This window comes from Juglans microcarpa x Juglans regia, chromosome 8S (genome assembly GCF_004785595.1).
Source record: "Juglans microcarpa x Juglans regia isolate MS1-56 chromosome 8S, Jm3101_v1.0, whole genome shotgun sequence".
Classification (NCBI taxonomy): Eukaryota; Viridiplantae; Streptophyta; class Magnoliopsida; order Fagales; family Juglandaceae; genus Juglans; species Juglans microcarpa x Juglans regia.
The window spans coordinates 9,748,776-9,820,864 of record NC_054609.1 but is presented as its reverse complement, the minus strand read 5'-3'; the positions used below and the strand labels follow the sequence as shown (position 1 = coordinate 9,820,864).

General features: G+C 33.7%; 3 protein-coding genes and 1 long non-coding RNA gene across 4 annotated transcripts in view; 3 read left to right on the top strand and 1 right to left on the bottom strand.

The window, feature by feature from the left end:
* LOC121244605 (nitrate regulatory gene2 protein-like) overlaps positions 1 to 7,101 on the top strand; it is a 9,085-nt gene extending 1,984 nt beyond the window's left edge. The window contains 4 exon segments of the mRNA XM_041142755.1: positions 1 to 6; positions 960 to 1,174; positions 4,955 to 5,178; positions 5,818 to 7,101. The exon segment at positions 1 to 6 is cut by the window's left edge and continues 940 nt beyond it. Of these exon segments, the coding sequence (XP_040998689.1) occupies positions 1 to 6; positions 960 to 1,174; positions 4,955 to 5,178; positions 5,818 to 6,610 (1,238 nt within the window). The 3' untranslated portion in view covers positions 6,611 to 7,101.
* Positions 7,102 to 27,232: 20,131 nt separating this feature from the next.
* Positions 27,233 to 52,449, top strand: LOC121244364. Its single transcript, XR_005936407.1, has 3 exons — positions 27,233 to 27,243; positions 30,501 to 30,511; positions 52,327 to 52,449. It is a non-coding gene; the product is annotated as an uncharacterized LOC121244364 (long non-coding RNA).
* On the top strand, positions 42,828 to 47,324 carry LOC121244362 (protein disulfide-isomerase-like). Its single transcript, XM_041142410.1, has 10 exons — positions 42,828 to 43,106; positions 43,873 to 43,903; positions 44,030 to 44,317; positions 44,401 to 44,589; positions 44,718 to 44,843; positions 45,103 to 45,240; positions 45,333 to 45,452; positions 45,552 to 45,669; positions 46,271 to 46,383; positions 47,103 to 47,324. Exons 1-10 carry the CDS (start codon positions 42,907 to 42,909, stop codon positions 47,289 to 47,291), a joined length of 1,512 nt encoding a protein of 503 aa, XP_040998344.1. The 5' UTR covers positions 42,828 to 42,906; the 3' UTR covers positions 47,292 to 47,324.
* Positions 50,698 to 53,470, bottom strand: LOC121244363 (two-component response regulator ORR9-like). Its single transcript, XM_041142411.1, has 5 exons — positions 53,120 to 53,470; positions 52,801 to 52,913; positions 52,423 to 52,503; positions 51,226 to 51,293; positions 50,698 to 51,115 (listed from the first exon to the last, which is right to left on the bottom strand). The coding sequence occupies exons 1-5, from the start codon at positions 53,256 to 53,258 to the stop codon at positions 50,854 to 50,856; spliced, it is 663 nt and encodes a 220-aa protein (XP_040998345.1). The 5' UTR covers positions 53,259 to 53,470; the 3' UTR covers positions 50,698 to 50,853.
* Positions 53,471 to 72,089: the final 18,619 nt, after the last annotated feature.

Here is a 72,089-nt window from a genome sequence, read left to right as displayed (position 1 = left end):
TTAGAGGTATATATGTCTTTGTGGCTGATCATACATTTCTTGATTGATAGATTCTGATTGGTTTGAATTCTTCCATAGTTTTGGGTGGTATATTATGCTTTACAGCATTTTGGTTTCTTTTGTTGGAAAAAATGTCATTTAGAAATTGCTAAATGGACTGTGTCAACCTTTCTAGAGAGTAATTTAAAGGATTTTTGCTGAGAGAGTTTATGCTTAGGTTTTACTAGACGCAAATAATTTCACATACAAGGAGTTTGGGAAAGCCTACTCATCTCTTAACCTTTTGGGCTGACCTGGACATGATCATGCAAGAAAGTTTACAGAAAAAGAAACAAGAAATTTCACAGAAGAAGAAACTTTTACTTTTGCTTCGTGTCTGCTGCGTTTTACCTTTAAAGGAATTTCTTGTACATTAGTGCTAACGGTTTCACCATTTTTTATAGTAAATAATCTTGATTTTATTTATACTAGGGTGTTGGCCTAGACTATTTGATGTAAGACTGGTTTTCCAGACTTGACTCAATTCTATGCAGAAATGTATCTAAATAAGTTTGATATCAGTCTGGGCGAAAGCTAGATGAATGAATAATGGGAGGCCTTTAGTTGCAAAATATATTCAATAAAAAATCACCAGCACATATTCTTTGTTGGACTTTTGTGATCACCAGCTGTCTAAACCATAATTTCAAAAGGAAGAAAAAAAAAATCTGTAAAATGCTGATTCTCTGATTTTTGTCAACAATACTTATGAGTTTTAAGAAGACAAAAGTGGCACGATGCCATATCCTACTATAGGTGGACTGATTAAGCATGACTAGGATGCGAACATTAGTATATTTGAGGCAATTGAGAGCATTTAATTTATTCATAATTTGAGATCTCTTGCCTGATGAATTCTAATTGTTAGCTCCATATAAAAAATCATGCTACACTTTGCTGAAACTTGTGTCTTTATGCAGTGATAATTTCTAGGATCTGGTATTCTGTTGCACCTTCCAAATTTTCTTCACCTCCTCGGTCCAGGGTGTCTGTAAGATTATCTTCTAGGACTATGAAAATAGCGAAAGCATACTACGGGGAATCTGGGAAGGACTTCAATATGAAGTCTGGAAACCTTTCATCAACTTTGGATAAACTTTATGAATGGGAGAAGAAGCTATATAAGGAAGTGAAGGTACGGGTGCATTAAAAATGTGTATATATATTTTTTTATTCTTTCAATATAAAATTCTTCAATATAGAAATTCAAATTCTAGGTTCTTATGATTGTTGAAAAAGGAATTTGCTTTTTGCACACCTTGTGTGTGCTAGTTGTTTGAACAATCATGTCATATTCCTATCTTTTAATTGCCTTCCACAATCTTCACTTTAATATACAATTTCATTAAGGACTTGGTGGTGTCTGTGTAGGCTTTGGGATAGGGTTTTATTTATAGATGCCTGCCAATAGCACCTAAGAAACCACTCTCGTTAAAAGGCAAAAAAAAAAAAAAAAAAAAGAATCTCATCAAAAGAGAGCATTGATGCCTTGTTTGTGTGAGAGTGAGAGAATTTAGGGCTATTACATTAACTACCAAAATATTCGCTTTAGAATAGTGTGTTGTTGCAGTTCTAATTGTTTCAATTGTTTGTTCTCTGTTATAAATGTCTCGATCCATGTTACACTCTTTCTAAGTGCTTTTATGAAGTTCCAGTGCAATTCCTGAGATTTTGCTTACTTCACTACTATTCTTAAGCTTCTGTGCAATTGAAAACACTCCTCTCAGGCAGATAATTTTTTACAAGGAAATTTTATCCCATGCAAGCATCTCTTCTACCCTGATAGGAGCCTTATAAGACAATTTTATCACGATGCACCACCTCTTGATCAGTACCACATAGGCTCGTTAGCAACCTCTTCTGGCACCAACTAATATGCTAAATTTTATTGTTCATATGTGCCGTCACTTCAATCATGATTTTCTATGGATTGTCATGTGTTGGCTCTACCATGCAAAGTTAGCTTTCTTTTGTTATCTACAACTTGGGCACACATTAATCAACTTGAACGTCCAATATGAGAAACTACACTGTGTATTCCTGAACTATCAGCCCTTTGGCAACGTACTCTACCTCCAAACTTTGAATTTCAGTATTTGCAACCTTCAAACCCCTAGAAAGTTGCAATGTGCTCTCTCTAGGACCTTAAAATGTTCCAAGCAAAGTTTTGAATTCCGTTCTGGATGAGGTACTGAAATGGAATAGTTTGGTGCCGGTATGTTTCAGTGTACCGTTTCAGGATAGCTGTTATATGGATAAATTATATATATATATATATATATATAAACAATTAATACAAGTCTTAAAAACAAACATATTTGTAAAACTCAATACAAGTAGTCTTAGAAACTCAATGTCACTTGGCCAAGAAATTGGGGAGTTGTATATTGATGACTTTGAGGGACCAGATGACAAGTGCCCTGTTTTCAGAAGAGGCTCTCATTGGTAAGTGAAACTGATCACACTAGTAGGAGTTGTCTTGTTGCTGGAGCTACTAAGTTTGAGTGTGAATCTGGTAGGAACACAGATGCATCAATCTCTTCTAAGTTTCTAATGGTGAAAAATCAGCTATAACGAGGCATTCTTCCACTAAAAGCTCCTATGAAAATGAAAAAAAAAAAAAAAAAAAAAAATTAGACAAGAACCAGTTTCCAAATCCTAATAGCTTAAATTTCAGATACTCCCGACAGGAGCCATTCCGTTCAATGATTTCTCTTCATAATAGCTCAGGAGTTCATAACTTCACATGCCTTTTTTTCTGAGGGCCAGTTGCATATTGGACAACATTTTACAATAATTGATTCCAAAGTCCAAAGTTCGAAACTTCAAACAACAAAATAAATTAACGAATCATGATTTGATGACCCCATCTCAGACAGACACAGAGAGAGAGAGAGAGAGAGAGAGAGAGAGAGAGAGAGAGAGAGAGAGAGAGACCGAGGTGCTGCGACGGAGTGGACGATGACCTGTGGCCAGAGCTTGAACTTGAAGCCTTGAACTGGAAGTCTGGATTTGGAAGGCTGGGCTGCTGAAAGGTAGAGAAAATAGTGTAGGAAAAGTGAAAACTGAAAAGAAAATGGCAGGGTAGAAGAAAAGGGTTGCCGCTTTTACAAGTTTGCCCCTTCATTTTTTGAGTATTCCCCAAATTTCCATTTAGCACAATTCCAGACTGAAATATGTGTTCTGGCCGAAACACCGGAATCTGGCCGGAACGGCTGGAATTTGTGCCGAAACGGAACAACCCATGACATCATGCCGGAACAGCTTTTAAAACTTGGTTCCAAGTGCCTTAACTTACATCATTGTCATTTTTTATCGGAGGGAAGGACAGTTTGAACATTTAAGGCCCTAGAGGGTCCAGATGACAACCTTTTGGGAGTTTGAAGGTGGAAAATACTGAAACTGAAAATTTGAAGGGCATTACAAAGGGTGGTAGTTTGGGTGTGCAAATTATAATTTTCCTTACAGTTACTTTTGGTGATGGTCATTGGTGTTGAAATTTGAAATTGTTAACTACCTCATTTATGCCAATTCTTCTGTACACTTTAGGGCATTTTTTTTCATACATTGAAGAAGATATTGTTATGAGTTGAGAATACTTTTGAATAGGTGTTAAAAATGGTCTGATATAAACTTGTAGGTTAGGTAAAGTACTCTTATTAACAGTACGTTTACTGCCCATTCCACCGTTTGCGTCATCTTTTTTATATACGATGTATATTGGTTTTTCTTAATGGTTTTTGCCCCTCTTTTATATTTGATACATTTTAGTTTTTCTTAATGGTTTTTTTTTTTTTGTTAAGATATAAAATAAATAATAAAATCTATCTCGTCCCATAAATTTAAGTTTTTGAGACAAGTGGTGATTTCACATGGTATCAGAGCAGAGGTCCCGAGTTCGAATCCTGACTCTACACTACTCCATTTAATTAAATATTCTACGTGTTGGGCCACCTGTTGAGGAAGAGTCTGACGCACACGTGAGGGGGAGTGTTAAGATATAAAATAAATAATAAAATCTAGTTCATTCCATCAGTTTAAGTTTTTGAAACAAGTGGTGATTACACAGTTCCTATAATTCTATTTTTTCAGATCAAACAATCTGATATTGTTTGTTTGATCTGAATTTCAATGTATTTGCAGCCAAAAGAGAACCAGAATGCATGTGTAGGGCAGTTAGAGTTGTCAATTTGTGTTTTCCACATTATAAGCCTCCAATGTTTAAGCCTTCGATATTTAGGCTGAGAAAGCTTCAAACCAGACTGGGTTGAAAGGTGAAGGAAGCTTCCAAGTGGGATTTTCTTGGTCTGTGTTTTGATAACTTATGAATCACCATAATGAGTAATTCAATTGCATTTCATACCTCCTAAGCAGTGTCTGTTCTGAAAACAAGCATCATTTGCCCACAATGCCGTTTAGTATGAAAGTATTAGTGTGCCTCATTTCATGTGTTGATTACTTTCAAAACGACCGATTGTGAAAACTTAGTTAAAAGTCTGGGATGTTAGTTTTCCCCCAAAATTTGTGCATTTGGAAACGAGCCCGTTCTTTATGGGATAGAGGAACCTACATATTTGGGGTGGTTTCTTTTCAATTGGCTGATAATGTCCCTGCACTTTCTTCTGGATGATTGAATGTGTACAACTTAATGTGGTCTTTAGGTAACCATTTGGCATGTTTTATTCCTGTGCTGTTTTCTCGCTGATTTATAGTCCCTTACAATCTTGTCCCAATCTGAATATATTATTAAAAATTAAAATGTAATTGTAATGCCAAGTATGACCTAGATACTTCAGTTGGCTGCTTCAGTTCTTTTTTTTTTTTTTTAATTATTCCATTATGGTCCAAGTACTTAATAATACTCTTGTTCCACAAAATCTTCCTTATTAGGTTAAAATGTTTGCTCTGATTCTAGGATGAAGAAAGGTTACGGGCCAGTTATGAAAAAAAGTGCAAGAGACTGAAAGTTCTGGATGACCGAGGAGCTGAGTCTAGTAAAATAGATGCTACTCGGGCTTCGATAAGAAAGTTGCAGACAAAAATCAATGTTTGTATCAGGGCTGTTGACGTCATCTCACGCAGGATAAATAAGTTGAGGGATGAAGAACTGCAGCCCCAACTCACTCAATTGATTCATGGGTATGAAATTGATTTGCTCCTTGGTCTAGTTAATTTCTGTCATTTTGGTGCTTGGTAAGTACTTCCTGTGTGTATGCAGAAAATTCGAATGGAAAAGTTGTAGAGCATATTCCAATATGTCTGACCTGTCTTCTCGCATTCCTCTCTTTTTTATTTTTCCCCTCTTTTAGGTTTTAGAGAAAGGCTTAGAAGGGTCAGTTGTTTTGTACAAGAAACTAGGTTATTTATCTTGGCGATTTTGATTGTAACTGAAATGATCTACTAGTTTCACGGACATTTTAAAAATATTTCCTTTCAATGTCCTGCTAAGTCTTTTCTTAGTGAAGTATTTACTGAGATCTCATTTGATGTGTATTTTCCTTTCATTAGCTGGGAAATAGTTGGGGTGCTTCCACTCCATGATCCTTTTGGGCTTTTATTGATGAATGTTAAAGACTTGCGGGTGTGATGCCATTGGAAAGGCTTTGATTCTTTCCATATCTTGGTTTCTTGGTGGAACTTTTTAGGGATGAAGGACAGATGCCCATAAGTTTTTGGGAGTACACAATTGAATCTAACATATTATTCCCTGTTTATTTATGTGATTTAATCTTTTTTGCATGATCTCATTTAATTTGAAAATTGGCCATTTATCTGCAGCTTGATAAAAATGTGGAAGTGCATGCTTAATTGCCATCAGAAACAGTTCCAAGCTATTATGGAGAGCAAAAGTCGCTCTCTTAAAGCAAATGCTGGCTTCTACAGAGACTCAGGTTTGAAAGCTACTCTTGAACTTGAAATGGAGCTTCTGAATTGGTGCTCCCGATTTAACAATTGGATTAACACCCAGAAATCTTATGTCCACTCCTTAAACGAGTGGCTTTTAAGGTGCCTTGACAAAGAACAAGAAGAAACTCCTGATGGACCTGCCCCTTTCTCCCCAGGTCGAATTGGAGCTCCTCCAATTTTCATAATTTGCAATGATTGGTACCAGGCAATGGTAAGAATATCGGAAAAAAGCTTGTCAAGTTCCTTGCATGAATTTGCTTTAAGCTTGCACCAATTATGGGAACGGCAAGATGAGGAACGGCGTCAGAGGATTAAAGCGGAATACCTCTCTAAAGATTTTGAGAAACAGCTTAGAACCTTACGCATGGAGATGGGGAGGATGGAGCTCGACCATGATGCAATGTCAGATAAAACTGTTGTGTCAAAGGTTACTTCTGGAAGTGGAGTTTCACCACTTGATGATTTAAAGGTGGACTTGGATTCGATGAGGAAGAGATTATATGAAGAGAGAGCCAGGCATAAGGAAACCGTTAAACAGGTTCATGATGAAGCTTCTAACGGTATACAAGCAGGCTTGGTTCCCATTTTCGAGGCCTTGGAGAAGTTCACTTCGGAGGCTTTGAAGGCTCATGAGCAGGTTAGACTTCAAAATGGAGGCTCTTGAGTTCTTATGTACTGGTTTCGACAAGAAAAATCGGGTACTTTTCAGGACTGAGCCTCCCCTCACCTCTCCTCTTTATGTACAGTTTTTGCCAGCCATGCACATTTAGAATGGTTAGAACGTCATTAGGTAAGGGGGAGATGGGAATATACTGAATTTTAGGCATAGTAGGAAGCAACGTTAAGAGCAAGCTGAAAATAGGGTTTGTTGAATCTATTGGTTACAAATACAATGGATGGTAGAAGAGAAGTTTGTGTGGATCCTTGGGGGTGGTCAGTACTTTCGGCTGCTTTGTTTTTGAAATATGGTTCTGCAACAACCCCAAAATAGATAGATAGGAATTTTGTAAAAATATGTAATTTTATTGGTTGATTGGTCATCGGTGGCTGTATGAATTGTTTTTGGAATGTGGAGGATGTAGATTAGGTTTTCTGGATAAAAATGTTGAATAGTTCATCTGCTAATGAATATAAAATATAGTTTTGAATGATTTATCTGATAATGGGGTATCAATCCGTTGTCTCTTTTTCCATTGACAATTGATGCTAACTTTTATATGATGATCATTTTAACATGCATACAGAGCTCTAAATGATCAGAGCCGGCTCAAGCTCGATTAAGGCTTCTTTTGAATAATGAGATGAAATGAGTTGATTTTAGATATAAACAACAAAGCTTGTATGGGTTTAACTTAGCTTGTTTTAAAACTAATAATATATATATATATATATATATATATCTTATTACAACTTGCATATTTTTAGGTTCCATTTGGATTCAGAAAGTGTTTCATCTTATCTTATCATTACAATTTTTTCAATTTTTCCTACAAAATATAATAACCAATTCAAAATTTTCAAATTCTAAAATAATAATGATACTAAAAAAAATAATATTTTAACAATAATTTTTTCAACTTTCATCTTTTATTTAAAATCATCTCATCTTTAAAATTAAACCAACCCTTATTTCTTCTTGATGAAATAAGTAGGAGCCACTTTGAAGTTTGTTATCATAATTATATTCTTGTCAAAGTAATCATGTTCTACCTGAAGAGCCTAAAAAGCATGTGTAAAGCCATATGGAACGGAAGGAAATTAGTACTATGTTGCCTAAAATATTGCATGACCTTAATTATAATTGATAAATGTTCTTTATTATTAAATTTTCAACTCTAGTATGCAATGTGACACATTTTAAGTGATTGTCATATAAGTAGTTAACATATGAAGCTATATTTTCAAGAAAGCTATTGATATCTTAGTTCTTTTTAACGCCTTCACTTATGGTGGAGGAATAACGTGACTATAAAAATTATCATTTACATCAATACCAAAAGGAATGGTAGAATATGAAAGCATAAATATAACAGAAAAATTATTCTCATCAGCTACTATTCACCACCCCACACCTCACACCCTATGAAAAACATCCTTACATCCTATGAAAAAACTATAAGTGTGAGGTATAGAAGTTAATAGTGGCTGATGCATAGCATTCCTTATTCAACAAACTAAGCTATTAAAACTGCAATATAAATGCAAATAAGCAATAAAAAAAAACTTTACACTACAAATGCCATTAGAGAATTACATGACCCTAATAGATTATGAGAAAACTTTGGAAAACAAGCAATATTTATACTCAATTCACTCAAAGCTGAGATGGGGGGAGTTAGGAGGAGATGAAAACGTTTTTGAACAGCCTGCAGCACCATGCTTTGCTAAGGAATCAACCATTGCAATTCCTTCTCAATATGTTGTACAAACACTTGCAAAGCTAAGGGTTTTAATATCTTCTCATAATTAAAAAAACTTCCATGGGGGTTTAGAAGACCGCTTTAACCGAAAAAACTACCAACATTGAATCTGTTTCCATCCCCTCAATCATGTTTACCCAATTGCAAATGGTACACAAGTGTTTGATAAATAGACAGAGAGTTGTAATAGCTTGCATTTTTAACAGTTGTAATAGTAATACTCAAAATGAGGATAAAGGTGATAAGGCTTGGGCTACTCTGAGGTTCTGTCGGGATAACTTAAGTCAAATCTTATTCTTAAGCCTGATATGCAATTTGAATGTGATATTGAAGGATAGGATGATGTGCCATCTATTGAACGTGTGAAAGGAAAGTCGATTGTAAGAGAAGCAAGTGTTTATTCTCAATGCTGAAATCAAAGAGAATCATGAAGAAAATGACTTGGAATGAAGGTATTCTGAGAATAGAGACTCCATGGTTGAAAGTAGTGAATGGCTCTGTTTCAGGATTTTAACAAGATAATGGCTCAAGAGGGAGACAATGGGGAAGTGATCGTCGAGTGCAATAGATTGATGGATTCATATATAGATGTTATAGATTTCTTTTAATTAAAAGATTCTTTCAGATGGTGTAATAAGAGAGGTGAGCAAGATAGGATCATTGAGAGGATTGACAAATTTGAGGCCATTGAGGAATGGTTAGAGTTATTCCCTTAGTGTGAGGAAGTGAAAAAAATAAGTTGGAGTTCTCACAATGGGCAGTGTGATACGTATTCCATCAGTTTTTCATCAAGGAATTGCAGTACAAGTGTTACTAAATGGAATAGGAGTACCTTCGGGAATACTCAGTTCGGATATGAGACAAAAGCAGGCAGCACTGAATGCTGTTTATGAAGACCAGCAACTAAAATCTAATATAGACATTAAAAGGTTGATTGAATTAAAAAGAGGAGATTAATGAATCTTTAAAGAGCAAGAGAGGAAGTTATGTGGAAACAATGATACAAAACTCAATGGCTGTGAAGGGGACAAAAAACATACTTTTTTCCTTCAAGAGCTTCCTAGAGGATGAAGAAAAATAGAATGATTCGAATCCAAACATAAGATGGACACTGTTGAACGAGATGAGATGTGCACCTGTCATCATGGAAATATTCCTAGATATATCAGCACACCTGTCACATTTGAGGTGGCAAAGCCACTGGAGATTGGAAACAAGATAACCAAGCCAACTAGGATGGATGAGATTCCGGGAAAATGTCAGCAATATTATCTTCAGATGAGACAAAATGTAAGTGAAGAGTGCTCTGCTGAAGATGATGGCATACAAAGTGACAATAAATTTCAATGTATTTAGTATGCTCATGAAATATGTCGTTGTGAGCAATCTGCATGGCACTCCGATAATCACAATGTACACGAGAGCTAGTCATTTGGGGACCTATGTCTGTCAAAAGCCATCGTAACCATAAAAGTTCAGATGTAGTGTTTGCTAATATACAACACTCAGCCTCGGGGCTGAATCGAGAGACAACATATTGTTTCTTATTGTGCCAAAAATTCAAGGAAGTGCATAGTAGGAAACAATAATTAGAGCAATGATCAGTGGGGTCACTAGCCTAATCAACAGAGTAAGCCTGAAGCTCAAGCAAAGAGTGCAAGAAGAAGTATAGACCATGGAATTGATATAGCGCAAAATATGAAGAACAAATGCAAAGTGAGTAGAGCAAGGTGCACTCATGATTTGGTTCACCAACTGAACTGCATGTGAGATGTCAAGCCAAGTAACAGTGATGAGTGCACGAAAGTGCATTTTAAATACCTAATTATTGGACTAGAATGCTAAAATATGAATAGAAATAATAGAAATTAATTTATATTTTTAAATTTAGTTTCTATTTACTTTGGGACATCCTTAAGTAGGGGTGTAACCGGTCCGGTTCGATCCTGTTTTGGACAAAATTTAGGACCGAACCGGAATGCACCTATTTTGTATTTTTCAAAATCGATTACGCACTGATTACCCTCATAAACCGGTACCTCCAGTTTTATCGGTTTCCAGTCCGATTCGATCCAATTTTCTGGTTTTAATAAAATGCAAATTTCTCATGAAAAATCTGTTTTATTAAAAATCTGTTACTATTTATAAAAATCTGCTTTATAAAAAAAAATCTGATGTGTAAAAAAAATTCTACTATAAAAAATCTGCTTTATAAAAAAAAATCTGCTATGTAAAAAAACAATTCTGCTATAAAAAAATTGAAACAAGAAGTCTGCTGTAAAAAAAAATCTGCTATAAGCCTATAAATATAACTGCTACAAAAACTGAAAATAAAAACTCTGCAATGAAATGAAAATTCTGCTATGAAATAAAATAAGTTCAGAAGTCTAAATTACAAGTCCAAAAGTCCAACAAATTACAAGTCTAAATTCTAAAAGTCTAAATTATAAGTCAAAAAGTCCAACAAATTACAAATTCAAATTAAAAGTCCAAATTAAAAGCCTAAATTAAAAGTGCAAATTACAAATATATTATGGAATATATATTATATAATAATACATTGATATTAAATTATTACTAATACTATATACTATACTAATAGTGATATTAATACTATATAATAATATATGGTCATGGTGATATTAGTAATAATATATGGTCATAGTGATATTCATACTATTAAAACGAAATGTAATTAATATACAAATGTATATTAGTATTACTAATGTATTATGTATTTATCAAGGATTCAAAAGGAATATGTTGAGAATTTATTAGGTCATAAAATGTTATTAATATATGTATTTTATGTTTAAAGTATATGATCAAATAAATTTTCATATTTAAAATTAAAATTTTATGTTATAAATTATAATAACATTATTTTATATATAATTATAATTTATATTATTATATATATAATATTTAAAAATTAATTTAAATATATATTATAATGAACCGGTTCGGTCCAGTCCGGTCCTAAAAATTATGGAACTAGAACCGGACCAGTTTTGGCCGGTTTTGGCATTTTAGAAATCGGTTTCAGATCGACTGGTTCTTCGGTTAAAATTTACACCCACTCCTAAGCATATTTTTATGCTTAATTTCAGAATCCATAAAAGAGAGTTAAAGTCTAGTCAAATTCAAAGGAAATTTTGAATTGGAATAATTTCCAAGAGTTTTCAACGAAGCATGACTTTTGAATTGAACAAGACTTTCAAGTAAAAAGGACTCTTTATTTTCAACGTGGGCTGATTTTCAATGTGGATAGACGTGTGGACTTTTAGTAAAGCAAGGATGCTTCAACATGAGAAGATTGCAACGTTGGGATAACTTTCCAAAATATCAAATAAATGATAACTTCAAATGAGGTGGGTTTGAGAGTAATTCGGATTAAGACAAAAATAAATAAATCACAAAAGAAAACAACAAGAAGTCTAAGTCCAAAATGCACTAGGAGATAGTTATATCTTAGTGTTTTGATCATAACTTTCCACTCACACATCCGATTGATGCGTTGGAAAGATATCTTAAAAGGCTAAAACTTTGAATATGATAATGATGTCCAAATTCTGACTCATGAAGCGCTTACATGGCTGCCAATCTAAGTCCTAAAAGTTAGGCCATTTTTTACGCAGGAAAGGGGAAAATGTTAGGGTTTCTTTTATACCCTAGAAAAGCATATCATTGGGGAGTTTTGAAGGGAGGAGGCACAATTCTCGAGAAGGAAAAAATACCATTTTTATTTTTTAGTTCTTCTAAAGAGAACTAAATCTTGGGTAAAGCCTAGGGTAGAAATTGATTAATGAAAATACTTTGATTTTAGTTCAATTTATAGATTAAGTTTTATTGTTTAAGATTCTAGGATTGAATTCTTTATTTGTTTTGGATTTTTATAAGTTTGAGACAATTATTTTAAATCTTGCCATGGTTTGATTTCGTTGAGCTATAAAATTATGAACAAATGATTGTGACTTAAACGGTTGTTTTTCATGTCATTGATGTGATATTTTGCTATACTATTGTTTGTGAATATAGTGTTGTCTTTAGATCTGATATTCATTTTTATATATGAAAACTGCGGTTTGTAAATGAAGAATAGATTGTTAAATTAAATTTGAGAAAGTAGATAAATATAATGTCATATCTTCCAATTAGGAATTTGGTGCTATAATTCTTAATTGTGTATATCGTTTGGATTGAAAAAGTTAGAGTATTGAATCTGGTTGATGGAAGCCTGAAACTTTACTTGCCTTTTTATCCGTGCTCTAATCTCATTTTAATTGCGTGCTTTAGGTAGAATTTTCATATTCTTGTTATACTTCATTTAATCTTTTTCATTAAACTTGCATCTTGTAGTGTTACTTCCAACTCATATAGATCGACACCCTAAACTATATGTTGTGCTGAAAAATATTTGCAAGTGTATAGAATCGTAACAGGTAGTAAAATGTTTTAAAGAAAATAGATATCGAACCCACAGTGAATAATTATGCTATTGAGTATTAAAATTGACTAAATTAATTATTACTTGGAAAATCAAAATGTGAAGAATAGATTATCTAAATTAAACTAAAGAAAATATCATTAAAATTAAGATTTTAAAGATAATAAGAATAGATCTAAAGCGTTTGATTTGACCTAACAAATTTCACTCAATTTATTTTTCCTTATTATAGAATTCCAATTATCCCAAGTTGATTATAAAAATTCCGTAACTATTCAATATTTTCTCTCAAACAATACCAAAAATATCTCCAACTAATAACTCCATATCTCTATGAGAATTTAACTACTTGGAGACTCATTAAGTTCTTTGAATTTTTCTTAAAAATCACACTAATTGCGGTAAAGTATCTCTATTTTTGCTCAACTAATGGTGCTTAATCCTACAGCTCTAATCACAAATCACCTCCCGATCTCATTGCAATTCAATAGATTGAATAATAATTAGCTAGAAAATTGAAAGCATTAAGGAAAAAAACAAACACTCAATCATGTAAATATTGAAAATAAAATAACTTAGAATATAAATTGTGTGTTCAATGCTAGACTACACCAAAGCTCTAGAAAATAAAATTAGTTCATAATGAAATTGAAAAGAAAAATAATAAAACTAGTGTTCTTCGTTGGAGTTAGTTGATGAAGCATTTGGCTCTCGCCTTTGCTCTCTAGATCCGCCTCCTTAAAAAAACTTAAATGATAAACTTTGAACTATTGAAATCTAAAACTCAGACTCTCCTCCCCTTCTATTCTTTCCATAAGACGGGATTAAATAGATGTCAAAACTCAAATCTGTAAACAAAATAAATGCAACTACAATCTAGCCTAAAGATCTGAAAAATAGTTTTTAAAGATAAATGTTAACATAAAAAAAATGCTTCCAAGAATAACAGAATTATCTAAAATGAAAGATTTAGTAATAAGAGGCTTGATTTACGGAGTTCTGGAGGATTTGGTGGTCAGCAGATTGAGTGTGGAACTCAGAAGTGTCCCTCCGGGTAGATGCCATGTGCGCTGAATATAACTAGTTTCCTTGTCCAATGACCAAGATGTAAGGTTTCTAACTGAGATGAAAGACTCCTCTTGCCAACCTACAAAGAGGTAAACCTGCTCACCTTTGCTAGTTGTTTTCCACAATGTCTTTTAGGTTGGTCGCTTAAGTTGGTCGTTTAGACTAGTCGCCCAATCTAGTCGCTCAGAGCCTTGCGCGAAGTCTTTTCACCCAAAAGGAAAAATATCTCGCTTATCACCTAACTCTTGTTGACAATTCTGGTCGTGAGTCTCCTCGCCTAAATCTTCTCGGCTCTCTTTAGATCTCGTTGTCTCTCATCGGTTTGGTTCCGTAGTCTCTTCTTTTGTACCAAAATACTATCATTTCATACTAAATCTTCTCATTCATTCAAATCTAAGAAAATAAAGAAAAATATATAGAAATAAAATAAAATCAATAGTATTGAAGGAAAAATGACATTTTTTTTTATAAATAAAAGAGTAATAAAAATCACACTTATCAAATACTCCCAAACTTAAGGTTTGCTCGCTCTCGAGCAAAGAAGAAAAGTAAGACAATTAAGACAAGCATTGGTTTGATTCATAAAATTTATTACTTCAAAGATTGCCTAAAGTCTATTATTCAAAGGAATCATTCACGATCAATCAAGTCTCAAAAGCTAATTGAAAACTCAATTTCACTGCATTATCCATCCCCACATTTATACATACCCATCATTCTCACTTCATCATTAGCTCACTGGATAATTTTATGCGAACAAGTAAATAAATAATAGATCTCTAAACACTCCATAGGCTTACTTTGCAAATCTCTCTCTACTAATGTAGAACAGAAATTATCACCAGGGGATCAATAGGTCTTTATTAAGCTTGTAATGTAATGCTAGGGTGAGGGCTGCAAAGAAAATGTAGGATTCAAATAAAGCAAGAGAACTTAGGTTTGAACACCAACATAATAAATATAGCATTCTCACTTCTAACACAAACATCTTTTCTCAATCCTTGTGAATCTTTTGACATACCTCTTTTTATTTTACTTTCAAGTATCTTTCTCTTTACCCCTCTATTCGGCACGTCGAACATTTTCTTTTATTTTTTTTTTCATCATGGAAATATTCCATACCTTTTCGACTACCTTTATGGATGACTCTCGTCGGTCTTTTTTTGTTGGCTACACAGTAGACGAGTTAACCTTTTACACCCCCAAACTTATGATTTTGATAATATGTCTATAATTAACTTTATTCTTAGACCTTCTACTTCTCTTGCCTTTCATGCTCTTGTGAGTCTGTGAGTTTGTGTAAACTTAGTTCTCTTTAAAGGTAAGGACATAAGTGTTTAAGCTCAAATAGGGTAAGGAATACGAGGTTTACAAGAAAGAAAAATATAAGACCAAAATATAATTTAATAAAGCTCAAAAGGGTGGGTAGGGATAAAGACAATAAATGGGTAAGTTTGAAAGGCTCAATTGGTCCAAAAAAATGCCTTAATCATTTCTCCAGTTATGTTCTATCTAAAATTTCTCTAGATATGCAAAACAATTAATGATCATAAGAAACATTCATTGAACATAGAAAATATCAAATTAAGCAAGATCAAGTAAGGAATTAACAACTAGACTTAAGCAATGAGAATTTTTCCTAAAAATTATAATCAATTTCAATCATATTCTTATCATAGGCTTTTTATTCATCAAACCATACTGTTTTTATCATTATTATTATTATTATTATTATTTTAAGATTAATATCCTTTCCCCCTAAATGTAAATATCACATTGTCCCCAATGAGAAAAAGGAAGAAAAACTAAAGTAAAGAATGAGAGAAGGTAAGAGATGCTCCCCTTGAAGGTGCAACCGTGTACTCCTTGGAGATCTCCCCGGTCTCTTCCTTCCTGCAAGATGAAAACAAAAGACTAATATTAAACAAAAATAAAACTAAAAAATTAACAAAATAAAATAAAAAATCTAGATTGCTTCCCAAAAGCGCTTTATTTAAAGTCTATAGTTAGACATTATCCTTTCATCATTTATCATTGGCGAGATCGATGTAACACTTTTCCAAGTTAAAGTTTCCATCCACATAGGGTTTTAATCTTTGTCTATTTACTTTAAATGTCCATTTTGTCTCGTGATGGACTTCAACTGCCCCATAGGAAAAGACAAGGATCACCACAAATGGTCCCGATCACCTAGAGCGTAGCTTTCTTGGGAAGAGTTGAAGTCTTGAGTTAAACAATAGAACTTTCTGCCCGACTTCAAAGTCCCTTCTCAGAATATGCTTATCGTGCAATCTTTTAGTTTTATCTTTGTAAGTCCGAGCATTCTCATAAGTATCATTGCATAACTCATCCATCTCGTTGATTTGCAATATTCTTTTCTCGCTAGTCGCTTGTAAATCAAAGTTCAGTATTCTTGTCGCCCAATAGGCTCTGTGTTCTAGCTCCACGGGTAGATGACAGACTTTTCCATAAATGAGCCGATAAGGTGACATCTCGATTAGTGTTTTGAATGCTGTCTGATAGGCCCATAGTGCGTCATCTAACCTTCTCGCCCAATCTGTCTGAGAGACACTCACGGTCTTCTCCCTTATGCGCTTCATCTCCTGATTAGACGCCTCGACATGGCCACTCATTTGAGAATGGTATGGTGTTGCCATGTGATGGAAAACTCCATACTTAGTCAGTAGCGCTTCAAATTGGCGATTGCAAAAATGTTTCCCGATATCACTGATTATGGCCCTCGGAGTGCTGAATCGGAAAAAGATGTTCTTCTGCAAGAAATTCACTATGACCCTAGCATCATTAGTGGTCAAGGCGACTGCTTCCACCCATTTGGAGACATAATCTACTGCCACCAAAATAAATTTATTAGAATATAAGGATGGAAAATGACCATGAAATCTATACCCCAAACATCAAATAATTCAATCACTAAAATATTGTTTAAATGCATCTCATGTTACATAGAGATATTACCAACCCTTTGACAATGATCACATAAATTAACAAAATTAAAAGTGTCTTTAAAAATAGTCGGCCAATAAAAGTCACATTGTAAAACTTTTGCTACCCTTTTTGCTCCACCAAAGTGGTCGCCCGCTTCCAAAGAGTGGCAGTGTTTGAGTATGCTCTTCATCTCCTCCTCGGGCACACATCTCCTGATTATCTGGCCTACGCACTGCCGGTATAAAAAAGGTTCCTCCCGAAAATAATATTTCAAGTCGGAGAAGAACTTCTTCTTTTGTTGATATGTCATCTCAGTGGGTAGAATTTTGGACACCAAATAATTTACCATGTCGGCATACCATGGAACAACTTGTATAGCCATTAATTACTCATCCAAAAATGTCTCATTAATTGGAAATTTCTCCTCGCTAGCTGCCTCTTTAAGCTCAAGACGAGATAAGTAGTCGGCCACTACATTCTCGTTACATTTCTTATCTTTTATTTCTAAATTGAATTCTTGTAATAGCAAAATCCATCTTTAAGAGTCTTGGTTTGACATTCCTTTTTGACAACAAGTATTTAAGAGCTGAGTGATCAGTGTAGACAACTATTATTGAACCTATCAAATAAGAACGGAATTTGTCAAAAGGAAACACAACTGCTAACAATTCTTTTTCAGTAGTAGCATAATTAAGTTAAGCTTCTGTCAAGGTCCGACTTGCATAATAAATAATATGACAAATTGTCTTTTCTCTACCCCAAAACAGCCCCTATAGCATAATCGCTAGCATCACACATTAATTCAAAATGTAAATTCCAATCCGATGATACAATGATAGGTGTTGAAATTAATTTCTTTTTCAATGTTTTAAAAGCATGCAAGCATTCATCAAAAAACTCAAATCGAGTATCTTTAATCAACAGATTGCAAAGAAGTTTAGTGATTTGGAAAAAATCCTTGGATAAACCAATGACAGAACCTAGCATGACCCAAGAAATTTCTCATGCTCTTCACATTGGTCGGTGGTCGGAATTTGTCAATAACTTCTATCTTTGCTCGATCGACCTCAATTCCATTGAAAAAAATGCAGTGACCAAGCACTATTCTCTCCTCGACCATGAAGTGATATTTTTTCCAATTTAAAACAAGATTTGTCCCCTTGCATATTGCAAAATCAAAGATAAATTAGATAAATAATTATCAAAAGAGTGACAAAAAACTGAGAAGTCATCCATAAAGACATCTAAAAATTTTCCACCATGTCCGAGAAGATGGACATCATGCATCTTTGTAAAGTGGCTGGCACATTGCAAAGACTAAGAGGCATGCACCTATATGCAAAAGTGCCATAAAGACAGGTGAAAGTGGTCTTCTCTTGATCCTCGGATCAATAACTATTTGATTGTAACCGGAATATCCATCTAGAAAATAGTAGTAAGCGTGGCCGACAAATCTTTCTAGCATTTGATCAAAAAAAGTTCGGGAAAAATGATCTTTCCAAGTTGCATCATCATTCAGTCTTTTATAGTCTATGCATACTCGGCATCCCGTGACCGTTCTTGTCGGTATGAGTTTATTGTTGTTATTCTTGATCACGGTTATTCCTCCTTTCTTTGGGACGACTTGCACTAGACTTACTCATGCACTATTTGAGATTGGATAAATGATCCCGGTATCTAAAAGCTTCAATATCTCTCTATGCACCACTTCTTGCATCGATGGATTCCATCTCCTTTGGGTTGGATGATCAGTTTAAAATTTTTCTTCATTAAAATCTTGTGCATGCAAATTGAAGGACTAATTCATTTGATGTCCGAGATGGTCCAACTCAAGGTCATTTTGTGTTCCCGTAAGACTCTTAGCAACTTCTCTTCTTCTACATCACCCAAGGAACTGTTAATAATAACTAGAAAAGTAGAGTCCTGGCCTAAGAAAGTGTACCTTAAACTTGATGGAAGCAATTTGAGTTCAAGCTTGGGTGGTTCCTTACTTGAAGATGCCGACCGAGATGAGTTTAACTCTTCCACTTTTGGTTTTATTGAAAGAGATATGGATGGTGTAGCTTCCAAATATCTCTCACACTACCTAACCTCTGCATCTTCGGATTCAATAGATGTAGAGTGAGTAAGACATATCTCAAGTGGTAGCTTTGAAAATTCGGCTCTAGAAATCTTGTCAGCCATGACCACGTCTCTGTCGCTTATTTGAAAATAAGAATGTATCTCGGAAGGGAATTCTATAGATTTAAATACATAAAAAATGACCTGCTCCTCGCCGAACCTCAAAATGAGTTTCCCATGTTGGACATCAATTAAGGTTCTCCCCGTCGCAAGAAAAGATCAGCTTAGTATCAAAGGGATCTCCTCGTTCTCCTCCATATCAAGTATAATGAAGTCTGCTAGGAAGATGAACTTATCAACTTTCACCAGTACGTCCTCAATAAGTCCTCTCAGGTATTTAATAAATCTGTTTGTCAACTGTAGAGAGATAGTAGTCGGCTTTACTTCTCTAAGACCCAGTTTCTTAAAACAGAGAGAGACATCAAATTAATACTTGCCCCTAAGTCACATAAAACTTTATCAAAATATGAATTTCCTATAGTGTAAGGGATCGTGAAATTCTCCGGATCTTTCAATTTAGGAGGTAACTTCTTTTGTAAAATTGCTGGTCGGTCGCATCTCGCTCTGCTTCTTTCACCTCGGACTTAGGTTCCTTCATCTCAGATTCCATGTTTTTGGCAACTTCTACATCTCACTCGGTATTTAATGTTTGTGGCTGGTCATATGTCCGCCCACTTCTCAATGTTATGGCTTTGACATGTTCCTTCAAATTGGTCATAGTGTTGCTCAATAAAGTCTCTACTGTCCTCTTGGTAAGCATGTTTGAGAGCTGACCTATTTGTGCCTCAAGATTGCAGATTGAAGTTGAGTTGTTTTGCATGTACTGCATAATCATATCTTCAAGTGTCAGTTTCTTTTCTTGCTATGGAAACTATTGAGGTGGTCTAACTGGCACTTGGTTATTGCTCTATGAAAAGTTAGGGTGATTTCTCCATCTGTGATTGAATGTGTTTGAATAAGGATTGTTTTTATGTTGAAAATTGGACACGTAATGGGCTTGTTCATAACTCGGTTGGGCAAAAGGATTCTCCACTTGGCAATCTACACTTGAATGATTTCATGCTCAATGATCACCAATAACATTAGTTTGAATAATATTAACGTTTATTTTACTAATTGTTTGGATAGATTTGCCAACTGGGTCGCAATTGGGGACATAGAGTCAAGCTCAATGATCCGACGTAATTGAATCATTTGGACATTAGGATCCTTTTGCGACAGCCCCTCAAACTGGACAGTTTGTTGAATCATTTGAATGATGACCGGCTTGATCTTGAAGTTATTGGCTTGTATAGTTGATCACCTTATACTAGATGTTGCCCCATTGACAGAGGGCATAACATCTCTTAACGCCTTGTACTCCTGGTCAGCCATATTAAATTTAGATGTGGCAACCTTTGTTTTTTTTCTCTTTATTAATCCGACGTAAGGTTCTTTCAATCTCGGGATCGAAAAGTATATGCTCTAATGATTTAGATCTTGGCATGCACTTCTAATTTCTGAAAAGAAATATCAAACTGAGATCTAATTTAAACCAATAAAATAAAATCCAAAGTAGTAAAATCTAACTAATATCAACATCAATAACAAATAACTATTCCCCGGCAACGATGCCAAAAACTTGCGCTGAAAAATATCTGCAAGTGCACAGAATCGTAACAAGTGGTAAAGTGCTTTAAAGAAAATGGATATCGAACTCACATGGAATAATTATGCTATTAAATATTGAAATTGACTAAATTAATTACTATTTCGAAAACTAAAATTTGAAAAATAGATTATCTAAATTAAACTGAAGAAAATAATATTAAAATTAAGATTTTAAAAATAATAAGAATAGATCTAGAGCGTTTGATTTCACTTAGCAAATTTTTCACAATTTATTTTTCCTTGTTATAGAATTCCAATTATCCCAAGTTGATAATAAAAATCTCCTAACTATTTAATATTTCTCTCAAACAATACCAAAAATATCTCTAACTAATAACTCAATATCTATATGTGAATTTAACTTATTGGAGACTCAATAGTTTTTTAGATTTTTCTTGAAAATCACACTAATCGTGGTAAAGTATCTCTACTTTCGGTCAATTAATGGTGCTTAATCCTAGAGCTCTAATCATAAATCACCTTTCGGTCTCATTGCGATTCAAAAGACAGAATAATAATTAGCTAGAAAATTACAAGCATTAAGACAAGGAATAAACACTCATGGAAATATTGAAAATAAAATAACTTAGAATATAAATTGTGTGTTCAATGCTAGACTACATCAAATCTCTAGAAAATAAAATTAGTTCATAATGAAATTGAAAAGAAAAATAATAAAAGGAGTGTTATTTATTGGAGTCAATTGATGAAGCATGCGGCTCTCGTCTCTACCCTCCAGATCCGCCTCCATCAAAGAAATTTAAATGATAAATTTTGGACTATTGAAATCTAAAACTCAGACTCTCCTCCCCTTCTATTCATCCCACAAGACGGGATTAAATAGATGTCAAAATTAAAATCCGGAAACAAGATAAATGCGGCTACAAGTTAGCCTAAAGATTTGGAAAATAGTTTCTAAAGATAAAATGTTAACATGAAAGAAATTATCCCAAGAAAAGTGAAATTATCTAAAATGGAAGATTTAGTAATAAGCGGTTTGATTTACAGAGTTTGGGAGGATTTGGTGGTCAGCAGATTGATTGTGGAACTCGGAAGGGTTCCACCGAGTAGACGCCGTGTGTGTTGATTATAACTGGTTTCCTCACGCAATGACCAAGATGTAAGGTTCTTGACCAAGATTAAAGACTCCTCTCGCCAACCTACTGTGTGGTAAAGCTGCTCGCCTTTGCTAGTTGTTGTCTACGATATCGTTTAGGTTGGTTGCTTAAGTTGGTTGTTTAGACCTATTGCCCAATCTAGTCGCCCGGAACCTTGTGCCAAGTCTTCTCGCCCAGAAGGTAAAATATCTCGCTTATCGCCTAACTCTTGTCGCCAATTCTGGTTGTGAATTTTGATAGCGCCTTTTGGTCGTGAGTTTCCTCACCTAAATCTCCTCGGCTCTCTTCAGATCTCGCTGACTCTCATCGGTATGGATTGGTAATCTCTTCTTTTATACCAAAATTCTCTTATTTCACATTAAATTTTCTCATTCCTTCAATTCCAAAAAAATAAAGAAAAATATAAAAAAATAAAATCAATAGTATTGAAGGAAAATTGACACTTTTCATAGATAAAAGAATATTAAAAATCACACTTATTATTATAATATACCACTGCGTAATAGTTTGGGCATAATCAGAGGTATATAAGATTGCCAACTAGTTGTTGGCATAGTGTCGCATCACGAAGATGTGTACCGTTTGTGGCTAAAAGTTTGGCATTATACTTAAGAGGACTACTAACTATTTTACTATTTGTCAACCCAACTTTCAAGAGCAAGTCAGAAACATATTTAGCCTGAGTCAAACTATAGCCATCTCTACCGGAAGTAACCTTAAGGCCAAGAAAGTAATTAAGAATACCAATAATATCATCACCAATAATAATCATATGAAGAATGATACTACTAGCACCAGTAATACAAAGAAAGAGTGCAGATTTATAGGAACTGGGAACAAAGCCTTGTTGAGAAATCACAGATAAAAATTTTTCAATCAAGCATGTGAAGCCCACTTTAGTCCATAAAGAGCTCGACGAAGGCAGCACTTTGTGGGAATGATGATCATGGCCAGGTGGAGGCTGCATGTAGACTTCCTCAGTAAGATCACCATTAAGGAATGCACTTTTAGTAGCCATTTGAAATAGTTTCCAACTGCGGACAACAACTACTGCAATTAAAGATCTAACAGAGGTAAGTAGTGTAACAGGAGCAAAAGTTTTCTCTTAGTTAATGCCATACTCTTTGGTGAAACCATTGGCCACAAGGTGTGCCTTATAGTGTTCAACTGATTCATCTACCAAAGTCTTTATTTTATATATCCACTTACATCTAATTGCTACTTTACCAGGAGGCAAGTCCACTAGGTCACAAGTATGTGTTTTGGTTAGAGTTTCAATAATCTCAAAGATGAGAGGGAATAACACTTACTCAACTAGATTGACAAGGAGAAAAAAAATATTAGAGGGCTCTGAGATGGTGTTGGTGTAGAAGGGCTATCAAACACATCAAGTGGAGGGAGAGTAATCATGGTAAGGCTGTCTAAGTAGCTCGTAGTCTCTATAGAGGATTCTACATGGCGAGAGAATAGGTGTATGCATGGAGGAGGAGGGCAAGAACGAGGAAAGACTCATAAAGAGTATATATTCCCAAAACTCCACATGGCGACAGAATCATAGGCATTTGGTTATGGGGTCATAATAGTAATAACCTTTTTGGGTTAAGCCATAACTAAGAAAACAATACAACCGAGCATCAGGTTTAAGTTTGGTGCGTTGATGGGGAGGAAGAGTGACACAATAGGTACAACTAAAGATTTGAAACAGGAAGTAATAAGAAATGTTGTCATGGAGAAGCTCAAAGAGAAATTTGTTGTTGAGTGTAGGTGAGGGTAGCTGATTGATGGTGTCTACAATAGTAAGAGCAGCTTCACCCCAAAATCTTTTGATATAGAAAGAGAAAATAAAAGAGCTTTTACCATATCAAGAATGTGATAATATTTTCTTTTAGCAAACCCATTCTATTTAGAAGTGTGAGAACACGAGTGATGGGGGATTGCGCCTTACTAATTCAAAAAAATCAAGAAGAGACGTCATTATATTTCACAGCATTATTTGAAAGAAACACTTTTATGGTACGAGAGAATTTTGTTTGGATCATTTTGTGAAAAGTTTGATAAACATGGATGAGCTCAGATTGTTGCTGTAAAAGATAGAGCCATGTATATTGAGAGTATTTGTGACGCACCCGGTAATATCTGAAAAGAAAATTAGATCAAAAGTACTTCTTTAATTTTTGAGATATATTGATCTAATAGAAAAACATAGGAAATTCAATAGATTAAACTAGTTATAATTTCATTTCAAGAGCGAAGTCGATTTATGATCCTAAAGTGGACCCAAAACTTCTTGGATTTAATTGAGGTACTTAGGATCATAATTAGACAAAAAGAATTACACCATTAGTTTAGTTGGAACTTTTAAAAATTTATTGTGCAATAAAATTTTTGTATTTTTTGATGCCAAGTGGACCAACGGGAGAGTGCCACGTGTCAACCCAACCATGCCAAATCACCAGCTGATTTCTTCATTATTGGTAACACCATTCACCTCCTGGAAAGTTGATGGAAACAGTGCATTACACATGCTTAGATCACCATCAATTCATCTTGCTTTGCACACTTGTCACAAAAAGGAGCACATGAGAGAGAATTAGTGCTTATTAAGGCATGCAACCGAGATCCATCTTCTTCTCCCCTTCATTTTTGTTCTGCAAACCAAGAGCCTTCTTCTTCCTCTTCCATTGTATATAGCGCACACACAAGCTTAAGTCACATTACACAATAGTTAGTGAGTAACCGAAAGTGAGAGTGAAAGTGAACAAGCATTTTGCTTCAAGTGCCTAGCTGTTTGTAAGCTCCATCTCTTCATTTTCTTCCTCTCCATCTTTGGTATTCAAGATGTGAATATGTCATGTGTTGCGGAAATTATTTCCTTGAAGCAAACGGCATATTGGTGAAGTTTGTGTAAGACTAATGTCTCTGTCAACATGTTATTGGAAGTTGATGATGATTCAAAGTTTTGGATGTTAATGTTGAGCATGTAATGGAGCTTTGTGATGAATTTGGTTTGGTTTAAGCCTCTAGTAGGAGTTTGGTGTGTGAATATGTGATTTTTTTAAGATATAAGATGATAGAAGTTAATAGATAGTTAAATGTTGAGCATATATTGTGGGGGTTGGTTTGAGCTTTGAAATTGTTTGAAGATTGGATTTTTATTGGGTTGCATGAGGAGTTTATGATCAGTTTAAGATGAAAATGGAATACATCACATGGTTACATGATTTTTACATGAGATCCAAAATATTAGAGCCTAGGATGCAACATAGTGTTTGATACATATTTTTGTTTGACTATTGTTTGTGTAAATGGTTTTCTTTCAAAATATATTTTGGTTTTGCATGATTATTTGAACTCAATATTTTCAAGAACATATTTTGGACATGATTATGTTTAGAAACTTAGGATACTTTGTTGATTCAAGCATCAAATACATAATAGAAGCAAATAATGCTTTTTTAAAGGGTCAATTTTTATGTTTGATATTTAAGTTTGTGTTGGTTGTTATTTTTCTTGCAAATCTGGACATATGTTGTATAAACCAAGAGTGTGAGTATGTTTTGAGTTCTGTTTTGGTGTTAATCAAGTGCTAATTTTCGGATTAAGAAGTTACAAGTGTGAAACTAGTTAGGCTTTAATTACAATTAGTGTTATGTTAATATGCAAAGTTTCGGTTTTGACATTATTTTTAGTTTTCCGTAAGAAAAATGTTGTTTGAGGTCAGAAATGGATTTGTCATGGAAATTATATGTAGCTTTTAAGGTTTGGTAAATTTTGGGGTCAAAATGAAATTATAGAAAGTTTAAAGGTCAAAATACAATTTTTTGTGAATTAAGGGGCTGATTTAAAATTTTGCTATTTTTGGAAGTCTCTAACCTTAGTGTATATTATTTTAGGCTTGGAGAATTTCAGTGATTAAGCTAAGGACAAGTTTATAAGTTAGCTTATAACTTACTCATGGTTTGTGGTAGTATGATTATTGATAAACACCACATCAATATTAATATTTTATCTTCTAAAGTTCCATTTATATCTGAGGTATTCATTTCATGATATTTTTTTCATCTGTCACGAAGTATATGTACATGTCAATGAAGCATAAATTATACATTAAAAATGTTTTGTCATGAAACCAAGCTAAGATAGAGAATTATCTTAGTGGAACTCCTCTGTCCAATTTAGAGTGAATAAGAATGGAGTAGTGTCTCCTAAATTGATGAAGACTAGTCAATGATTTTGAATGGGATAACAACAGCTCCGAAGTGAAGGTAAAGAGCATTCTTGTTGGTAAATGCGCTAGAATACTTATGGTGACGGTCGTTACGCACTGCCTAAATATTCTTGAGATGAAGCTACAGACGGTGTTAGCCGTTGTATGGTGAAGATAACCAATAAATGCAAGCAGTTTAATAGGAAACCATGAGGTACCACCTTTATAAGAACAAGAAAGATGCAAGATGTTTTATGAAAGCAAGCATGTCGTGAAAGTTTGATGATACTCATTTTTTAAAGGAATCTGGAAGGGTGAAAAAATATAACTCTTGTGATGCAATTCCATGTCATTCATGCATACATGTCATGTTTATTGTTAACCATGGTTTTATAAACTGTCAATATGTTATTAGTTTAACTTATTGAAATTTGTAAAAATCTGACTATGGTAATCCCAACTAACATTCTCACTTGGAATGGTAGAAGTTGTTTTAGGTCAAGACGAGGAGAATCAAATCTGCTTGGACAAGGTTGGTTGACAATGGGTTTGACCTTAATGGGAGGATGGAATTGATACTTCACTTTTTGGATATCATTTTGTTGTTAATGGCAGACCTAGTAAGTCTACAACAGTTTGAATGTTAAGTTTGTTGTGGAAACTATGTAAAATTTAGAAGTTTGTAATTAAGGAGTAAGTTACTCCAAGACATTCTATTATGCTTTTGGTTTGTAAATATTGTACTGACTATAGTTGTCTGTACAATATGCTTTATGTTTATGATTATGAGAATTGTTTGGGATTTTAGTTTATTCTGGTACAAAATTATATCGAAGCGTCGGGATATGCAACACTATATTTCATATCCTCGTTCATAACATTTCACATGTAATACATCTATCATATTTTCAACACTATGATTAAAAATTGCAACAAAAGTAATTCAAATTAACTAATTGTACTTGAATACTAATATTCTAAATTCATACATACTTCAAAATATAGCATATTTGTTCATGAACCATCAAATAAAACACTTGACGGAAAGCTTAAATCATTTTATCGAAGTATCATACTCCTTAGATTACAATCTTTTCATTCACATAGTTTCCATATTTCAAACTTAAACATAATAAACCGATACCAACACATAACAAAAACATATTCATCCAATGTCCATCTTAGTCGAAACTTTATCAATCCACTTCATCAAGCCTAGTTTGCTCATTCTCTTTGGGACCTACTTCGTCATGACTTGCTAAATCTATCATTTCGGGTGAGAATGGTAGTGAGACTACCATGGTCTTGAAATCTCAGTAAGTTATGTCACAATATCCAACAAAGATAACATAAACATGATTGATAATAAACATGAACATGTATGCATGAACATGAACTTGTATTACAAAAACTATATATTTCTCCCGTCTAGATTACTCAAAATCTTTTATAAAACATTAAAACATACTTTTTTTCATAAAACATCTTGCATAATATTTTAGTCATGCTTGTGGTACCTCATGTCTCCCCATATAAATTGTGTACACCTATTAATTATCTTCAGTACATTATCTTCAGACAGGTAATGCCCGCTTGTGGCTTCGTCTCAAGAATACTTAGGGTTTTTGAAATCACCTTATTCCATTTCATTTAATCTCAATATCCAAACACTATTCAAACACAAACATTTTTCAATTTCAAATTTTTAACTTTTTTATCTAATCATTACAACTTTCCCAAACTTCCAAACAAAATACAAAAAATAATTTAACTTTTTTAAATCCAAAAAAAAATATATTAAAAAAATTATATTCTAACCATCTTTTAACTTTATAATTTTTTTTATTTAAATTTTTCTTTCTCCTTTCCTAAAACCCCATAAAAATCTTAACTCAAACTATTTCACTACTATTCACAAATTTCTCATCTTATCTCATATATATAACCAAACGAGGCCTTAGGCGTCATGAAACGTCCGTCATAATGAGCACTTTAGTGCCCCCACCAGCCATAAGGCTTTTACCTTCGATTCGGGACGGTTACTGTCCCATTCGAGGTCGTTGATTATTCTTTATCAATCCAGAAGATTACAAAATTCTGAGCTTCCAAAACGTATTTCTAAAATTACATTTTAACCCCTTACCTCTTAGAAATTGTATATATATCCCTAAACTTTCAATAATTACAATTCGACTCCCAAAGATTACCAAACTTTGCAAATAACATATAAATTCTATGTTATATCAATTTTTGATCTCAAAATATCATTTTTCATACAAGAAAGCATAGAATATCACTAAATTCGAAGCCTTGAATGCCTTACACTAATTGCAATTAAAGCCTAAACTCACATGTCTAAGCACTTAACCGAAAATTAATACTTGATTATATTCCAAAACAGAACTCAAAATCATGTTCTTAGTGTTGATTTACGCAACCTATGTCCAGATTTAAATGAAAACATCAGCCAACACATGTTTGAACATGAAACATTAAAATCGAAGCTTAATCATGAGTGTCTTGCCCTTATTGAGCTTTTAATGCTTAGATTATCAAGGTAACTAAATTTTTCAAAAATAATTATGATCAAGGTCGTCTCTTGAAGATATTAATTAAGTCCAAATAAACATACAAACCAAAACACATTATGAGAGAAAACCATATGTACAAACTAAAGCTAATCCGAGACATGCACTTTGATATTCTTGAACACATATCATTCATCTACTTGTATTTTGAAGATTGCTTAAACATCTAAACAATGCACATCATCCATAAAAATCTAACATTTACAAAGATCTAACCCAAACTAACACTACTTAACTCAAGAATGCTACCCCAGATTATAAACCAATATATACTTCACATATTCATCATATACTTCCAGAAAATGCTTCTAAAAACTCAGTAACACAATAATCTAACTTATACCGAAATGTAAAACAAGAATTTAACTTACTGAGCTAAAATCTTGAAGCTCACAAGCTGATTCTCACCACACTAAACTTGTAAGTAGAAGGTGAACTTTTGTGCTTCAATCTAAGTGTGTGTGTGTGAAGGCGAGAAGTTGAGAAATGGAGAGAGGGTTCTTGAATATGCAGAAGACAAAGTGAAGAAGGAAAGGGGGAACACTCGACCAAAACCTTACTAATGCTCTCTCTCAATTTACAAGCTTTATTGGCAAGATGATGGTCTTAGATCTTCATGTGTCCAAAAGCTTCTAAGATGGTTGAACAAGTTGTTGAATGTAGGACAAGTGGTGGTGATGGTCAGTTTTGGTAGAAGAGAATGTTGAGAAATGCCGAAGAGGAAGGCTCGGTTAAAGGCCACTAGCTTTCTTTCAATTTTTCAGCTTTTTATACAAGTGTAAGGCATGGCGATCAAATGGATGGGGGAGATGGCTCACCCTTGTGTTCCAAGCTGCAGATGGTAAGCTTTCTAGGTAAAGAGAGTGTTAAAATAATGTTGATGAGGTGGAAATACTAGTTGCCACGTGACACAATCCGATTGGGTCAATTGGCACCACATGAATACAAAAATCTTTATTGCTCTATAGATTTCTAAAAATTCTAACTAGAGAAATGATACTAATCATTTTGTCTAATTTTGATCCTAAGTATCTCAATTAAATCTAAGAAGTTTCGATTTTATTAAGGCTCATAATTTAGCTTAAATCTTGTAATAAGATTTTTGACTAGTATAAGCCATGAAATTCCTATAGTTCTCATTAGATCAATGATCCATAGTTTTTCATGAAATTTTTTTGATCTAATTTTTCTTTTGGGGTATCATGATAATCATCAACAAAGATTACAAACTAAAGGACCCCTGAGTATGAATAGGAGCACGACTCCAAATGTCAAAATGGGTCAAATCAAATGATTTATAAGAAAAAGACTCACTTTTTTTAAAGGATAAATGTGTTTGTTTGCCAAGTAGGACAAGATACACAATTAAAGGACTTAAAATCTATAAGACCTAGATAAGTTTGAGACGTTAAATGCTAAATATGTGGTAGAGAGGCATGACCCAACCGAGAATGCCATAGACTGGAAGAGGTGGTAATTGTAGCAACAAAGCTAGAGATAGAGGAAGTGATATGTAGAGAAGAGAGCTAAAAAATACGTCCAATCTTATGGCCTATCCCAATGAGTTGTCTCGTCTGAGGATCCTGCACATCAACATCATTCTTAGAAAAACTAATCTTAAGGCCTAATTCAAAAAGTTGATCAACTGAAAAGAATTTCAACAATAACTTTGGAACTAGGTACATGGTCTCAACTAACAATTGAGTGGTAGAAATAGACTCTAGGTAGCTGACATGCAAATGAGAACCATCAGCAGTGTAAATAGTTGGAGGTGATAAGGAGGATTTGTGGGAAACAGTGTAGGATTTGAACTCATATAATTATAACATGTAGAGTCAATAAACCAAGGAGATATCCTTGAAGTGATAGACATGACAACAAAAGATTGGAAAAAAAAACTGATGGTTTAAGGCCTCGACATTAGTAAGAGAGTTGTGGACTGATATGAAGGCTCAAGAGAAGACTCAAACACAAAAGAATCAACTAGAGCTATTGTGACAGTTTGTGAAAAGGGGGCCTGGGACTGATTCTTATGTTGTAATTTACAACATTCTACAACTGAGTAACAAGGACTGTGACGCCCCCAGATTCCACTTGGGATCAAGCGAACATCTAAAGCATTAATACATGCAACACAAGATTACCTGCTTTTGTTCATAATAATTAAAAATGCAATGCACCTTATATGCATATAGGAATATGCAATATTTGCAGCAGATATTTTTTTTCTTGAGCAATATTATGCACTAACTAATAATATCCCAAATAATTCTTAAACATAATACATAAAACATGAAAGTGATACATATCCACGATTATAGCACAAGTCCAAAACATCTGTAATCTTAAAGGTACAAGAGTCAAAGCTCCATAAGTACATTCACCAAAACAAAACTACTAGGCTAGCCTGTCAAGCAACTTGCGTAACTCGGCTAGGGATGCCATAATGCTATCTATAAACCTAATCATGGAGACCACAAGCTCTGTGTCTCCTCAGTGTTGCCTAATTGACCTCCTCCAATTGGCTAGGCTCTGCTCCATTCACATCGCCTATCATTTAGAGAGAATGGTAGTTAGGACTATCACAGTGAGATTTGAGTACAAATCTCAACAAGTTAACAAGAAACTTAACATACAGTTTATGGATGCAGGCATGCATTAAATACATGAATGCATAATCATATTCATAAATAAGCATGAAGTGACTTGACATATATGACATGACCTGAACTAAACATGGACTGAACTTGAAACTTGATGACATGAACTTGAACGTGAACTGACTTGAACCTGAACTGAAAGTGTACTTGAGCTTGAATAACATGAATTTGAATGTAATGTAACATGAACTTGAACTTGAATAACATGAGCTTGAACTTGAGATACATGAACTTGGAATCTTGTTTAATAATTAAACATAAGTAATAAACATGAACATTAACGTAAAATAACACGAATTGAAACGAAAATGAATTCGGATAATCAAAATGATTTCACCAGTTGTTTTGTCAGGAATCGTGAACAATTAGAATGATTCTGCCCAACATATTCGGTTAGGGATACTCAGAATTAGATTGATTACATCATGAGTATTTTAAATAAGATACTCTAACAATCAGAATGATTACATCAGGATACCTAGTAATATTCTGACAATCAGAATGATTACACCATGAGTATTTGAGTTGAGGTATTTTATTAAATCAAATGATTATTCCGGAAATACCTTATGTGAATTACTAATGGAGATACTCAAAAAGTCATAGTAATTACGTCATGAGAATCTCAAGCATGACTGACTGAGAAAATACTGCATTCGAGACATACTTTATACTCGAGACATGACATGATGTGAAACAAAATGACAGACGACATGACATAATGTAACATTAGAAGTACGTGAAATGAATGTCATGGGACAACATGAAACATGTAAACATTTCGTGACGTAACGTGTAATATTTCCTGACATTGCATAACATGCAATAGAAAATATTTCGTGGCATTGCATAACATGTAACATATAACATTTTGTGACATGACATAACATGTAACAGAAAATATTTTGTGACATGCATAACATGTAACAGATAAATATTGCATAATAGAATATAATGTGTAACAAATAATATATAGTGACATGGCATAATATGGCATATATAATAACATAAGAGCATAGACAACAGTTCCCTTACCAACACATATACACAAAAACTTGACAGTAAGTTAGAAGCTAACTTATAGTGATGTCGTGTTACAGAAAAAGAATGAAACATGAAAAACTATAAACAAGGATTTCTAAACGTTAGAAACTTCATCACTAATAACTTAGAAACATGAAAATACTATCTTAGAGTAAAATTACCATTTTACACTCTACATGTGGAAAAATGATAATTTTATCCCTAATTTAAAGATTTTGCATCATAACTCCAAAACTCATTAAAATTTACACTTTTCATGTAAACTTTGTCCTAAATCTAAATATCTAATTAGAAAAATTTAAAACAAATCACAACTATGACAAATACAGTAAGACCAAAACACTTATAAGTCATTTTTCTTGATTTTTGTTGCAATTATATCCAACCTCATAACTTATGCTTAAACCAAAATATTGCAACATAGATCATCATATCCTATGCTTAAGAAGCATACTAAAACAACCAACAAAAATCCAATTCATAAAACACAAACATTTTTAACAAAAAGTTCCAAACTTTTTAACTAATATATAACCATTGAATCCCAAGGTTTTGTCTCTTTTTAAAAATATCTCCAAGAACTTCAAAATTTCAAAAAAATTCTCCCAATATATTCCTAACATACTCAGAAGAAATATCATCTTTAGAATCATCAAGTAAAAATCACTAAAACTCACAAAATTCATCTAGAACTACTTGGCTTCAATACTTCACCAAAAATAGATTCTCTTAAAGTTTGGTTTTGATCAAACCACTTGATTTGAAACATACCATGAAAAAAAATCACAAACCAACAATATCACATGGTAAAACATGTCATAAAGTAGATACAATCATTAAACTCAAAATCACAAGGCATATTTGCATTAAAACATCCATACACCCGAAAACATCAAATCTGTAACCTAACAGAGTCTCTTCATGCATAAAAAATCATATCTTTAAAACCAAAACCAAAAATATTCAAACTAATATCCTAACATGTAGACCAAAGACTTAGGATCATCATATAAAAATATCAAAGCCATTGGAGAATGACTTTACACAAAAGATTCAAACTTTCACAAAACATAAATTGTTTTACTCCTTCTAGTTTCCAACTTTTTAAATCTAGAAAAACATTCATAAAAAACTTATAACATGCAACGAATCCTCATGATTTCATATAAATATGTTAACTACACTCTATAAAAAGTTGAGACTAAGAACTTTCCAATAGCTTAGTAAAAAATTCCAAAATACCAAACATTGTCCAGTTTACTGCTCGGGATGATCTTTTCATGGTTAAAATAACTTTTGATCGATAAAATGACCATGAAAATAATATAAAAGACCACAGAAACTAGACTCAAATAGGAATAACTTTTGTGAAGGGAACTTTATGAGAAAATACTTACAAAAACTTCAAAAAGGGAGTGCAAAGTGACTCAGAAAAACTGTCCTAGAGAACCTTTAGGTTTCTCTTCAAGAAAAGTGATGGAAATGGATGAAATGAAAGGGAAATAGACTGGAAGAATTCTTACACAATTGAGGGGTGATGAGAGGATTGTGAATGACATTGAGTGATGGTTGTTTCAGTCCAAAAAAATGGGCAAAAGCAGACCATGGTATTGCTGCCTAGAGCTGTCGTGTGAGAGTTGGTGAGTGAGGTTGCTTGGCCTTCATATCATGTACAACTTGGGGTTATTGTGGGTAGAGTTTGGTCAGCCATAGATGGGGGAAAACTTCCTCCATATGCCTTACAAAAGTGGCTCAGTTTTGTGGGCCTTAATCGAGTGAGCCTCAATTTGGGATTTAAAGAGGGTTTGTTTAAGGTTTGGGTTGCTATCAAGTCCAAATCTAATTTTTCTTGACCCAATAAAATTTTTCAGGTTTAAAAGGTTGAATAATGATGTTATAACAAAACAATTATTTGTTAATAGCATGTGAAAGTGATTTAATTAAATGATTAAACACTAAGCTAGAAACCGGATCCATTTAGAGTTTGGAAACAAGTTTAGGATTTGGGAAATTCATTTAGGGTTTCGGTTTCAACCAAACTTTTGGAGTTTCAATTGAATTCTAAGTATTTAGGGCTTTTTTAGGGTTGGAACTCTCTTTGGTTTGGCACAATTGGATGTGTAATACTCAAATCCTACTACGTAGGTCCTTACGTCATTTATTAATTCCTTAAATTAAATATTTTGAGATAAAGATTTTTATTATTTTATTATTTTTATTTTAAGATGAGTGTGCTTTTATTTTTTTATGTGGGTTATTAAATAATTCAATGATATGATTTTTTTTTTATGAGCTTACAATATTTTCTTTCAAGTCCTTTAATTTTATTTATTTGAGAAATGACCCAAGCTCTCTCTACCATTTGATGGGTAGGTCAAGTAAATACATTTCCACATTTAACCTCCACCTTTCATTTCCCTAACTTATGGGATAAGTCTTGATCAAATCCATTGACTTTTCTCCTCCTTGAACCCATAGCTTCCTCAATAAGCCATAGAATTCCCTTTTTCTCCCTTATACGTCGGCTTACAAGAGAAGGAACAAATCTCTTCTTTCTCTTTAGCACCCATCGGCTTCTAGAGCAAGGAAAGGAAGAAAACTCTTCCAGCCCTCACCGTGCGACTACAAACCCTTCTCTCCCATTCCATTTCTCTTCTAATCTCAAGCCAAGCTTCCATTTTTCTTTCTTCTCAAGAGGGAAATAATAAGGTAAGAGCACCCTCAACGTCCCTCTCTCTTGTATATTTCGAAACTTTGCCATGGTTTAATCAAGTGAGTTTTTTCTCTTGTTGACTATTGATGTTTCGGTTTTAGACTTCCAACCAAGGGTTTTGTGTGCCCTCTGTTTTTCTAAGCTGAATCTACCTTCCCCTTCACCATTTTCATGTTTTGGGAATGATTTATCTAAAGGTAAAAACCCTAACTTGACCCACTCGGTTTTAATTGATTTTGGAGACCCATTGAGTTGTTTTAGCTTGGATCTTATTTTTAGTTGTTATCTATGTGTTGACAAACATCAATGCTTTGTTTCTTTTGGCAAAACCGAGCATATTGAAGCTGTTTTTGCCATGTTCTCCTACCATTCGAAATTGGTATTTTCCTATTTAACTCGGTTAGTCACAAGTGATGATTAATTGATCTATTGATATATATAATATATTATATATATATATATGAAGAAGCCGTGGGTCATGCTCTGTTTTGTGTTCCAGCCGTGTGTTTTGCAAGGTAGATTTTTGTAGTCCTTTCTTGTGTTTTCTTGAGTCTAAGCCATGTTTTAATTATGTCTTTATGTGTTAAATTAATGGAGTTGAGGTTTATAATTTTAGATATACTTTCCTCAAGTTTATGGCCTAAGTAAACCACTAAAAATTTCTAGTTTAAACTAGCAAATTTGTTTTAGGAATTTTAAGTTGCCGAGTGTTATACCCCTTTTATTATGCTATGTTTTTAGAAAATATATGAGCGTTTTCTTAAGTTTTCTACAACTCTAATATTGTTCAATTATGTAGTTGGGATTTTAGTTAAATGGGGGATGTTTAAGACCATGACTTGCTTGCTGCCCATGCACTGCAAAATTCTGAAATATGTTCTGTTTTGAAGCTTAAACCAACCCATTTCACCCCTTGTTCAATTTTACCCTTTTAGTTTAATAAAAAGATAAATTTTAGTATGAAAAACTATTGAAGAACAAGTGACAAAAATCAACCCTCTTGTGGGCATTGGCCCTGTTGTTGGACTTACCTTCCAAATGATGTTACAAAGTTATCAAATGCCATTTTTAAATAAAAATTCTAAACTTGTAGCACTTATTTGTTCGTTTCCATTCTTAAATAAATCCATACCATCTATACATTTCTAACTTATGATTTCTACCTATCCTTCATATAGAAAATGATGACCTTTAAAAAGGGACAGCAAGCAAGATATGTACTTTCATGGGTTTCTTAAATGTCGGAACGAAGATATTAATGTTTTGGCTTAGCGCCATGTACGGTGAGTAGCTAAATGGGTTAAAGAAAGACACTTTAATTCCAACAAGTAATTTAAGTAAGCATGTAGGGATGTCGAATAGTAAAGCTTAAAATGAAATGAATATTAATATGTTTATCCCATTTCATTGAATATGAGTTTATTTTCAAGATTCAAGGAACCTACTTGTAAAGCATCGAGGTAAGTAGCTATGACCATGCTCCATACACAAAACTCTCTTAAGAAAGAATGTCTCTCTCTCTCTTTACAAATGTTCTTCTAAAGAAAAAATAAATGTATATATATTATGTACAAGCCTTTCTTGATAGCCCCTGTTAAGCACTCTATTGATTATAATTGTGTGTATGTGTATAAGGTAATGCATCATGAAATTTTTATACAGGCTCTCTAAAATAACTACACCTTATCTATATGTAGCCTTACCCGAAACACTTTTTCAAATAAATGCATATGCATTTAGACTAAGGAAAGATAATGAAAACGTTTGACTGGAAAGAAAGGAAAGAAAAGGATGAAAGCATGAAAATACGTAACGGCCATATGAATGAAAGGGTACCAAAGGAATGGGCAGATTGCAATGCTGGGTAAATAGTACTGGTAGTGCACCCAGTGATGCCCCCCATGAAAGGGATTCCCAACCTGTGGCCGCTGGAGGAATCTGGGTCCAAAAGACCGCTAACCCCAATACACGACGTGTAATGGTGTATACCGGCCAAAGAAAGTGAAACGTAAAATAAAGTCATTTCTTAGAAATGTTTATACGTGAAAGTATAGTTATGCTTTAAGCCGTTTATGCATGAAAATATAGTTATGCTTTAAATTATTTGTACATGAAAGTATAGTTATTCCTTAAACTCTTTATGAATGAAAGCATTGTCAAGAACTAGCAAATATTTATGTTTGCATGTTTTCAAAAGAAACATTATGTAATTAATAAGTTAATAGCATGGTGTATAGCTTACTGAGTATTAGACTCACTTTGTTATATGTTTTAAACGTCTAGGTATGGATGAAGAGGCTGTGGAGCTAGACTCTACCGAGGAGGGAGGGGCCGATGCTTAGAGTTTCCCTGTCGGTTCGATTTTAATGATAATAGTTTATGTTTTTATGTTTTTATGATGAGTCCAGTGTTGAGATTTTTTGTTGGCTTACTTAAGACAATATGTCTTTGGGCATGATGTAAATACTATGGTGGGGTGATGGTAACCCCACATACGATGGTTTGACACCTCTTTGTTTGTGTTGCAAGGATTGAGTCCCCTCTTATTTAGAACTAGTTATGTTTGATGAATGAATATTGGACTATGAGAGTCCTTTATGTAAAAATGCTGGACAGATCGTCAATCAGGTATTCCCTTTTAAACTAGAAATGCAGAGTACATGCATGGCATGTTCAAGCATATCCCTTATCACCTTCGTAGGAAAAAAAATATAATAATATGGTACTGATAATACTAATAATAATAAGGAAAGAACGGATAAAGGGTCACGGCCTTGTCCTAGGTTAGGGCGGGGTGGTGATAGGGTGGTTGGATGAAATAGAGTTTCGCTTAGGTGGCATGATCTCACATCTTGATTTCCTTCACATGTCCATCTCTTAGTTCCTCTTGGTGCCAAGTGTCCAATATTATTCACCAAGTGTGGCTAAGATCTTGCTAAGTGTTTAAATAAAACTTCTCTAACCTAATTTAGATATTCCACACTATAATTTTGAAAACACTGCACTTGGTACTACTCTCGAGATTACTATCCACTCTGAAAAAAGTGAAAATAAAATTTACATTGTAAAATCCTAAATATACATACTAACCTTAGGGTGCAATCATTTATCGAAATTCGACTCTGAAGGCCACGAAATAAATACAATGCATTTTTTAACAAACGTTTCATTCGAAAACTAAAAATGAGTTGCTCCATAAAATCCTAAATATTCAAATGAAACTAATGGCGCAGACCGTATCCCATTTTGACACTTCTAGGTACCTAAAATAAATAAAATTACGCTTCTAACACCATAGTGAGTGGCTACACTGGCTATGCTAATAAACTAAAATCTATGTGATTGAGTCGATTCGTAAAAACCTATGGAATTTTCATGAGATTCCTAAAACTTAAAGAAATTTATCCCTTTAAATTTATGGTGGGCTGTTACAAGGACACTACAAATATTTGTAAAAGACAATATGAGAAAGGATTGCGAAGTGCAACATCTAGACGAACTTCCAAAAGTAGATTTGGGAGTAGGTGAAGAGGCAAGATCAATAACAGAATCAGAGATGTGCAACTGCATAGTGAAGCGTTGGTTTTCCTCATAAATGAGATCAACAACAATGGCCTCCAGAGAGGGTAGTGGTGTGTGATGTAGGAGACATACTCGAGTGGGCTCAAATCCTCACAAAGAACCATCATGAAATGCATAAACTTGTGGCAATCACGATATGTCGCCAACAGTTCAATATACAATCAACACTTGCTTGTGTGATGAGATGAGATGAAAATTTTGTGAATAGTAATAAAATTTAAAAAAGTTGTATTGTTTTTTTTTTTTTTTGGAAGTGTAAGAGAGTTGTAATGATTATGTAATAATTAGATAAAAATGTTGAAAATTTAAAATTGAAAAGTATTTTATATTTGAGTCATATTTATGAAGAAAATTATGAAAATTTTTTAGATGAGATGAGATGTTTTTAACTCATCTCACTTCCCAAAATGGCCTTAACGACAAAATATTCTTTCTTAAGAATATTCCATAATATCGCAATATTCTAAGATATACCATCATGATGGAAATATTCCTAGATATACTAACATGTACAAATGTTTTTTCTTCTAATATTAATGTTGAATGTGAATATCTTTTAGAAACTCTCCAACCACGAGTAACTGATGCAATGAATGAAGATATGGTGAGAACCTTTGAACTAGTGGATATTTAGATAGCCCTAAACCGGATGCATCCCCATAAATCATTGGATTCAGATGGCATATCTCCTTTACAGGGAAATAATTACTAGAATTATCGAGGTGCATGGTAGAGTTAGGCATAGTGACCAATAGAGACTGCTAGCTAGCAACATGAGTAAGCCTCAATAAATATCACAACTTGTGGATTCTTGAATCCCTTTTAATTTCATGCAAGTCACAAGTCCAGGCTTTAACCAGATCTTTAGTGCTTTACAACTTGATGAGCATGTCATTAATTAAGCCTAAAATAGGTATTGAGCCAAATTCCATTGGAAAATGATAGGCCAGTTACTACCTTCTTACTATCTATTTACTACTCTTTTTGTATTTAATTTTTTTTTAAATTTTTTTATTTTACGTAATGATTAAGGAAGTGATTATTAGTACAATTATATATTTTTTAAATTTTTTCTTAATAATTAAGGATGTTAAAAAATACTTAAAAGAAAATGATAAAAAAATAAAAAAATTTCAAATACATGTAAGTAGTAAATGAGTAATAATAGAGTCATCGAGACTTTAGGTTTCTGTATTTCAATAGGAGTAAAGAGCATTGCAACCTTATTATCTTTAGAATGGATTTGTTTAAAGGAAAATGATTAACACGAAATATCATTAACACGAAATGAAGAAAGCTCCAGAAAACTTGATCATCTAACCATTGTTGCATAAGGTTACTTAGTGCATGTTTGAGTTTACAGTGAAAAATATAGCTTCTAGCTTTAGGGCTTATAATTTATAGCTGAAGTAATAAGTTCTAAGAATAAAAAATTATTTACTATTTGGTAACCATAAATTTAAAACATTTTCAAACGTGTTATATTTGTTTAGAAACAAATAAAATAAATGCTTTTTGAAATAGAAATGTCAATCATTTGATTTTTTTTTTTTTTAAAGATTATGATTATATCCTTAAAAGTTTAAAATTTTTAATTATCTAAAATTTGTATGGGTATTTTTGCCAATTGACAGTCTTTTTAAAATTTAAATTATATTCCAGATTATCCAAAAAAGTGCGTTTAAGGAAAAATATCAAAATGATGTTATTCCTTAAACGTATTTTTTAGCTTCTTTGAGATTAAAAAATATTTTAATATGTAACATCAAAACAACGTAATTTTTCAATTAAAGTGATTTTAAGGCTATTTAAGTACTTTGATTTTAATTGATTTGTAGGATTCAGATTTGGATAGCTTATTTGAGATCAATTCTTGTAGGATGCATTTGGATACAATAATTATGATTTAGATTTAGATTTGTTTTTCAAATCCAAGATTTTGAAAAACTTGAAATCTTGTTTGATTTTTGTGAAAATTAAAATCTAAATTTTAATACATATAATCCAAACAAAAGATTTTCAATAAGTACAAATTCAGTAAAATAAGTAGCTGTTTTCCAATAACTACAAATTCGGTATAACTGAGATGTAATTGCCTATTTTCCAATTACGCTTAATTTCTTAAATAACACAAGAGAGATAAAAGAAATTTACAATATTTATTAGCTTGTTATCAGAGAAATATTATCTTTTATCCTTGTTTTCATAATCTTAATTATAATTATAATTAAAATATACTATATTGTGATCCGAGGTAACAAAATCTAGAGAGTAAAGGGGCGGCTACTCCCCTTGCCCAATATAGAATAAATTTATCTTGTTTATCATTCGAATACAGATAGAGATGTTCATAGATAGACAAACATTCCATTGATTCTTACGCCTCGTTTGTTTTTAAAAAATATTTCATCTTATCTCACCTCATAATTACAACTTTCTTAAATCTCAACATAAAATAAAATAAACATTTCAACTTTTTCAAATTTCAAAATAAATATAATATTAAAAAATATATTCTAATAATATTTTATTCAACTTTTTTACTTTAATCTCAACTCATCTCATCTCGTTTTATTTCATCTCTGAAAACAAACGAGGTGAATTGAAAAAGCTTGTCTATCCAAATGATTATGGTAAGTTGAGATGAGATGAGTTGAGATAAAAGTTGAAAGTTGAATAAAATATTATTAAATATTAATTTTTAATAATATTATTATTTTAAAATTTAAAAAAATTGAATTGCTTATTATATTTTGTATGAAACTTTAGAAAAATTATATTGATGAGATGAAACACTTTTACTATCTAAACGAGGCCTAACTCTTCTTGTTTCTCTTTGCCCTCCGTCTCGGAATTGACCCATAACATAACCTTCATATGATATATGTTTTAATCAATTGTTTCTATCGTTGGTTTGGATATTTCAAATATCTTAATATATTTGTGAATAGTATTTGAATGATTTGAGTTAAGATATTTTATTGAATTTTGAGAAATGAGAAAGAAAAAATTGAATAAAAATATTATAAAGTTAAAAAATTATTTGAATATATTTTTCTTAATATTATTTTTGTTTTGAAATTTAAAAAAAATAATATTACATTTTTTTGTGTTTGAGTGATGTTTTAAAAGGAAAAATCTAAACATGTTTAAAAATATCTAAGAATACTTGAAAATATTTGTTTTTCCAAACGATAACTATTTTATTTTCTTGGATAGACAAACAATAACTACTTAAAATGAATAATAAGGATTGTAGTAAATGGTAAAATGTTAAGACCAAAAAGGGTATTGCTCGAATTCAAAAGCTCTCATATCTAGGGTTTAACCAGTTCGATTCGGTTTGATTTTGTATATATTTTAAAATCAAACCAGTATATATCCATTTTGAGATTTGAAGAACTGATACCACATCGGTCATCCTCCTAAATTGATACTTTCGATTTTTCAGTTCCAATCCAATATATTATATAGTATATATAATATAATATATATTATAGACTATAGTGCTGTATAATATATAATATAGTGATATATTAATAGTTATAATATACTATAATATATAGTGATATACTATTTGTATAACTACTAGTACAATAGATTATAGTGATAATATATAGTTATTTATATATAATTTTAAAATTTAATATTATATTAATTAAATTCTTAAAAAAATATATTCATTAATAATTTATCATAGAGGACAAAATTATTTTATATATAATTATATATAAAAGACCATATAAATAATATTTTATATAATATAACAAATTAAAATATATATATATATCGGTCCAATTTAATTTAGTGTTAGAAAAAAGAAAATTGAAAGTGGATTAATTTTTACCCATTTTGAAAAAAATAGAACTAGTAGTGAATCAAATTGAATTTAATACTATTTTCGGTTTGATCTGATTTACCGATTCCTCGATTTTTTTTTTTTTTTTAACCCAGAGTTATTGATAAATAATTGTAGAAAAATTGTAAATGGGGAGGTATTTTATCATTATCAATCGGTATCGGAAACATCAACAAGAAATTCCCGTGAGAGACCCGTAAGGGCAAAAGTCAGAAACCAGTAATAAACTTGAGATGTACTTGCCGACTTTCACTTTCTAAGATAACATACGTGTGACGAGCCCGACCCAATGGTTTTTATCCACGTCATCAATCAACCATAGGTAGAGCGAGTAGGTTCCACAACCAGACCTCAAGCGAGTACGAGAAATGAGATTATCTCAGAGTTGCGCACGTGTCACGGTACAAACCAACGTTTGTGGCGTTGTCTCTCTACTCGATTCCGCCTCCAAATACCTTTATATAAGCGGAACTCTCAGCACTCTTATCAGAGAGAGGGGGTAAAAAACTCACGAGAACGAACGCGCAGGGTTTGACAATGGCGTCTAGGGCTTCGATTTGCTTCTTTGTGCTGGCTCTGTCTCTCTTCGCGTCGTCCTTTACGAATATCTGTGCCGAGGAACCGGCATCGGCATCGGAATCGGAATCGAAGGAGTTCGTGCTCACCTTGGACCACTCCAACTTCTCCGACACTGTAAGCAAGCACGACTTCATCGTCGTGGAGTTCTACGCCCCTTGGTATAATCCTTTTTCTCCTCTCACCGTAATTGATTCCGTTTACTTTGACCGATCTGTGCTACTTGTTTTAGTCTGCTGAATTCTGTTTGTCTGCATTGATTAAATTCTCAAAATTAATTTCTCTCTCCGTTTTATTTTCCTTTATTTTAACGCGTTTTGAATCTAGATTTGTAGTGCTGATCTGTTTATTATAATTATTATTTTTCATTAATCGAATAAAAATCCTACGTTTAATCTGCTTTTAGGGTTCGAATTCACTTGTTCATCGTGGTAATTCAAGCATGAGTTGATTACTTCTCTTGCATGTTGTGTGTGGGCGCTCTCTTAACCTCACTTTTTCAATTAACGTCTAAAGTGGGTTAAAACATTTTATTTTAGATAAATATCAAAACTAGTTATAGGCTACTGTTTTTTTTTTTTTTTTTTTCGTCTCATTTCGCTCAAACTAGGTGATTAGTTTTCGAAAGGATGTCTTATATATATATGTTAATCTGAAAAAATGTTGCTGAATCATGTCTTATATTTCTAACCTGTTTTTCTTTCCTCCAGAAAAATGTCCCTTTTTATTTGAACGAAAAAGAAAAAAGAAAAATCTATTGTGACATCGAACCGCATCCTACATTTATGAGTTTGTTGCATATGCACAATAGGTTCAAACATAAGAATTAGCTTCTCATGTAAAAAAGTAATTTTTTTTCGGAGTTGAAAGTTGATAATCTTGCCTTTCATCTGTACTTCTAATATTTATCTGTTATCATCCTTCCAGGTGTGGCCACTGTAAGAAGCTTGCTCCAGAGGTAACAAGAATTTCTATTTTCTAGTGCTTTAATAGGAGTTTACTCAACACTCTGGGTAGTTATTAAGGAGAAGCAGAAACCTTATATTTTTTCAGTTAGCTGATAATAACTTCCATTCATTTGTAGTACGAGAAAGCTGCATCTGTATTGAGCGTTCATGACCCTCCAGTCATTCTAGCAAAAGTTGATGCCAATGAAGGAGAAAATAAAGATCTGGCTTCTGATTTCGAGGTCAGAGGTTTCCCCACAATTAAGATTCTGAGAAATGGAGGAAAGACTGTTCAAGAGTACAAAGGTCCACGTGATGCAGATGGTATCGTTGATTATCTGAAGAAACAAAGTGGTCCTGCATCCGTTGAAATTAAATCTGTGGAAGATGCTAGTAATCTTATTGATGACAAGAAGATATTCATTGTATGCGCCTAATACTATTTGTTTTCCATTTCATTCTTTCCCGTAAAGCGTAGCCTCTGAAAATAATTTTTCATATCTTACAGGTTGGGGTATTCCCAAAATTTTCTGGGGAGGAGTTTGAGAACTTCACATCTCTTGCTGAAAAACTGCGCTCGGACTACGAGTTTGGGCATACTTTGGATGCCAAGCTTCTTCCACGTGGGGAATCATCAGTGACGGGGCCCACAGTTAGGATCTTGAAGCCATTTGATGAACGTTTTGTTGATTTCCAGGTATCATTGATTTGAGAAGTTTCAGAACAGATATATTTATCATCTAATTGCTATTTCAGTTAGACGTTTTTATGCCAATTTATTCTAATGTATACTATAGCTATCTTACAGAAGTTACATGCATGCAGGATTTCCATGTGGATGCTTTAGAGAAGTTTGTTGAAGAGTCTAGCTTGCCTACTGTGACTGTCTTTAATAACGATCCAAACAATCATCCTTTTGTTATTAAGTTCTTTAACAATCCGAATGCCAAGGTAATTCATTGTGAAATTTGTCTGCTAATTTGGTTTTCGCTCATTCTAAAGCTTGAATAATTTCAAGCATTTAGTATCATGGATGTGTATGAAGATTTGTTGAAAATCCTCTCCTCTTTTCAGTTTGTTCATAAATTGGAATTCTCGTATGCTTTCTAGGTTATATTTCAATGGGACAGGCATTATCTTGGCTGTCTGTTCTATGCATCCTTCTCTGTTTAATTGATTGTCTTCTAATTAAAGATTTTAAAATGGGTAGGCTATGTTGTTCCTGAACTTCAGCACTGAAATTGCCGATTCTATTAAATCAAAATATCGTGAAGTTGCTGAGCAATCTAAAGGAGAAGGGATAAGCTTTCTTATTGGAGATCTGGAAGCTAGCCAAGGTGCCTTCCAGGTTGGTATCTTTTCAGTCTGCTCCTCCGGTTTTACTTCTTCTTTGCTCTGTATTTTTCTTTGACATGGTAAATGTTTTGATTGTACGATCAGTATTTTGGACTTAAAGAAGAGCAAGTTCCACTACTTGTCATTCAGAAGGCTGAAGGAGAGAAATATCTGAAAGCAAACTTGGAGGCTGGTCATATTGCACCCTGGGTGAAGGACTACAAGGTGATTCTTTACTTGCTTCATTTATTGCATTTGTTCTGTCAGCTACTTTTGGATGTTAAGTGAGTGAAAGTTGCTTAATTGATGGACTTTTCATTCCAGGATGGCAATGTCCAACCATATAGGAAGTCTGAACCTATTCCTGAAGCTAACAACGAGCCTGTGAAAGTGGTTGTCGCGGACAGCCTCCAGGATATAGTCTTCAATTCTGGAAAGAATGGTGAGAAGAATAAATTTTTTTACTTCTTTTCGTTTCATGTAATGGTAGGCTAAAATGTCTAATATGGTCTTCGAATGGAAGGCATTACCAAGCATTTCCTATCCTTTAGTACCTTTTTTGAGTATTATTCTATTTCAATTTAATAGATTAAGGGCTGATTTGGATTCAGAGATAAGATGAGATGGTTTTAGATGAAAGACGAAAGTTGAAAAAAATAAACTTAGATCATGTGAGACTTCTATTAATAAACTTGCTGATAAAAAAAAAAAAAAAAAAAAAAAAAAAAAAAAAAAAAGTGCAGATCATGTGAGACAATTCAATTTGGTCTTATAGATCTTCCTACCATTTCTTCCTTGTGATAATTATTGGGATTAAGATTTATGATATTCACATAACTTGTACCAGTTGGTTATTTTGTAGTAAGAGTCATGAACAGGGGGTGAGTTTGAAGAATTGATATGAAGAAAGGGTCTAGGAACCGAAACAAATTATTAATTTTTTATTAACAGTTGTTGTTCAGTACCTTTTTTAATGCTTGATATTGTTTCATTCTTCTGGTTATCCTATGATTATAGACTCACATTATCTATTCAATTTACAGTTCTCCTAGAGTTTTATGCTCCTTGGTGTGGACATTGCAAAAAATTGGCTCCGATCTTGGATGAAGTTGCCATCTCATTTGAAAATGACGCTGACGTTGTTATTGCGAAACTTGTAAGATCTATTGCCTCGTTTAGCTTTATAAATAGCTATTTATATCTATGTCAACTATCAGTTATTGTCTTCTTAATTTGAAGTTTCTATCTGTCCGGGAGGCAGAATTAAAGCTATGCCTTTTATCTACTTTAATAAATATCTTCAATTACCTATAAAAAAGAAAAAAGAAAAAAGAAATATGCACCTCTTGCCACAAACTACTTTGGTCATTAAATCTATTTTTGTTTTCATTATATATGTATGGATGAGGGCTTGGTCTTAGGTATCACTCTCATCAAGGTCCAACGTTTAACACCTCATGGGTGCAAACAATCCTTTAGGGGCCACACCACACCCTCTGGTGAAAAGTCAGCGATTTAACTAGTTTCATGTAGGGAAACTTCCGAGGGTGCAGTGCACGGGACCTGAGTTTACTCTGCAGGGGTGGGTTCGAAGGGCTCTGCCTTGGAGAGGTTTTCCGATATAAATATATATATATATGTATGTATGTATGTATGTATGTATGGATGAGGCATGACCTATCTGCTGTCATGGGATTTTGGGTGTTCTGCATTCAGATTTGCATACCATTTAGTCGAGGAACTCTCTCATCTGTCTCCAATTTGTCGGACTAATTTATTTATGTGGCTGATAATATTGTTTATCATACATATAATATATCTTTATAACATTTTGTATCATATAATATTTTCTTAGTACATTTTCTGTCTTTCTAGGATGCAACTGCAAATGATGTCCCGAGTGATAAATTCGATGTGAAAGGTTACCCAACCCTCTACTTTAGCTCAGCAAGTGGCAAGCTGTTGGAGTATGATGGTGAGAGGACCAAAGAAGAGATCATAGATTTCATCGAAAAGAATCGGGATAAAACTGCCCCACATGACTCGTCAAAAGATGAGCTCTAAAAGAAGGTAAATATAGCTGTGCCTGTTGACTCTCTTTTAATTTTCATTTGTTCTGAAGAAGTAGCAGTTTGGTCTGGAACCATATTGATTTTTTTAGATATTCTTACATATTGCATAGATTTACTACTAGTTTATTATATAAGAATGGAAAAGAATAACTCGGTCCTTTTGTGGCAATAGACATGCATAGTTGCTTTCAAATATTAGAGAGATAAGATGTGTTATCTGGCTTATCAATGTCCCCATCAGCTGCAAGTGGACAGGTTTACCAAATACCTCCTACAAATTGAAGTTTTTATTTTTTTTTATTTTTTTTCCATCTCAAACGCACGCACACAACAGAGGCATGCATAGCACTCAAGACACTTTTGCAAAACCCTCTTAAGGATGTTGAGACTTATGTTACGTTTGTGTAACGAGAAGAGATGAGAAATTCTTAAAATTTCTCTCAATTTCTTTCTCGAAAGATCATTCAAACATAAAATAATTTTCAATTTTAAATCTTCAATTTTTTCAGTTAATCATTACAACTTCTATAAATTTTAAAATAAAACACAAAATCATCAATATAATTTTATCAAACTTTAAAATAAAAATAATATTCAAATAATTTCTTAATTTTAGAAATTTTTTATTCTCTTTTACTAAAATTTAATAAAATATTTTAATTCAAATCATTTTATTATTATTTAGACTATTTTACCTTATTCACAAAATTCTGCCATCATTCTCTTGTGCAGGACGGTTTTGTGTGCATCTGGTGTTTAGTGGCTGCTCTTATACCCAGAACAGTAGCAAGATTAACAATGCCTGATCTCCCTCCTTCGGCCGTTCTCCGTTCTAGTTACTTTAAAGTTTATGTTTCCATGAATAAAAATGAGAGGTATCTTTTGGTATGTGTAGCAGCTCTGGTAGTTTCGGATAGTAATAGTTTATGTAACAGTTTTGTGGCTATAGAATCTCTTTCCAGAAAATTAAATTAGAGAGGATATATATATTTATGCCCACATGGCAATGTGGAAAAAAGTTGCATGCCAATTTCTGGTTATTTATTTTTATTTTGTTTCGTGCTTAGCAAAATGGTCGAAATGTCCTGGAATTATATGTCCTAGGGGTGTTACCCGCCCCCTTACGGGGTGGGGCCACCCCTCTTGCCCCCCACCCCCACATGGGCAAGGGTGAGAATTTTTTTCCTGCATACCGCCTCCGTCTGTGTGGGGGCAGAGTATTCCATTCGTTGCATGGGGTGTGAGGTGGACTTTTGTCCGTTCGCCCCTAGACCTCCCCCCCCCCCTCCCAAAAAAAAAATACTGGGTTTTTGGTCTAGTTCAGTTATTTGAGTCCAAAATGACCTAGAAACACATTCAAACCTGTTTTTGGACCATTTTAGATCAAGAATTTAATTACAAAAATAAATATATTACAAAATGGAAAATAAAAAATAAATTATATGAATATTGGATAGAAACTATTAACCAATAACTATATATTATGTTTCAACTAATACTATTAAGTATTAACTAATAATCATCACTAAGACACTAAGTTATTACAATTATACAAATTAAGAGAACTAATAAACTATTAAAATATTAAAAACTCATCTAAAAATAATAAATATTACAAATTGTATTACTAACTATTGTAGCAACATTACAATTAATTGTAAATTAATAAAATCATAACATTTCAAATTTGATCAATTTGAAGTGGTGGTGAGTTCACTGAGTTGTGTCGAGATCATAAAACCTGCAATATTAATAAGTTAAAAATAAAAAAATTAGAATTATAAAGTTATAAACATGAAATAAAAATTAAAAATACATGCATATTATGCAAATCATGACAATTGTGGATCCAATACATACAAAGTCATACTGCATCGAAGGTGACTGTAGACGTCGTCTCATGTATCACTATTATAATTAAATTTGAAATTAATACCAATAAAATAAAAATAAATAAATTAAAATAAGAAAAAGAAATTAAAGACCCATGATTACTAGATCCAAGCTGATCACCACCCTCCTCATCGACGTCGGCCTCCTCATAGTGAAGAACATCTGAAACATGAATTTGACTCTGTAATCCAATTCTGCGTGCCTCCACAGTGGTAGGAGTTAATGAACTCCAGAATGAATCTAATACTTGCTCTCCGGTGCTAAAAACCGACTCTGAGGCTACGATGCTAATAGAGATGACTAAAATACTGCAGGTTATCTCTCCAAGGATGGGATACTTCACGGCATTCACCTTCCACTAACTTAATATACCAAAGTCTAAAGAAAATGGTTCAAGCTCCGCTACCAAGTATCTATCTATCTCTGACTGAGCTATTGTAGAACTCCGGACGAAGGGGTTCTACTCCAACTGTCCAATCTACGTCTTTTCCCAACTCCGACTTCTGAAACTGGTGAGGGTAGGTGTAGGTGTCGTAATATTACCACCCTGCAAGATGGTAAACTCATCAAATAATCTATCAAAGGTTTCCCTAACCCTTGCTGCAATATGCTCCACTCATGCTTGCTCGTACGCAATTCTCAATTGATATATCATGCCATCCACCTTAAACTGAGGTTCAATAACAACAACAGTTACATATAGCAAAATACTAGCCCTAGTGAAATCTCCCCATTACTTGTTGTACTTCATCCTCATAATCAACGCCATTTCCCGCAGCCTAATGTGACCACTTGCGACTATGTCATCTAATTCTTCTTTTACCTTACATATTTGCTGACATAAATAATGGGATGTATAATACAAAGTTTCAGATAACGTCATGGTGACCTTGTAAAAAAGTCTAAAAAAATTTACGAAAATAGATACAACTTCCCAGTCATCATCTATAGGCTTCCTCAATCCCTATGATCATCAAAATATTTTACATATTGGATGTCTTTATCACCCAATAATACAAATGCTAACTTATATTCTTGGGCTGCCTCCAACATAAAAAATGTTGAGTTCCATCATATAGGCATATTAGTACAATTGTCCTTCTTAGATGTTAGGCCCGCAAACCTCGCAGCAACCTTAAATTTTTCCAATCTCGAAGGAGAAGATCACACCCATCTCTTTCCAAAAAATTAAATTAGAGAGGATGTATATTTATGCTCACATGGCAATGTTGCCGGAGTTTTATTTTATTTTTTTTGGTGCTTAGCAAAATGGTTTGAAATGTCCTGGAATTATATGTCTTGAAAAATGGTTGAAATTGTAGACGCATTTTGGAGAATATTTGAAGACTAACATCAGTAGAAGCTTTTTAGAAAGAGAAGTGTTATAGTCACGATTTATACGATGCGATAGATTTATTTTATAATAAAAATAATTTTATAATTTAATATATCACATCAAATTACGTCTGTTTGTGAATTTTTTTAAGAAAAAAAAAAAAGCAATGCTGTTAACTTTATATTTCTTTCTTTGTTCTGTGACAGAGTTGTACGAAAACCTTAATACAAGGAAATAGAAATCTGGCTGAAAAACAGTTGCAAATCTTATACCCCAATCCTATATACATGCACCAAACTGCGACTAGAATGCTATACTCATTTAATCATATAACTGCCAGTCCCTTCATTTGAGGTCTTCTCTCAAGTGGCTCTGGAGTCATTGTTTTCCTTTTGCTCACTACTACGTTTTGATTGTTGTTCATCGTGATGTCGATGATCATGCTGCCATTGCCATTGTCGTTGGAAGTGGTCATGTCTATCTTGGGATGGACTGGAAGTTTCAGAAGGTGAGGCTGAAGCTGCTTCTTCAAGTCTGATAATTGAACAGGCTTCAGAAGGAACTCCTCTGCCCCTTCTTCCATACACCTAAACTCAACTCATTCCATGCATTTTCTTATTCAGTCAGAAATCCTAAAGAGTGTTTATATATATATACATATATAAAGGAAAATGGAGGAAAAGAGCGAGAAACTTACATGCTTATTCTAGACGGTACATTCTCTGATGACATGACCACTACTGGTATGTCTTTCCGCGAAGACCCCTGCTTAAAAAAGCAGACCTAATAAGCACTTTGTACCAAGATCTCTTCAAATTACTCTTATCTAAATTGGGGCTTGTTCGGCAAACATGAAACTATATCAAAATTTTCAAAATTTTTTATACTTTCGTTCTCAAACATTACTAAAACATAAAATACTTTTCAATTTCAAAATTTTTATCTATTTATTACCTAATTATTACTTGAACGTAAAAATTAATACAATTTTTAAAAACTTCAAAACAAAAATAATTATACAAATTATAATCAAACCACTTTTTAACTTTATCCACTTTAACAAATTCAATTATAATTTTTTGTTTTAAAATATATTTTTGTTCAAGTTTTTCTCTGTTATTTTCTAAAATCCAATAAAACATCTTCATTTAATACAATTTCACTACTATTCACAAAATTATGAGATATTCTAGGCATTAAAACATGCCATTAAAGCGAGAAATATATACATATAGATTATATATATATATACACATAAAATGGATTCTATAATTTTAATTAAAAATGTTTAAAAATTCACTCGAGCATAAATATATGACCAACATGATTATATGTTTTATGCCAAGAGCCTGATGACATTAGGTCTCTCTCCAAATGAAGAACATGGGTTCGAAACCCCCTCCCCCATTGTATTAAAAATAATAAAAATAAAAACATTTTGTGTTTATATCTCAATATTCTAGGTCTTAAGGTTTGAATAGAAAATTTAAGAAATCCAAATCAAGAAGTTGATTGCTTATTACAGTTTTTACTATTTTCATTATTATTATTATTATTACTTTAAGACCCTAATTCAAATATTAAAAGCAGACCCCCACAAAATTCTTAATTAAAAAGTACTTTGGCCATTTTTTTTAATACATTCAACTGTGTTAATCTTTTTGTAAAATATTAATTTCCTTCAGAAATTTACCCTTTAAAAGCGTATGTTCTTAGCTCTAAGCATTTATTCTTTGAAGGCTTCTTCTGAATATAACACTATTTTTTTTTCCCTTCTTTCCCCTTCTAATATCATGAGTATATCTGTACGTACTAGTCCAAAGAATGCACGTAATGTATGTATTTTATATCAATCATGAGAGAATATTGGTGATCATAGCGATTTAATTATCACCTTGACTCTCTTAAGTAAATCATAGCCGCTCATCCCGGGCATTGAGTAGTCCGTCATGATCAAGTTTACAGTTTTCAATCCCTGCGATATTTGTTCACACAACTATTTGTTGTTAGTACTTCGAATTATTTCGTCAAAGAATTAATGGAAAAAGCTTATAAAAATAATTAATATTACTTTTGATGATCATAGCAATTACCATGCCAACTGATCATCTTCTTCTCTTAAAATCTAATATATAGATTTTTGTGACGATAACGACTATTTGAGAAAAAAAAAAAGACTTATTTTGATATAAAATAATTATTTTTATTAGAAATAACTAGTCACTAATGAACAGTTAATTTCATGGGAGCTTAGAAGAAAGAAGATCCTGACCTCTTGTGTTGAGGATTGGGGACAAAAGGATGAAGCTGTAGATCTGTCAATCTCTTGGCTATCAAGCAGGCCCAGATATTCAAGAGCTTTGTCCCCAGAATCCACACAAGTCACTGCAACAATCGTTATAACAATAAATATTCATTGAATAATTCTATTTGAAGGTCTTGATACACACAATGTTTCCTCGATAAATCCAAATCGAGTTTGAGATGCACAAGGCCAGCCCCCATGAGTTAATTAACAAAAAACAAGCAATGCTGAATATTATTACATCAAAAGAAATATATTAAGAAGAATTCCATCCAAGTGTTCTTACCTTTGCATGAGGATTCTCTGAGGAGCCTCTCTAAGAGCTTCCTCTCAATGAGACTATCATCAACTGCAAGAACATGGAAATGCTGCAGCTTTTCCCTTTGTTGGGTATGATCTGCAATATCTGAGTGCAAGTACTCCATTAATTTGGTGAAGAATATTGAAACTCAGGCCGGCTCTTGAGAGAATCCCAGTTAATGTTTATATATATATATATATATATGGAGATTGATCTGTATATGGGGGAATGGAATGAGAAGTGTGTGTTGTTTTGTGAAGGTTTATTAGGTAGGAGAAGGCAACAAGTAATGAAGCTGGCGTTCTTTGCAAGATAGCAGATGGTGTACGTATGTATCTGGTTGGCTGGCGTGCCTAAGTAGTGTGTGTGCTTTTCATGCTAAGATCTCTCACTAGATTCTCTACAACCACCACTCATTCATCTGTCTGACTCGCTCTTCCTCTCTTTCTTTCTTTCTTTTTCTTTGTTTGGATTTTGTTTGATTGCAAAGGAAACTCTGGGTCCCATTGTTCATGACGATAATAGAAAGAAGTTGATTTTTTTTTTTAGGGTGTCATGAACTGTGTTTGGATTAAAGACGTTGCAAAAAGGTGTTTTACTAATTAAGATTTTATTATTTGGATGATATTTTTTTCTCCCTCTTTTTCTTTTCTTTTCTTTTCATTTCTTTTCCTTCCCTTATTTTCTTTTAATTTAAATAAAGTCACATTCGATTTGCATGTTGGTTTGTTCCAACGAACAGATCAAATCCTACCATAATGTTTAGGATGGAGGGATGTGACACGTGATATAACAGCTAGCCAGCAACATTTGGATCATATATTGGTAGCATAGGTATATATCATCTTTTAAATATTCTAATTTACTGTAATGTTTTAAGCATTATATTAAAATAGCCCAGAAATTATACGGTGCTAAAAACCAAAAAATCGTCTGAGAAAATGCAACTCAACTATGCTACAAATTTATATTAGAAAAATGAAAACTCATACTAAAAAACTTTTGGACCTATTCGTGCATGTTTCATGAAGTATGGTTTAAACTCAAAGATGAAATGAAACGAGTTGAGATTGTTTGTGAATAGTAGTGAGATTTATAAGTTAAAATTTGTGAATAGTAGTGAAATAAGTTGAAATGACCTCTCAATCCAAACCGGCCAAAGTGGCAGATTGAAAAATTTATCTTTGGGGGCGAATTATTATTAAAATATTAAAAATATTTTTATATGTTTTCATAATGGGAAATACTTTAACTACAAAGGGATTAAACAAAAGTAAACTCATAAACTGATATGACTTGATGTAGTACGTCAGATTGTAAAGTTAATTTTATTATAAAGTAGATCTAACAAATCACATAAAGGCATATTAGTTTGTAAATTTATTTTTATGTACTCTTTTTGTGTATGTAACACTTCTCTTTCACAATATGTTGTAATATTGTGACAGCTACGGCCTTACTTAATATTTACTTAAGATCTTTTTTTTTTTTTAAAACAAAAGATGGATTTACGGTTTTGGGCTAACAAAGCAAGCAAGACATGAGCAAGCAAGTTATTGGTGGGCAATGTTAACGGCTACACATTAATGGGAAATTGCTTCCCCTAATTTCTCTCCCAGTAAATCACTCTATCCAAAATCATTCTCCTCTATTATAGAAAGTTTGTATAAAATTTCTTTGTATAGCTTATTGTTTCCTTCTTGTAGTTTGATCATATGGGATCTGTTTCTCAAATCTCATATATATTATATATATATATATATATATATCCCTCTTTGACTATAAATGAATATATGAGAAATACACATTGACATAGTATCAAAGGAATTCTGATATTGTTATTCTCGTTTTTTTTTTTTTTTTGGGTTCTCACATTGATTTGCTCTCCTTCCTATTTCCCACATTTGCTAATATTTGAATCCTTGTTTTTCAAGTTCTCTCATGGCAAATCCACCTTAGAACCTCTCTGTGTCGGTTGAAAATTCTTCTGCGATTGACCATACCATTAGTCCATACCATCTTCATAGTTCAGATAATCCATGAATCATTTTAGTTTCCAGTTCATTAATTGGGGACAATTATTCCACCTGGAGTCGAGCCATGCGAGCCATGCGAATGGCTTTAAGTGCAAAAAATAAATTAGGTTTTATAGACCAAACAATTCCTAGATCAGAAACCAAGTATCCAGATGAATTTGCACCATGGCAACGATGCAATGACATGGTTCTCTCTTGGATCCTCAACTCAGTCAATGCCGATCTTGCCACTAATGTTGTCTACACTGATTCTACCTCTAATGTATGGGCCGACTTGAAAGAACAATTTTCTCAAAGTAACGCTCCACACCTTTATAAAATCCGACCGACCATTTCTTCCTTGCTACAAGACCAATCCTCCGTAGCAGTTTATCTCAACAAGCTGAAGCGATATTGGGATGAGTTGGCATCTTATTCACGATTGCCCCCATGTAATTGTGGAGCAACAAAACCTCTCCATGATCGTGATCAAGAAGAAAAAGTTCTTCAATTCCTTATAGGACTCCACGACTCCTATGTTACTATCCATGGACAAATTTTGCTAATGAATCCTCTTCCTCCCCTTAATAGGTCTTATGCTCTTGTCATATAAGAAGAAAAGCAACGATAGATCATCAATTCTCTCCATAGTTCTGATGGCATGGCCCTTGTTGTGAATCGAGCTTTTTCGTTCTACCTCAAATTCCAATGGGCATGGTCGGGGTCGTGGAAAAGGTAAAGATCAAACATGTGATCATTGTCGCAAATTTGGATTACCTAGACTTGGTCACTCCATTAACCGATGCTATCGACTACACGGTTATCCGCCATGCCATCGTTTGCATAAATCTAACGATGATACTCCCACCAAAGGCGTTCTTGGTGCTAAGTCATCTTCTCATAATGCTAACCAAGATGACTCCACTCCTGTGGTTCCATTCTTCACTCTGGCATACTATAAACAAATTCTAGCTTTACTTAATAAAGGTACCCGCATAGCTTAGCCAACACAGTAGGTACTTGTTCTTCATTTATCTCTGCAACATCTTTCTCTAATTTAAGCTCAACTTTAAATTCCTCATGGATCATTGACACAGGGGCCACTGATCACATGGTCTCATCTTCTAACTTGTTCACTTCACATGCCTCTCTTGTTGATCCACTTCCTATTCGATTACCAAATGGAACTTCCGTTCATATTTCCTCTAGTGGTTCCATTGATCTTACTTCCATGTTGCACTTAGATAATGTATTTCATGTCCCAACCTTCAATGTCAATTTAATGTCTATGAGTAACCTCACATGTTCTTTTCACTACTCTGTTACTTTCTTTCTTGAATTTTGTATTTTTCAGGACCTTGCAATGAGGAAGATGATTGGGTTGGGTGAAGAAGTTGGCGGCCTCGATTTGTTCAATCCAACTACCTCTTATCCTCTTACAGCTTTTTCTACTCACAATAAAGTTTCCCCACCCATTTGGCATCAACAGTTGGGACACCCATCTGATGAACAACTTCAACGTCTCGTTCGAGCATTTCCTAAAGTTGGTTTCGATGCATCCTTATTTTGTGAATTTTGTCCAATGGCAAAGCAAACTCGTCTTCCTTTTTCTAGTAGCTCAATAACTTCTATTGAACCCTTTTGAGTTAATTCACTATGAGGGAGGTCATTCTATTTTGCTTCTTTATCAAGAGCCCATTATTTTTACTATAGTGAATGATTTTTTCCGTTGTACACGGGTTTACCTTTGCATTTTTTGAAACAAGTTCTCTTCTTAAAAAACATTTCTGCATGGTTAAAACACAATTTGGATGCCAAATTAAATGCATTCGCTCTGATAATGGTATGGAGTTTTTTTTTTCAAATGACTTAATATCATTCCTTCATGATCATGATGTGCTCCAACAGCATAGTTGTGTATCCACGCCACAACAAAATGGTGTGGCTGAACAAAAACATCGCTATATACTTAATGTTGCACGTGCTCTTTGTATTCATGCATTTTTACCCCTCATCTTTTGGGGCAAATGCATCCTTACTACCAGTTACCATATAGATAGAATGCCAACGCCCCTTCTTTCAGGAAAAACACCATATGAGATCCTTTTTCATCGTTCACTCACATATGGTCACCTTCGAATTTTTGGTTGTTTGTGTTTTGCCACTATATTTCTCCTAAAAGAAAATTCACTAGTCGTGCTGTCTTTGTTGGCTATTCTTATGGGCAAAAGGCCTATTGCCTTTATGATCTTGAGTCTAAATATATTTTTACTAGTCAAGATGTGATTTCTCATGATTGTATTTCCCTTTGCTCAGAATAATGCTCACACACCTTTTTTTGAGCAACCAGTCCTTCCCATCCCTGCTCTTGATCTTCCATCAACTAGTTTTCCAACCCCACCTTTAGTCGAAAATATCCACACAGACATTGCAAACAATATACCTCCTTCTCCAATCATTCGACAATCCACACGGCAACGTCAATGCCCCTTTCATTTTCAAGACTACCATTGTCCGATGCTACCAATCTCTTCCAACACTCAATCCTCGAAGTCCTTGCAAGTCGCTCCTAAAGGTACACGTTTCCCCTTGTCCAATTTTCTTTCTTATAATTGTTTGAATCCTACTCACTATTCCTTTATTGCTGCTATTTCTGCAGAACAAGAACCTGCAACGTTTGCTCAAGCTATGCAGAACCTCATTGGTGTAAGGCCATGGATGCTGAACCTGTCGCATTGGAAGCTAATGGGACATGGACCTTGGTTGATTTACCCACTAGACATGCACCAATTGGTTGTCGTTGGGTCTACAAGATTAAGTACAAGTCTGATGGCCCTGTCGAACGTTACTAAGCTCATCTTTTTACTAAAGGTTATACTCAAAAGGTCGGGTTAGACTATCATAAAACCTTTGCTCTGGTAGGTAAATTAACTAATGTGCGCTGTCTTTTAGCTATTGCAGCTGTTCAGAATTGGTCTCTTCATCAATAAGACGTCAATGATTCTTTCTCCATGGCAATTTAGATGAAGAGGTCTATATGGTTCTTCCACCTGGTCTTGGCAAACAAGGGGAGAATCATGTTTGTCGCTTGAATAAGTATTTGTATGGGCTTAAGCAAGCTTCAAGAAATCGGTTTGCCAAACTTTCATATACTATTCAAGATGGAGGTTTCTCACCTTCCAAGTCTGATTATTCCTAATCAACTTGTCAAAGAGGCTCTTCTTTCACTACCATCCTTGTCTATGTGGATGATATAATTATTGCAAGAAATGATTCCTCAGCTATCACCCATTTTAAGAGTTTTCTATAGGAATTGAAGTGGCACGTTCTAAACAAGAAATTTCTATTTTGCAGAGAAAGTACACTCTAGATATTTTATCTGATGCAGGATTTCTTGCTGCTCGACCTACAAATTTTCCTATGGAGCAACAGTTGAAATTATCCAATGAGGAAGGTCAACTTCTCCAAGATCCATCCACTTATCGTCGTTTAGTAAGGCGTCTCATTTACCTTACCATCACTCATCCAGATATCATGTTTTCAGTTCATACCTTAAGTCAATTTATGCATGCACCTCAGAAACCCCATCTAGATGCAGTCATGTGGGTGCTTCGATATCTTAAGAATTCTCTTGGTCAAGGCATCCTGTACTCGACTGCAAGCTCTCTTTCTTTTACAGCTTATTGTGATTTAGATTGGGAAAGTTGCCCCATAACAAGACGTTCCACCACAGGTTTTTGTACCATGCTTGGAGACTCACTCCTTTCATAGAAAACTAAGAAACAAACAACAGTGTCTCGCTCATCAGCTGATGCCGAGTACCGAGCCATGGCCACAACCAGTTGTGAACTTACATAAATTTATTTTCTTTTTACTGATTTACGGGTTCCTCATCCATAACCAGCAATTCTGTTCTATTACAACAAAGCAGCCCTACATATTGCCGCTAACCCTATTTTCCACGAGCATACAAAATACATAGAATTGGATTGCCATTTGGTCCATGAGAAGATTCAGTCAGGATTGATTCAAACTGCACATATTTCTACCATGCATCAACTTGCAGACATTTTTACCAAATCATTGGGACGTCAGTAGTTCATCTACCTTCTTCGCAAGTTGGGTATTCACGATGTTCATAATCCAACTTGAGGGGGAGTGTTAACGGCTACACATTTATGGGAAATTGCTTCCCCTAATTTCTCTCCCAGTAAATCATTCTGTCCAAAATCATTCTCCTCTGTTATGGAAAGTTTGTATAAAATTTCTTTGTATAGCTTATTGTTTCCTTCTTTTAATTTGATCATATGGGATCTGTTTCTCAAACCTTGTATATATATCCCTCTTTGACTATCAATGAATATATGAAAAATACACATTTTGACGGGCAAGGTGTGAGGTGAGCTATGTTAAGTGAGCAAATGCCACGCAAGCTAAAGGTTAGACGGACAAAGCAGAAAGCGGGCAAGTGACATACGAGCAAAATGTCCGGCGAGGGTTAGGCGAGCACATATATGTGTGAGCAATATATACAAAGAGGTGAGTAACAAAGAGGGCAAAGATAGAAAGCAAGCAAGTATCGGGTAATGAAGGATGATAGGCGGCAAGAGACAAGCAAAAAGAGGTGAGCAACATGTTGAGTGAGCAACGTGTTGGGCGAGCAACACATTAATTAGGTGGGCACAACATGACAAACAATATAATAAGGATTTAGGGGGTCAAATGTTTTAAGCAAAACCCTTAAGCTATCATGCACGGTGTAGCTCTTATGTGAGCAAAATGCATGATACAATACACGACACCAAACACTAAATATTTTGACACCTCACACCTTTAGTGACAATGCATCACACACCTGGCACCGTGACTGAAGGCTATGTAAAGGATTGGTGGGCTTCATTTTCCTTCTTTCAATTGACACACTTACTTAACTCCACAACCGAGCACTTTTAAAAACTAGAGAGAAACAAAGAGAGAAATAGGGAGCGAAAGAAATAAAGAGAGATCAACTAGTGTTTTCATCAAGGAAAAATTCATTTCAAGACCAAGATCATCACTTTGGTAAGATCAACAACTCTTTCTTTGACTCTAATTTCTACTGCTTGGTAATGGAAGATTTTAGTTAGGCTTGGAATTTACTGCTATATAATCTATGAATTTCACGAAGAATAAAACCTGGATTTATGTTTATATGCATACGGTAGTTACGTTTAAGGCGAAAAACAGAAGTTGGTAACTTACGTAGGTGAGCAACGGGTGGTTGACAAAATGAAACTATGTTTTAGTTTTCTAACACATGAACAATATACAGTCTGAAGGAGTGATCTCAGATCAAGTTTGTTTATAGGTTGTGATATATTTATGTCTTGAATTTATTAACTTTTGGATGAAAATTGGATGAATAAATATGAGCTTAGCCTATCTTTTTAAAGCCATAACAAGTGGTAACATTGATCTAACTATAGTGAGAAAATGTGATTTTATGCTGAACCCGGCCCTATACTTGCATGAGATAGGTTTAGGGGATGGGATGAGATACAAAATTCTCATATTATTTCATCTCATCATTACACATTTTTTAAATTTTCATACAAAATATAATAAACAATTCAATTTTTTCAAATCTCAATTCAACTTTTTCAAATCCCAAAACAATAATAATATTAAAACATAATATTTTAAACTTTCAACAAAATACAAAATTCTCATCTCACCCCCCAATTTGTGAAAATAGCTTTTGGGTCAAAATGACATAAAATCTTTCTGCATAAGATCTCATTAGAACTCATTAGAACACAAGGCTAGCACACTTAAGTTTCTCTTGAACCCGAGGTTAAGTTGCAACAGCTTGAAGTTTTTATACCACAATGAAGAGTTTATGGGCCAACAAGCTTTGAAGAGTTTAACTAGAAATTTATGGTTTTGATTAAATTATTTACAATGTATTGAGCGAGGTTTTTAGTCTAGAATTAATTTCAAAAAGGTCCTAACCCATGTATTTACGCAAACAACAAATACTAAGACGAATCTGTACTAGAAAGAAGTACTAAGTTAACTTCGAACTCCACTCTTGAAACTATGTGAATGATTTATTGACTATTGAAGCTGGACATGATCAAAATGCACTTTCTTTTGACTAAAATTATATGTTTATCATAAGCATGGCATTAATGCATAAAGCATGAAAGTATTTATAAAATGCCATGACCCCAATGCTAGAATGAGAAATTGTTCTAGTGGGACTTCTCTATCCACTTTAGAGTGTTTAAGAATGGAGTGGTGTCCCATTAATTGCTGAAGAACAATCAACCCACAATAGATGTATGTAACAACATTGAGACGTAAGGATCCTTCTTGCTAGAGGGGGATAGAGATATTAAATGCATTCTTGAGATGAAGTCACATCGACAAACGTTACTCCAAGGTGTGATGAAGAGAGTTAGGCGTTCACATGGTAATGATGAGAGGGCATGGTGCTCCGTAAAAAGATAAAATCTATTGTTGATAATTTTAGAGATCTCGAAGAATGTGAAGTGAGCATTTTTAATATGTACAAAGGCATAGATATTCATCTGCATACTTATTAATATATGCCATTGCACTGATTATCATGAGGATAGTTCTAGGGCTAACTTACTAAGATTTTTAAAATTTCAACTTGATAGTCCCAACACGATCCCGCTCCTCAAAACTGTAGACTTTGTTGCAGAGTACATATAGTAGGATCATGTCATGGACGAGCAGTTTGACGTTACAGAGTCTAATGATTAAGAACTTTCTTAGAAGGTTGATAGTGTAATTGTGGAGAATTTTGGAGACATGGTTTATGTGCAACATCCCAAAATAAATTTAATAGATGATTTTTTTTTTTTTTTTTACCTTAAAAATGTCGTGAAATCTCAAAAGGATTTCACAAATCGAGCAATCGATTAGAGTTTAATCATTAGAGTATTTGGATCCCAATCCATTTTGGTGATAGAATTACATTTTTATTTAATCAAGGTACTTAGGAGTATAATTTTATGAAAAAAATTCTACCATTAGACTCGTATAAATATTTAGGATTTTATGGTATAATAAAAAATTTTAAGTTTTTCAGGTAAATAGTAACCCTTTGGGAGAGCGCCACATGGCATTTGTTTCAAACAGCTGCCAAATTTCTATGCAGGATGTCCAAATCCACTCAGGATCACTAGAAAACTTTCATGGACTCATGGAACAATCCTAATCATTCTCTTAGAAAAAGCCACTAGACACTCGTCAAGAGGAGTACAAATGTGTTAAATGATGGAGTGTAAATCAAGCCTTGTCATCATGCTCTCTTACACAACTCACTATTTTATCCAACCAAATACTATTTGACCTTTAAATCCTAATGAAACTCCAAAATCCTTGAAGGCAAACTGAAACCCTAAACCCATTGTGGGAGCCAAAACACTAAATTCTCTCAAACCCTAAACATGACCGGTTTGTAACTAAATATTTTTCCACTTGGTTAAGTCACTTTCACAAGCAACCAACCACTCAAGTACACAATCTTATACCCTCATTCACTCTCTTACACTTTGTTAATCACATTTGACTAAGAAAAATTAGGATTGGACCAAACCCTAATCGAAACCCTAAATGGATGCATTTGGTTAGCCCCATTTTAGTTAAGCCGAAAATAACTTGTTTCCCCAAGCTTCTTCAAAAAGCTTCTCCCACTTACAAAGACATACCATAGCTGACATGCCACCTCATAAATATCCCCAAGTGCCTTTAATGGCAAGTCAAACAAGACACATCAAGCCCATTCACCCACTTGGCAACAACAACAGCAAATTAGCAGGCAACTTAAGTTTTTCTCCAATCGTTTCACAAGCGAACCTCACGTTTATTGTCATTCACTCAACCTCCAAGTCAGCCCCCTTCCTATACACCATGCCCTCTTCTATTTCCTCCACACTTAGCACTTTTTTCATCCATTTTTTCGAGAGAAACTGAGAGAAAGCTATACAGATTTTCTGGCAGCTTGTGTTTTTCTTGAGTTCCAGATTTATAAATATTTTACTTAGCTCAAATATCTTCCATTTTATTTAGTTATGAGTCTTGATTACTTGGAAGAGTATTGATTTAAGTTTCTTGGAGTCTTGTTGGATGAAAGTTGGTGTTGATGGTGGAAGGGTTCTATTTGGATGATTGTTGATGAACCTTTAGGCGTTTTGTGTTATTTTGATGAGAAGTTGTGTAGATCTTGATTTAATGAAGTGTTCACATGATTTTTATGTAAGTTATGGTTTGATTTATGGAGTGATAGAAACCGATTCCTCAAAAAGTTTTTTTTTTTTTTTTTTTTGTGATTTTAGCTTTAGAATCTTGATTCAATGATTATGATTTTTATAAATCTCATTTTTAAAACTTTGATCTATGGATTTATAATGGAATTTTTTAAAGATTTATGACTTAGATCTTTGTTGGATTGTTGATGAACTGCAAGAGGTTGGTTTTAAGCTAATATAGAGGCTCTTGGGTTTGATGAGCATGATATAGAGGCTCTCGGGTTTGATGATTATTTTTTATGAATTATTTGCTATAACGTGCTAGATTTAATACTTAAATAAAGTTAGAACTTGAATGTGAGGTATATGATTGTGTTATTTCATGGTTTATTGCATGAAAAAAAAGGATCTAATCACTTTGATTCAAGTCCAAAAGCATGAATAACGTACTCACAGCTGGTGGAAAAACCTGTGATGTGATGCAATACCGGCAGGAACACACTGTCCATCGGGAGCCGTGGAGCGTCTATTATCATGTAATCAAACATGTATATGTATAAATGTCTCATTTTCATGTAAGCAAGTATGCCATGTTCATGACAGGTTATGATGTTTCTAAGTCATGCAATGCATAAACAAGCTCATGCTCATCAAGCATACATGTCATATTACTGTCATACATGCTTACTTATACGATTAGGAGGTTAGGAGCTCTACTTGCTAAGAGTTATAAATCTCATTGTAGTAATCTCAACTACCATTTCCCCTGAATGATAGACAATGTGTAAGGAAAACGAGGGTTAGCACACGTCAGTTGAAACGAGATCAAGTAGGCTAGGAAGAAGCCTCAAGGAGCTCATGGAGTTGGTTTTCCAACTTTTGGATTCCATTTTGGTGCTTATAGCCAAGCTATGTGAGCGGTTTGGTATTTAGCTTAGTTTTTATTTATGTGTGTAGCTATGGAGATATGTTTCCAGTACTACGTCATTTTGATTACAAACTTGTTGAACTGATGATATGTCTTTTTGGATATGTGAATATTAATGAAAGTGTTTATACTTTGGGATTAGTATTCTACATTTTGTATTGTTAAAAGGAAAAAAATTATCGGTTGCAAATATTGCATATTGTCAGAAGCATACTAGGTGCATATTGTTAGAAGGGGTGTTTAGCCATCGTTACATATCCCAATGCCTCGATCTCCATCAAATCACAAGTGAGGGTTGATAGTGTCACAAATATTTACAATACAAAAATATTATAGGCATAACTTTAAGTACAAAAACTATTAGCAATAGATATACATATTAATTAGAGATATATGACATTCATTTATTAGTAATTAAAGATGATAATAGTATTCATTCTTTAACAATAAAAAACTAGTATATCGTTAACTAGAAAGAAAAATGTTGGAAAGAACAAAAGGAAATAACAATTATGCATTAAAAGATAAAGTTTAAAAAAAATAAGAAAAGTTTGAAGTAGGCTCAAAGAATGGTAGAAAATGATTACATGCTATTTTTCTCTAATATATAAGTTTTTCTTATAAAAATTTTTAAAGCCAAAATCTTGCGAAATTTATCATAATTGGGCTATGTTTTGAATTATATTAAAAGCCATATTTTATATAGTTGTAAGTATCTCTATAAAATAATAAGACTATTATAATATTTTGGATAGATGAGAATTTTTTCACAGTTTCTAGGAGAATATATTTTTTTTTTAATTTTTAGAAGATATAAAAGAAAACGGATTTTATTGGCAAAAACTTTTGGGGGCTTCGCCTATCTATAATAATTTTAACTATATCAATCACTATTATGACAGTCCTTTAACTGGCAAGTAATCATCCAAACAAACCTTAAAAGGTACAACAATAGAAAACCTTAAAATAGAAAACCTTTACTGGCTATTTTATATTGAGTTCGATGATCTTCTTTTGTGTGTACCGACAATGAGATTAACTGAAACCGACATTGTTGCATCTTTAGAGTAAACTGTCAAGAAGTCTAGTGCATGTTTAAAATTTGGAGGTGGCAGAATCTACTATAGGGAAAGTGTCCATCACAACGTGCCTTAACACCAAATTCTCTATTTCTAATTTGTTCTTGTTATTTTATATATCCTCTAGTTTACAGAGCATTTGCATATATATAATTTATTATCCAAAAAATTCCCAACAGCTTGTTGGAGGCTCGAAAGCGGTAGATCGATTATCAATTATTCAAAAAAACTAAAAAGACAAATGGCACAAAGGCCTTGTGGGAAAGGTGGAGGGGAGGGTAGGAGAGGAGGGAGGGTCGGCCAAGGCCTTGAGATACTCCTCCCTCCACTCATTGGGGCTTGGAGGCTGTTTTTAGATAGAATGTTAATTTAACAATAATAGTAACTTGAAAACAATAAATTAAAAGATGAAATGACATGAAAATTCTTAAGCGTTACCTTTCAATGAAACATCATCTTATGATAAAATGAGAGTATCATGTGTCACTACTAATAGCTACTCTTTGGCAAGGCAAAAGATTTTTATTTTTAATTTTTTTTGTGCTTAGAAAATTGAAGAGATGATTTGTTCTCAACCTTTATGATCAAGTTTTGATTCGTTTTATCTCGATGAGATCTAAACTCTTTTTTCGCTTTGAAGATATGAGCCAAATGAATAATGATAATGATTGATAAGAAATGGAAAATATAAATAATGAAATACATGTGGTTTACACGAGGGCATCTTGAGATATATGTAAGATAGATATATTAATCTTAACCCTACATATTTAAGCATTGTGTGCACGACTTTTGTTGAGGTCTTGGGCATTATTTCATAAATCCGTATCTTCTTTCTTGTGAGAGAAAAGCCATGGACCCTTCATACCAAATGGTTTTCTCTCCTCATACAGAAATAATCACCCTGTCAGCTTTTTGTTCATCTTGTTCGTGGAGCGTATTAATTTCACTGGTGTGCTAGTGAGTTCATCAGTGATGTTGCTGGGTTTTCATTATATTTTTTTTAAGAAGACGACAATATCCTAATTTTATTGAAAACCCTCACTTATGGCGAAAGAATAGCTTATACAAGAGGAAGCTTGAGGGTTCATATAGAATCCTAAAGCCAAACTCCTAAATACTATGTGGAAATGATTAAAAACAGTAAAATGTTCACAAACACCAATCTATAAAAGAAAGAAACAACTAATACTCGAGATTAAGAAAAATTGCAAACATATAGAAACTCTAAGATAAACTCAAATATTAGGGTTTTACTATAAAATAAATCAATGATCACACTGACGTCGGGCCAGAATAGAAGATTATTCTGATGACTAGTTAAACAACGGAATCTAGAGATTGAGATTGAGGAAAAATCGCAAACAAGAGAAACTCTAAGAGAAACTTTGAGATTAGGATTTTACTATAAAATTAAATCAATGATCATCTTTTGAAACCCCACGAGCCGAGCTTAAATAGCTAACAAAAAATGGAAAATTTGTAATTAAGGCCAAACAATAGAATATGGAATAAGATAACATTGGTTAAAATCTAGCCTAAGAATTTAGAATAAAATCGTTACCAAAGATAAACATTACCATAAAAGAAAATTGACCAAAAATAGAAGAATTAACTAAAAGTGATGATTCGGAAGGAAAAATGACTAATTTTGGGGTTTACAAGGGGCCCACCAGTCAAAGCATGGTCACCAAGACATGCATGCCGAAGAGAGCTTTTCGGGTTGGGGTCATATGCACGTGATTTTGACACCTTGTAGCCAAAGTTATAGTTAAAATACTGATGTCGCCACTTTTTCTCACCCAACTGAGGAATAAGTCTTCTTACCCAACCGAGAAATAAGTTGCCAAAGGGCTGAGAAGCAGAATTAAACCAGTTAACCATAAGCAAGGAGTCCGATTTCACAATATGATCCAATACATCCAATTGATAACATAAAAGCAAGTCAATCTTTAAAGTTGAAAGCTTTGCAAAAGTATTAGAGCCCAAAAAAACTCAAAAATCCAGCAATAATAAAGCTATTAGAGGTCCTTAATATGCCTTCACAACCAGTAGGATTAGGGTTACCTTTAGAATCACCATCAATGTTAAACTTGAGATTAGTTTTTGGGAAAACTTATAGAAGAATTCTAATAGTTTTGGGACTACTGCAAGCAGAAACAAGTGGAAAAATCTCTACGATTATAAATCTTTATATAAGTCTACAAAGGTTTTATGAGAGCTAAATTGATTCTAATATCTATCTTCAAAAGTAATTTTTATGTGCAGAGCTCTTCAAAAGTCTACAAAGGCTGAGCACCAAAGTGATTTTTATGTGCAGAGTTCTTCAAAAGTTTCAATTCATGATCAAAACCTGTCATCTTTGTTTTTACTTTTTTTTATATATAGATTTTAACTTGATACTTGGATAAATCAGTCTGTTGTAAATTTTAATTTTCATCGTATCGATTGAAAATACATATACCTAACATGAAAATACCTATTCAACCTGTTAGGTATGTTCAATATCGGTGCCATCTAAGCTTTTCACGAGCTAAACTTATTTATCAGTGATGGATATATAAAATAAATAAGATTTTTAAAAGGATACAGTGGCAGACCACAGTTTTATTCCCAATATAACTGTTAACGCCTAAAATTGGCACAACAAACCGGAGGGAGAGAGAGTCATTCTCAGCCCGCTATGGTAATCTGGGCCTCAATTGGTGTACTGTGGAGTCCCCGATGGTGGTCCAGTATGGTTGTACGGTATCCGTGCGTACATCCATAGTAGTGAATAATAAATAAATGTAGAGAAAATAAAAGAGATAAACACACAGATTTACGTGTTTTGACATTAGGCCTACATCCACGGGAGTTTGGGGAGGAGAGAATTTACTATAATATGCTTGTTTTACAGTATATTCTATCCCCCCCCCCTCCCCACTCCTTTATTTCTCATTCGCTCTCCTTTATGTCACATTTTCCTATTTTCCTCTCGACACCCTGTCTTTCCGTATAATTTTTTTCCTTCCTTTCTCTTTCTCTTCCCTCATAATGAGTCCTCCCACCTTGGGCTAGGCCTAGAAAACACCATAGACCCGGTATATTTTATCCATTCCAATAAAAATTGAGGAAAATGAAAAAAAATCCAATACGAAAGTATTTAATTGTATAATCAATCTTGATTTCCCATCATTCTTGAGTTTTAAGAAACTGGCGAGTATTTTCTATTTCCTATTAGACTTTAAAATTATATATATATATATATATATTGTTTTTCCATAGTATTTTCCTTTTAAATGAACTTTTGTGCTATTTAAATCATTTTTTCCTTTTTAAAGATACTTTTATAATTATTATTTTTTAACCTATCAGCTAATGCGAAAATAAAATGTGTGATGCTCCCAACCTCTACTTGCAATTTGGCAAAAGTCAAAGATGTTGGGATGCATGCCACACGGGCAAACACCTATTGCATTCAGTGGAACATTGTATGCTTGTATGCCTAGAATATATGTATAAAATAATCGCAATGAAAAAAAGGTTAAGATACTTGTCATAAACTAGAAATAAGAGTACTAGAGAAATATACTTAATTCTTCCAAACGACATCCATAACTCACATCAATCATCATTGCCGCAAAAAATGTTACAGATTGAAAATTGTTCATCATCTAACATAAAATAACCACCAATAATTTTATAGAAAGTCAATATCTTAAATGAGAACAAGCCCCCATACTATTCATCGGGCTGCATTAGTTCTCCTTCCTCGTAATACTCATTGTGACCTATATCTGTATCAAAATCTATAATTTCGATGAGTGAAACTATAGTAGGATTACAAGGTAAATATAAGGAAGATCACACTTACCGAGGTGCTTGCCCCCAAGTAAATGAAGAAAACGTAGTTCACCGTAAAGTTACTAAGTATCCAATGCCCAAACCATCACATAATATACATTTTTCGAACTCCAGCTCCAATCAACATCATGAAAACCATCTTACCAAACATTCTTGTTTATTAACCTGCACCGCGATTTCCTTTTAGAATAGATGTACGCACGTCCTGGTTCCCTTCACCGCACCACAGGTAAGGTAATGACTAAGCATACGACATGACTTCACAACGATCGACGCCTATCTTCGTGCACTACCCTTGACCACAGTGTCCTCTAACCTCCGCCATCCGAGAGGTCACAGCTTCGACTTGAGAGCGTTACTGCATCGGCGACAATCCAGGGGACATCACTCAATTCTTAAACACTCCCAAGTAACCAGAGAAGCTTCTACCAAGATTTGCTCACACACCCATAAACTCTTCTTAAAAACTGTAAAGTAGGTAGTTTTTATAAAATAACATCAACCCTTTAACAAATACGACTCGTAAATTATAGTGGAGTATTACGCATGCGGAAAAATATCAAAAGAGTGAGGATGAAGAAGTAGTATATCATAAAATGGCATGCTCATAATTATTAACCAACATTATTAGTGTTGTCATAGAGAAGAACCTACCTCAATAGTTGCTTGTTTATGATTTTGGCCTCCCTTGGTTCATTGTAGACTCTGATATGAAAACATGAGAGTGCAAGTACTAGAGCTTTCATCTTCTCTCGAGGTTTAGAATACGAGAGAGAGAGAGAGAGAGAGAGAGAGAGAGAGAGAGAGAGAGAGAGAGAGAGAGAGAGAGAGAGAGAGAGAGAGTTTCTATAGGTTTTCGAGATAAGTTCAGTGAGGCGAGGCTTTTATGCGAAGAAATATGCTTCTCATGAATCTCAAAGTTCCTGATGTTGGTTGTCTAGTGGATTGGCAAGAATCTGCTATCTAGGTACATTGGATGAAGGGGTGACAGTGATGGAAAGGACGAGTTCTGCACGTCTCAGAATTTTGGCCAAAGAGGAGGGATGCTCTGTATGTCGCTTGTGAATGTTGCCCAGGTGTTCAAAAGCCCTTGTGCATGGTCCGACGCATGAATATGTGACTCTCCTATCCTACACGTGCCTTTTGTAAAAAAACATTTTCGTTTGGGTATTAATTCCTCATGAGGGCACCCGCTTATTTTTCGAGCACTCATGAGTCTCCTTCTAGCCATGGTATACTCCCTTATGTATTTCGCATCCTAGCATGGATTTTGGGGCAAGGAATGTATCTCAATATCCTAGATTCTCTTGTATTGCTCATCATACGCATTCTTCTAACTCCAGCTTGCTTACTTGCTTGCCCAAATATGTTCGCTTCCAAATTTGCTTGCCTTCACTTTCTTCCACCTAACCTTTATTCATCCGATGACAATCTCGCATACCCTTTGGTTGCCCAAGTTGACGTTTACTCCATTCATTCATTACTCTTTTCTTAAATCTTTTTCCGCCTAGGGCCATGCTTTCTTGAGTCTATGGTCACCTAGGGTTTTGCTTGCTTGGACTGATCAGTAGGGCTTTCTCCTTTTTGCATTCGAGATGACGAATCTCTTAGGCCCCATATGAATAGTGAGTTGAAATGAGATGAGTTGAGATTATTTGTGAATAATAATGAAATTGTTGAGTTGAGATGAGATGAAATAGTTTATAAAATTTTGTGTGTTTGGATTTGGAAGTGAAATGAGATGGTTTTAACTTTTTGGAGATTTGATAGTTGTGGGTTTTACCAATCAATGCATATTATTTGTAATGATTGAGTTTTATTTATAAATAAGTAATAGTAATTAATAAATTACCTACCCGAAAAATCTTCAAATCATAATTAAAATTACTAAATTTTCTAAATTTATATTAATCAATTATTCTTGGCATTTACAACATTTATAGAAGGCTGTAATTCTAACAAATCAAAATTTTTATTTTAATATATCATTATAATTAGATGAGAAGGATTCCGAAACAAGAAAGATTCGCAATGTAGTTTCCAATTGCTAATAAATCTCAATAATAAAAGTACACTCTTAAACCGAGAATAAAATTACATACATGTCAAGTTAGGAAATGTCAAGTGGGAAAATTTTTTGCCGGGTTGCCCTTGGATGGACTGTGAGGCACACAAGGAAATGTAAAGTTTGGGAATGAGGTGCGTAGACGGAGATGAGTGAGGGGAAGGGGTTCCAAAATATGAAGACCTAAGTTTTCTCCTTTCCGTTAAAAAAGTTGCATTCGTTTTTCCTTCCCTTTGAAAAAGCAAAAAAAAAAATTGACAGTGAACTGAAGAGTTTCTCATTATGTGAAAATACAATCTTAACCCATCTTTAAAGTTTCACAATGAGCAATTTGGATACGAAACTCTGTATCCAAACCTTATCTCAGGTTACGTTTAGGTAGTGAGATAATATTAAATATTTTGTGAATAGTAGTAAAAAAGTAATAATAGAATATTAAATAGTAATAAATAACAATAAAAAATAAGTGAAAAATAATAATAAAATAATAAATAGCTATCCAAACTAGTCCTTAGTCTTGTACGTGCGGCGTTCCTTCTTCCAAAGGGCGTAGCTCTTACGAAATGCACCATTTTAACACACTATTCAATATTCTATCATTATTTTTTTATTACTATTTACAGAATACCTGAAAATGTTTTAGTATCCAAATACAACCCTAGGTGTGCATGTTCGTGTATATCTTCCGCGGTATATTAAATATTTAATATATATTGTAGAATCCACGGATAGTTGGGTGCCAACATTCTTAACAAAAAAAA

Bases quoted from the DNA above. Each gene is read 5' to 3' on its own strand.
- LOC121244363 (XM_041142411.1), bottom strand. From the start codon at position 53,258: ATGGAGTACTTGCACTCAGATATTGCAGATCATACCCAACAAAGGGAA. The intron at 51,294-52,422 runs GTGATAATTAAA...TTTTTTAAGCAG, and splicing joins ATTTACTTAAGAGAGTCAAG to GGGTCTTCGCGGAAAGACAT. The intron at 51,116-51,225 runs GTAAGTTTCTCG...AGTTGAGTTTAG, and splicing joins GTACCGTCTAGAATAAGCAT to GTGTATGGAAGAAGGGGCAG.
- LOC121244362 (XM_041142410.1), top strand. From the start codon at position 42,907: ATGGCGTCTAGGGCTTCGATTTGCTTCTTTGTGCTGGCTCTGTCTCTC. The intron at 44,318-44,400 runs GTATGCGCCTAA...CATATCTTACAG, and splicing joins ATGACAAGAAGATATTCATT to GTTGGGGTATTCCCAAAATT. The intron at 45,241-45,332 runs GTTGGTATCTTT...TTGTACGATCAG, and splicing joins CTAGCCAAGGTGCCTTCCAG to TATTTTGGACTTAAAGAAGA.